Below are 60,948 nucleotides of genomic sequence, written 5' to 3'. Positions count from 1 at the left end.
ATACGAAGAAAAAACAAATAATAATAAAAATGTTTCACTTTGAGAAGTTGTTCATTCTCATCGATTATGAACAGAAAGATCTCTACCGGAGCAAAAACTTGAGTAACCAATGATTAACCACGATTATATCATACGGACTACTGGAAAGATCTGGTGCACTCATCTTCAATTACGAACAAGAAATAATTATATTTATTTCATAATAAATACGAAGAAAAAAACAAATAATAATAAAAATGTTTCCCAATAGCTAATCTCCTGATAACAAGGAAGCTCGAGAATTTAATTCCCATTGCTTTCTTTTTTTATAATTTTCTAATATTCATTCATGAGCTCATAACTAATTTTTGAATTACAAAACGTGCATACTCATTTTAGAGTTCATCCAATGTTTGAAGATCTGGATCTATGTATGTTTAATAAACATTGTTTACACTTGGTGACTAAATAAAAGTACACTAAGCACAAGGTTCCTCTAGCTCTAGCGTAACAAATTCTTCCCATTTCGACACATCTTGAAATATAGTACTGTTTTCAAAAACAAGCCCTAGATATTACTAGATATTACACTGATGATTATCTGCTCAATCAATCAGTAAGACTCATTTTCAAAACTCACTTTCGTTCAAAGTGCAATAGAAACAAATCCATTTATTGTTCAATAGCTAATCTCCTGATAACAAGGAAGCTCGAGAATTTAATTCCCATTGCTTTCTTTTTTTATAATTTTCTAATATTCATTCATGAACTCATAACTAATTTTTGAATTACAAAACGTGCATACTCATTTTAGAGTTCATCCAATCCAATGTTAGAAGATCTGGATCTATGTATGTTTAATAAACATTATTTACACTTGGTGACTATATCATCAAATAAGAGTACACTAAGCACAGGGTTCCTCTAGCTTCTCGTGGATACAGACCAGGATTCTCGTGGATACAGACCAATAAGTATCTCATCATTAGTGTGTACTCATCTCGAAATGATAAAAGAAATAAAAGTCCATAAAATTTTAGAAAAAGTAAACATTAAAGTTATCCCTTATCAGTCCTTTCAGATTACCCTAATTTTTTTTTATATATATGTTTTGGTCAACTGGGGACCACAAAATTCTCAACTACATTCAAGTTTGATTTTTCCTCTTCTGCCAGTAGATTTTCATTCTTGAAGAATGATCCACCTTTCTCTCTGCAGTCCACTTGCTGTTTGGTCTTGATGTTACTGTTGTAAGGGGTTTAAAAGAAATAATAATACATAATTTAAAAAAAAAATCGATTGTAAAATATATTCTGGATGAGTATCTAAAATATTTTTTTCTACGCTTCCTATACATCTATTTTCAGCTTGGAGGAGGTTGTGAGTTGGCTATGATGTGTGACATAATCTATGCTGGAGAGAAAGCCAAATTTGGTCAGCCAGAGATTATCATTGGTACCATGCCAGGAGCTGGTGGTACCCAGAGACTGACCAGAGCAGCAGGAAAATCAAATGCTATGGAAATATGCTTGACTGGCAACCAATTCACTGCACAAGAGGCCAAAGAAATGGGTAAGAGAAGAGAACTACTTTTTTATGTTCCCCCAAAGCAAGCAAGGTAGGTAAGTAAGTATGTACTTGGAAAAAATCGTCACTTGTGGTTTACTTCACTTAGATAAAAAGAAGTTATCTTGGGAGGCGATGTGAATTCCAGATCTCCGGAGTGGGGGAGCGACAGGTTAAATGCAAGAGGAAGAATACTAAGCGGTAGGTACATAGGTACTGATTTTCTTTAATCACGATCGAATAAACTAGGGGCTAAAAAATTCCCGGAGGGACGGGCCCTGCTTGTTTATGTTCCCCCAAAGCAAGCAAGGTAGGTAAGTAGGTATGTACTTGGAAAAAATTGTCACTTGTGGTTTACTTCACTTAGACGCTAAATACAATAGGGGAAAAATATGTTACTTTTATTTTTGTCAATAAAATCCTATCTTCTTAGTCATATTCATACATCATGCTACATTGCTACAAAATCAGAAGATTTGAGTTTAATAATTTAGGTGGTCAGTTTAATTATTTATATGGTCTTTCTTATAACTGTTTCAGGTGTAGTAAGTAAAATCTTCCCCTTCTTAGTCATATTCATACATCATGCTACATTGCTACAAAATCAGAAGATTTGAGTTTAATAATTTAGGTGGTCAGTTTAATTATTTAATATGGTCTGATATGTCTTTCATAAAACTGTTTCAGGTGTAGTAAGTAAAATCTTCCCTCCTGAGAAACTTCTGGAAGAAACAATCAAGTTGGCAGAGAGGATTGGTGAGCATTCCCCTCTGATTGTCACTCAAGTCAAGGAAGCTGTTAATATTGGTAAGTAGATTGAATAGACTGATTCCTTTTAAGAACAATCACTCTTCAAATTCTGTCATTTGGTAATATGGCTAGCACTGATGTCCATTCCTTCAGATGACACTGAAGGATTGAATCACAGGTAATTGAAAAATTGTTGCCAGCCTAGTTAGCTTGGTTGGTAGTGCGTCTGCCTTCCTTTTAAGAACAATCACTCTTCAAATTCTGTCATTTGGTAATATGGCTAGCACTGATGTCCATTCCTTCAGATGACACTGAAGGACTGAATCACAGGTAATTAAAAAATTGTTGCCAGCCTAGTTAGCTTGGTTGGTAGTGCGTCTGCCTTGTGAGCTTCTAATCATGTCAAATACACGACCTGGTGTTCCTGACACAACATGCTGTCCATAGTCCAGCTTACGTAAGTCTTCACTTAGATTTGTGCCTCCAATGCATGCATGACATTGAACGTTCATGAAATCTCCAAGAGCCAAAACAACCTTTGGGACATAAATCAAAGATAAATCAGTACCTTGAAGATAACTAATAATTTGAAAAATCACGGAAACGTATGTTCAATTTCCAGTCAAGAACACTAACACTCAACACGTTAGAATAGGAGTAGAATAGAAAATACCTTGTTAATACTGCATAGAACTGAAAAGTCCCTTTAACCCTGCAGTTTGAACACTGATTAAAAATGCCATAATTTGAAGTTCTGAAAATAATGTGCACATCCTAATCTTTCCTAACACAATCAACTTTTAGTAAGTATCTTGAAGTTTTTGTGGCATTTCTACTTTCTCTTAGGGGAAAAAGGTAAAAATAACAGGTGGTAATTCAATCTTCCATTGGTATTTTCTTGATATAGGTAGGTACTTACTTTCTGAATTTGAACTGCCAATTCTCTCGTAGGTGATAAACAGAGCACTTGTGTTTCTCGCAATTGTGTGTCCAAAGATTGAAGAATTGAAATGGAGAATGTTGCTGTTTTACCAGTACCAGATTGAGCCTGGGCTATAACATCACGACCCTTCACAATAGGTTTGATGGAACGTTGCTGGATGGCTGATGGTTTTTCAAATCCTGAAAAATGATAAATGTGGAAGTATTGAACTGAAGACCCAGTGGTTGAAGTATGTTGATCTATTTCAAAGCTTCAAAACACATCACTGTGATTTATTTATCCCTGAACTATTGCTTGCTACTGTGGCTTTTCCCAGCCCCACTAAATTTGGGTGGGGTAGATGTGAAGGTAGTTTGTAACCTGAAAAGAGGGTAAAACCCCAATTGTGAGAAGACCTTGAGTGTTAAGAAATGTAGAACCCCTAATAAACAAACAATACCCCTCTTCTGGTTTTGGTTATGTACCAGGTTGAGATAGGCAAAGGTGGTAAACTTGCCTTGTTTTTAAGTTACCACTCCCTTGACAAACTGTAGAAACACTATCCTGTCAGACCTAGTCCGAGCTCATCTCAACCCGGTACATAACCACAACCTCCAGCTCTAAATACTTACCGTAAGCATAAATGCCTCGCAGTAGATCTTCCCGGAGACCCATGTTGTCAAAGGTCGATACAACCTCGACATCTTCACTGGTTTCAAACTCAACATTGGACAAGTCTTCAGGAATCACCTTTTTGGTGATCCTTGAGCCACCAGCAGCCATGTTTCGTATGGAAAACTTCAACTGCTTTTAATGAAGGAAATGGAGTTCTAGGTTTATAGATCAGGCACTTCAACAGGTTTTTTGGTTTATAAATCTTCTCTTCCTCTAATAGAGTACTTTTTATTTTTTTAATTCACAACACTTATTTTATTCCAAAAACGCAGCAGGAGCTAAAGAAATACCTAAGAAAAATAGAAAATGCAGCAGGCAGAAACCTAAACGAAAAATAAAATTCTTCTCTTCCTCTAATAGAGTACTTTTTATTTTTTTAATTCACAACACTTATTTTATTCCAAAAACGCAGCAGGAGCTAAAGAAATAAGAAAAATAGAAAATGCAGCAGGCAGAAACCTAAACGAAAAATAAAAAAAGAAAAAAACAAACGATGGCAGTTCAATAAATAGTTCCTGAGTTGAGCACTTTAACCTGAAGCGCTGTAATACTTACCAAAAATTAGCCTTCTCATGTTAGAAACTTTAAAAAGAACAGTCGAAATTAAATATTGTTTAGGTATCCCGAAAGAAAAAAAACTAGTCTTTGAAAACTTCTAGATCAGAATTCAAGATTTTACAAAACTTCGAAACACAGGTATAATAACGCTTGCAGGGTTCAAAACAAACTAAACACTAATGGCTACTAGCTTGTTCTGATTCTGTTTAGATCAACCAGGAAGAAATGACCTTAAACCTGTGTCTGATTTCCATCATAATATCTCGGCGCGAAGAGCGGGGGAAAGTAGCTTAGGGGGGAAATCCTGTTTATTTTGAACCGGTCAATATACAAGAGGCGAAATACGAACAAAATACAAGACGCTAAATAGACACGGGGAATTTTGGTTCTAGGAAATAAAAAAATCCAAGAAAAGAGGATTTATAAATAGGTGAATCAAATCAAAATTATCAAAATGAAAGTAGAGGCAACTTAATTTTATCTAGACTTTCTAGGGAACATTAGTAATGAGTATATTTAACTAGTCACCTACTTCAAGATTCCTGGAAACTCTGGAACTACGAACATAAAGGTGTGTCCACACATAGTCGACCGGTCATTGATCGATGTCGACTCACACGTCCACACTGCCTCGATCGACGGGGTCGACTATGTGTGGACACAGCTTAAATATAATGTTGAAAATTTAAGAAATAAGGGGAAATAAGTCAACGGTAAAATATTAACTTCTCGCCCATCTGATGAGAGGCATACTACATACTACGACACAGACCACAAGCGTCTAATGTAGCAATTGTTTCATTGCTACAAAATAAAAACGGCGGTGAAACACTCATCTTTTTAAAAAAAAAAAAGTTCGGAAAATTAACTTTTACAAACCAACGTGCGTACATATTGAACATAGGTACATTGTTTATTATACACAGGTAGGTGTATATGGGTTCAATCTTATCTGCTCTTGTAAGCAACCTTCTGTAGCATAGTGATCCGTAGTGGCCCACTACTAGTGGGCATAACCCTGGCGCCTGGCCTAGCACATAATCTCTTCCTACAGGGTGTCCGGAGATTAATGGACAACTCGAAACATTAACGGGTGTTAGCTAACTTTTGTAGACAAATTTAAAAATAATCATAATGAAGTTTGGACATAACTCACCAAGGCCAGCCACTCACTATCAGGTAGACCTGACAGGTACACCCGATTAGGCCCGCCTGTAGGGTCTAACTGAAAGGGTGTGTGCTCATCAGGCGGACCTTTTCAGCCGTACCTGTCAGGCCTACCTGATAGTGACTGGCTGGCCTAAATTACTAAATTATTTTGTTATTTAACATTAACTGACACATTTAAAAATACTAATAATCAACTTTCTAATATGAGATTACAATATGATAATAACATAAGAAAAGATTTCAAACTAGTGCTTGGTTGTAATAGAAACTTTTTTTTTTATTTTTATTTTATATAGTAAGACCTACTGGTTAAATTGTGGTTCTTCTAGTATTTTTAAAACTACATGATAATTTAATACCAAGGTATACTTAAAAAAATTATAGGTACGGTATGTCTATCGTAATTTAAAGAGTAATAAAATTATTATTATTATCGATTTTTGTACTCCATCTTCAACTTGGACTTATTTATTTATTTGAATAAATAAAACTAACTCGGCGTAAAAACCCATGTTTTTCATTTGTATCAATAACGTTTCAAAAGGGATTTATTATGTACCGCGCTGTAATCGTTTTTAAACTGCCTAGAAAGAAAACAACAGGTGCCGAAGCGGGAAATATTCAAATTTTCAAAGTGACAGGTGATTACTTTGAAATTGAAAATGATAACGACCGATTCACTGGAAATCATTTTTTATCACTCCATCTATAGCTAGTGTCTACTACGAGCTTTAGTTCTATGTGACGAGGTTTACATTGCTCGATCCACGAGTTACCAAGAATACAATCCCAGGTCCTTATCAAAGTGACAGGTGATAGCTCAAAGTTCCTTATCATTGTTACTTTTTTATCATCTCGAAATAGGTACCGACTGATAAGACTATTTTCTAGCTAAGTAGTAGAGTTCATGGTTATAAATTGCTCTTTATTTTGTAGTTGAATTGTAAATTTCTCTCTATGATTATACTTTGAGCTCAAAACCAACCAATCCTGTTTCATTATCTAATCTCATTTACCTCTACCTCATACTTAGTCCTCTTATCACTAAAATTTTCCTTTTATTCACATTCGGTTATAACTTGTAGGTACCAGAAAAGACTAACATATTTTTAAATTCATTTAAGTATTCAATTTAATTGTTGCATTTCAATTTTGTAAAAATGAATAAAATCTTTATCAGTGCTCTTCAAACCTCAAAACATCTCTTCAATAATGGATCTTCAATTCAAGCTGCTCACTTGTACATCATCAAATATATGAGCACAGTTAGTAAGTACCTACATGTTTCCTTGTTCCTTCATTTTTTGTGCAGTCTTATTTTTAATTTAATCAGGAGTCACAGTATGTATGAAGTAAGTCAAGTAAGTTTTGTTACAGATCAATAATTAATTTAGTGTAGGTACTACAAGTTACCACTCAATTACAAAGAAATCAACAGTGTATTTGGGCTTTGTAAAGAGTACCTTCTAACTTACTCTATAGTGGGAATAACTCGTTGCTTTTTCCTGCCTATCACATGAGTGACAAACTTCTGTAGAGTGTTCACTCTGTGTGCATTATGCTTCCCCAACTTTTGGTATACATCTCTTTTTCCTTCAACTTTGATTAGATACATTGGTTCTTCCTCCTTAAGTTCAGTCTGAAAGGGAGAGGGAAAGTGATTAGTAGACAAGAAATTCAGTTTTGGAGGTACTTAAATAAACTTAATTTTTAAATTTGGAGGACTCCTTGAGTAACCTTAGGTCATCTGCCTAGAATTTAGAACCAACATCTGAGATGAATAATACCTATGTGAAAAAATTTCCTTAACATTTACTTACTTTTTTAGCAGTTACAGGAATTGTAGGCCAAGGTATAAATGCATTTCTGTCCACTTTTGATAGAAGTTCTATGTTGAATATAATTTGAAACAGTACTGCTAGTGGTTTATACAGGTTCCAAGGCTGATGAGGTCCAGCTATAAGTTTCTGATATGTGCTAGGAGTGATAAATAAGTACATCAATGGTCTACCATAGGATAGAAGACCATCCTGATTTGTGAAATTTCTGAGAAGGTATCTGAGGAAATCCTGGTTGGTCAGAGTAGCTATCAACTGAAAAATACATTCATCTTCCCAGTTTTTCTTTTCAATATAGTCAAATGTGAGATCAGGTTTTCTCTTTGTTGCATTGTATTTAGGAATTTGTACCATATCATTGTTGAAAATTTTTACTTTGTCCTTTGAACCAAGTTTCTGTAACAAAGAGAATCAGTAAATTACACAGGTTATGTTTATGCCCTGTTTACTGGAAGGATCAGGCTATTTGGGCTCTTATCACCTGTTGCTGGTGGCTGAATGGGGGGTTATAAAAGCTATTCTAGTGTACCTACCTAACTTTTCTTCTTCTTTTAGAGTTTGAAAACATCCTTGTGGACAAAGTAGGAAAGAACAAAAATGTTGGACTTGTCCAACTGAACAGACCCAAATCTTTGAATGCTCTGTGTGATGCTTTGGTATCTGAAGTGGCTGCTGCAGTACAACAATTTGACCAGGATAGTAGTGTGGCAGCCATTGTTCTCACCGGCAATGAAAAGGCTTTTGCAGCTGGAGCAGACATCAAGGAAATGCTCAATCAAACGTATGCTGCCAATGTGAAGACTGGTCTGCTGGAACACTGGGATAACATTACGAAAGCTAAGAAACCTGTCATTGCTGCTGTCAATGGTTACGCAGTGAGTATTCATAACTTTACATCAATTGTCTATTTAATTGTCATCCAGGGTGTCTACATGAAAGCGAATGTCATCTGATAACACTGGGATAACATTACGAAAGCTAAGAAACCTGTCATTGCTGCTGTCAATGGTTACGCAGTGAGTATTCATAACTTTACATCAATAAAATTGTCTATTTAATTGTCATCCAGGGTGTCTACATGAAAGCGAATGTCATCTGATACCCTAACGAAAAGAAATAAAAGTCCATAAAATTTTAGAAAAAGTAAACATTAAAGTTATCCCTTATCAGTCCTTTCAGATTACCCTAATTTGAACCAAGTTTCTGTAACAAAGAGAATCAGTAAATTACACAGGTTATGTTTATGCCCTGTTTACTGGAAGGATCAGGCTTTTTTTTATGTAAAGTAAAATCTGAGAGATATAATATTTCTCTCCTATGGTCACTTGGACAAACATAATGTAACTATGCAACAAAATTATAACATAGAAAACTTACCAAAAGATTTTGATAGAAGAAAGGATCTGGCTCGTGTAAATTCAGTTTGGTAATTTTCATATTCAAGAGATGATCAGTCAACAGACCAAGACCAGGGCGACACTCTATGACTTCAGCTTTACATTGGTGTATGTGTGGCTTCAATAGTTTAGCTACCATTGCTGGAATCAATAGAAAATTTTATTCACAAAATAAGTAATCTGTCCTTCCCCCTCTAAAGTTAGTAAAGTTGGTTCTGAGGTGGTTTTCTTATAGAGTGTTTTTGATTTATTACACCACTTGATTTTAGAAGTGTTACCACACTCAAGCACTAAGTAGTTGAAGAAAAAAAAAACTCACCTGCTGTTTGAGAATTTGCCAAGTAGAGAGTTTTGATACTTTTTCTTTTTGTTAAATATGTTTCGGGTACAGATTTAATGTCAAGACTAGGATTGTGACTGGTTAAATATTTCACAAGGTCTTTGCATACAGAATCCCTGGTTTTTCTCTTGCTAGTTTTGAATGATGAATTTTCTTCACTTGTTACATTTTGTGTAGTTGCTTCTACTGTACTATAATGTTGACTTTGAAATGATTTTAGATACTGAATGACAGATCTTGTGAGATAAAATGATTGGTTGTACACCTTGGTTTTAATCATTATTTTAACTAAAGGTGATTAGGTGATCAAAAAGATTTCCTCATGGATTGGTGAGCATTCCCCTCTGATTGTCACTCAAGTCAAGGAAGCTGTTAATATTGGTAAGTAGATTGAATAGACTGATTCCTTTTAAGAACAATCACTCTTCAAATTCTGTCATTTGGTAATATGGCTAGCACTGATGTCCATTCCTTCAGATGACACTGAAGGATTGAATCACAGGTAATTGAAAAATTGTTGCCAGCCTAGTTAGCTTGGTTGGTAGTGCGTCTGCCTTGTGAGCGCTAGGCCGCTGGTTCGATTCCCGCCGAGGGCGGATTTTATCCTGAATGGATAATTTTCGTTCTCGGAACAGCTAGCTTTCTCCTATCCTGTCTTTATTCTCTCTTCGAATTTGGGATGATAATACCTTAGCTCATGCAACTTTTAATGACCCAATTTTTTGTTTCAGCCTTTGAGACTACACTGCAACAGGGACTCAAGTTTGAAAAGAAATCATTCTATGCAACATTTGCCACGGTAAGTTTATGTTTAGAATCCCCTCCTCAAATACACAAGAGTTATAATTTGAGGTTTCTGATCATAAATGTCTTGTGCATAAAAAAAGACATTGTGTGTCAAACTTCAGAAACTTGATTTTGAACATCAACAAATATAATATGGACCTACGCGCACAGTGGAATTCTCAAACGTTTTTTATTACTCTCCCAAACTCCCCACTAATCTTGGCATACTTTGATTTACTTTACAGGCTGACAGGAAAGAAGGCATGTCTGCTTTTGTAGAGAAAAGGTCACCCAATTTTTCGAACAGTTAAAACTAAGAAGATTTACGGCACAGATATAATTAAAAACGATAGAAATATGGATTAAAATGAAAAATCACACAGCGACCATGCTGATCTGAATGTGTTTTTGTACAAATAATAGTACAAAATAGAAGAGCATGATTTAATCTGTGGTTGGTAATAGAAAAAGAGCTGAGAATAAGTAATTGATCGAAAAGTAATAATATTTATAGGTCAGTAATGTATTTTTTATTAAACACCTTCACAATGCCTTATATTACAACATTCTGGTATATACCAAGGCAGAATGAAACATCAATACATTTAGTAGGTACAGGCCAAAAAAATTATGTACATAGTAGTAGTTGTAAACAGAAAGAAATATAATACACAGAGAAAATAGAAAGTAAAAATCCAATAATAGGCAAAATATACCTAGGCCAGTGTAATGGTGTTTTATTATCTACATAAATTTATTAGAAAAACTTCATTATTTTTCAAGATGGCTAATGAAACACCTCTTTAATAAGATCTAGATTAAGTACTACAGTGACTCAAACATAGATTAGATAAGTGATTTATTTATTAAAAGTGTTTTGAGACACTGGTTTAGTAAGTGTAGCCAGAGAGCCACGTTCACCTGCAAGGGCAGCTTTGATCTGCTCCATATGGACACCTATACAATTTTCAAATACAGACTGATTGTTGGGACTGAGCTTCTTGTAAATATCTGACATGGTTTTGTTGAGTACTTCTACTTCATAAGCACTACGGCTGGAGTGACTTAGAGTTTTAATTTGAAGCACAAGAGCAGTAAGGTCTGTTATGAGAGACACAACGGGCTGATCATCCACTATTTTGTTTCCATTTTTCTTATTGACTGTGTCAACAATTTCTTGAGCTGCAATGTAGGTTTCTTGTTGTAAATCAGAAGGAGATAGAGCATACAGCTGTGAAGACATATTTTCACTTGTGACACTTAATTTCTTCAAATTGACACTGAGAGATGCAAGCACTGTGTTGACATCTTTGTTTATTTTTTCCAATCGCAAGATATGACCAGCATATTTCTTTTGGAAAGCTCTGTCATATGGCTCCCCATACAACTGTCTTCTTTCTGCCTCACTGTTCATATCTCTTATCTGGTAAACTTCCGTCTTCTTGAATTTCAGTAATTTTTTGAATCTTACAACTTGTTCCAACAGCTCCACAGGATATTCCCCTAGCATACCTTCAAGTTCTTTATCGATATGATTGGCATCCATAGCTTCAGGTTCAGGCTTGCCTGTCCTATTAGTATGATCATTAGGAACACTAGCAAAGAACATTTGAAGGAAGCTTTGTCTATTCAGAGTTTCAGGTGTGTCATTAGATAAAACTTCATAGTCTGGAATAGACTGTGTGCCAAGTCCTTGTCTATCAAAAGTTATTCTGTAAGTGTTGTTAGATGTATCATAGGCATCTACTACACCAGTAAATAACCCATCCTGAGGAGACCTTACTCTAGCAGTCACTTTTGTACCAACAACCAACTGAATTGGAATTTCTGATGGAATGTCTTTGACAGTTGTTTGATCACCACATTTACCTTGCTGTAGGTATCGAATAACATTTCTTCTTCTTTCAAGATTGATCCTTTCTTCTGTGAAAAAGCTAGATGAGCATCTTCTTGGCTTCCCTACCATTCTACGAACCATACTCCATTCAGTTCTAGAGAAAACATATTTTTTGAGTTGAGGAAAAGATTCTTTCATGCAGGTAATGAAATCATTGTCATTGAAAAGAGGTCTATCAATGTTGCTGTAGAAAAACTCGTAACATACAAATCTGTAGGCTTTAGGAAGTTTCAACAAGTTTCTCAGTTTCATTCCAACTCTTTGACCAAGGTTTCTATCTGGGGAACTACACCTTACCCTAGATTTCTTTGATCCTTTCAGTTTTGAATCATTGAATTTCTCAGGTGTTTCTGTTAAGGTACTCTGTAGCTTAGAAGATGATGAAAACTTCACCAGAGATGTAGGTGTTTTCTTTTTCTTAGAATTTGGTGTTGCTTTTTTGGTAGGAGTTTTGTTTGGTGTTTTGTTAACACGGGGACTAGTTGCTCCAGCATTGAACATATCATCAAAGATGTACCTGTTTTTCTTGATAGTTCTCCTTGGCATTCCTCTCCTATTGAGACTTTCTGCTTCTGGATCTACATCATCTTCCGGTTCCATTTTAATGATCACTTCCTCCTTTACTTTACTCAAATCAGGCTCAAGACCTACCTCTTCCTCTCTTAAGCCTTCTTCAATGATTTCTTGATGCTGAATAGGTGGATCTTCTTCCATCATGAAAGTTAGTACTGATCTCTGTGGTAATATTTATTGAACACAAAACTAGTTCACTACTTAGTAGGTAAATTTTTCTTTAGTTTAATTTATAAAAAATCAACGAAAGAAAGCCAAGAGTTTATCCAAAACTACATTTTTATTTTTTTTTTTAAATTCAAATCAAAAGTTGAAAACAAATTCAAACTTGACGTCCCAGGTGTGGTAATATTTATTGAACACAAAACTAGTTCACTACTTAGTAGGTAAATTTTTCTTTAGTTTAATTTATAAAAAATCAACGAAAGATTAAGACAAGAGTTTATCCAAATCCAAAACTACATTTTTTTTTTTTTTAAATTCAAATCAAAAGTTGAAATTTGAAAACAAATTCAAACTTGACGTCCCAGAATGCCTTTCTACTCAAGTATATGGAAGTCAGTGGATTCTCTATAGAGTGAAGCACTATTCACAGCTGGCCCGACCTAGATTAATCATGGGTACATGCTACATGCAGTGAGTTCACTGGGTACATGGGCTTCATTGATAAAATTATCGTAGTCAAGAAGTCAAGTCCTGTTCAGAATTCAGCTTCAGGCAATTATTTCAGATATTTACATCGTTTGATCACCGATTTTTTTTTAGAAAAAATGTCGACCTGAGTAAGAAATGGCTTCACTTTGAAGCCACTACATTTTTGTCCAATGTCCAGGATAGTTCAAATGATGCAAGTGAGCATGGAGATAGTTTTGTACCCGTGAAGAAAATCAAGAAAAATCCTGATGTTGACACTAGTTTTCTACCAGGTAATTCAATTTTCTCTCCCTCCCTCCCTCCCTCTCACTCTCTCCCCCCCTCCCTCCAAAATGAGTTCTCATCTGTAGCTCTGTGGGTATCCTAAATCGTACCAGGTAAACTACCCCTGTACATGGGCTTAGTAGTGATGATGGTGAAAAATCTATAAAGTTAATTTTTAATTTTTACAGATCGTGAAAGAGAAGAGCAGGAAAATCAGCTGCGAGAAGAATTGAGACAGGAATGGGCTGCCAAGCAGAATCAACTGAAAGAAATATTATTTTACCTACTTGTACAACTATTATAAAACTACAATGTTAAAAATAAAAAGCCATTATTACAAATTACAAATTACAAATTACAAATAAAACCATGGTTTGGTGTGCTCAGACAAGAAAATTATTTGTGAATAACAGAGTTTGGTGGCATGAAATGAGGTCCCTCCAAAATATCTTTGTCTAAGACTCTCTGTTGACACCCAAAGAGGCTAGTGTCCTTGAGGCTCTGCCATGAAATTAGGGGTTGGAAGAGATCTTCATGTTATAAAATAATTTTCCCAATGTGTGGCACAAGCCTCTGCTTTTATGGATGGGTATACCAGTTCCATGTTTGTGAATCAAATATGTATCCAATAAATATGGTAAACAATGAAAAATAATAATAAATAAAAACTGATAGAATTTAAAAAAGACTCTCTGTTGACACCCAAAGAGGCTAGTGTCCTTGAGGCTCTGCCATGAAATTAGGGGTTGGAAGAGATCTTCATGTTATAAAAATATAAAATAATTTTCCCAATGTGTTGGCACAAGCCTCTGCTTTTAAGGATGGGTATACCAGTTCCATGTTTGTGAATCAAATATGTATCCAATAAATATGGTAAACAATGAAAAATAATAATAATAATAAATAAATACTGATCGAATTTAAAGTCAAACTATTTGTTCTTCCTCTTCCCAGGTCATTCTGTTTATCACTTCCTTCAGAAATGTCTGGAGATGTTGAGGAAGAAATTCAGTGAGCTGAAAACAGTGATGGCAGATCAACTCATGTATGTCAAAGAAGACTTGATCCTCCCTCATCACTACACATTTTATGATTTCATTGTTACCAAGGTATGCTTTTTTTTTTTCAAGATGAGTGTTTCACCGCCGTTTTTTTATTTTGTAGCAATGAAAGAACTGCTACATTAGAATCGTGTGGTGTGCTTAAATCAAATCGGTTTAACCTATGTACTGCTAAGGTTTTTAGTGACAGGGGTTTTACCGCCTTTCGGTGACAAGCTACTTGCCTCCTAATATTCTTCACCCAGCCTGAATTCACCGCCGTTTTTTTATTTTGTAGCAATGAAAGAACTGCTACATTAGAATCGTGTGGTGTGCATATCAAATCGGTTTAACCTACGTACTGCTAAGGTTTTTAGTGACAGGGGTTTTACCGCCTTTTGGTCACAAGCTACTTGCCTCCTAATATTCTTCACCCAGCCTGAGAAGGACCAAGAAAAACCAGCAGTACGCGATTATTGCCCAGAGAGTTGAATTGGTCACTTATCTGGATACCAACCACGTGCAACTTTGCTTAACTTTAGTGATCCATTTAGAACTGGTGTAGGTATTCATTGTGCTATCACCACTGGCTAAGATTTATTTATTTATTTATTACAGCAATAAAGAAAAACCAGCAGTACGCGATTATTGCCCAGAGAGTTGAATTGGTCACTTATCTGGATACCAACCACGTGCAACTTTGCTTAACTTCAGTGATCCATTTAGAACTGGTGTATTCATTGTGCTATCACCACTGGCTAAGATTTATTTATTACAGCAATTTATGAAAATATCCTTTTACAGACATAAAATCATAAATAGATACTATTTGTGCAAATTTCCGTTCTATTTTTCCTAATTTTACCTTCTATTTTTTGCAAATTTCTAAGCATGTGTTTATTTTATTCAATAATTTCATTATAGTCGAACTGCTTCTCACAAAACAAGAGGAATTTTTCCTCTTAGTGTGAGAAGAGTACACACATTCAATAATTTCATTATAGTCGAACTGCTTCTCACAAAACAAGAGGAATTTTTCCTCTTAGTGTGAGAAGAGAGATATTAATTACTGCTATCCCAAGCTGGGTACTCCAAAAATGGTACTTTCCATACATACCTAGTTTTTTTTTTCTTTTTTTTTAAGCAGTTATTTAGGATTACTAAAAAAAAACCCCTCCTCAAACTGTGATTGATATTAGTTTTATGATATCCATTTTGAGTTGTTGTACAGATTCAGACCCTGTCATTTTCCTTGGATCAAGATGAAGAAGAGGTTGATGATGATGAAGATGAAGGTGGTGGTCCAAGTGAGCCAAGTGAATCCACATCAGGTGTCAAGATAAAGAGAGAGGAGGATAGCTCAAATGATGCAAGTGAGCATGGAGATAGTTTTGTACCCGTGAAGAAAATCAAGAAAAATCCTGATGTTGACACTAGTTTTCTACCAGGTAATTCAATTTTCTCTCCCTCCCTCCCTCCCTCTCACTCTCTCCCCCCCTCCCTCCAAAATGAGTTCTCATCTGTAGCTCTGTGGGTATCCTAAATCGTACCAGGTAAACTACCCCTGTACATGGGCTTAGTAGTGGTGATGGTGAAAAATCTATAAAGTTAATTTTTAATTTTTACAGATCGTGAAAGAGAAGAGCAGGAAAATCAGCTGCGAGAAGAATTGAGACAGGAATGGGCTGCCAAGCAGAATCAACTGAAAGAAGAAGAAATCGACATTACGTTCAGTTATTGGGATGGCTCTGGACACAGGAAAGTTCTCAGAATGAAGAAAGGTAACTGTTAATCTTTTTAGGGGATGTGAGAGGGTTCGAAATTCCTTTAGCTCTCAAAACCATGGTTTGGTGTGCTCAGACAAGAAAATTATTTGTGAATAACAGAGTTTGGTGGCATGAAATGAGGTCCCTCCAAAATATCTTTGTCTAAGACTCTCTGTTGACACCCAAAGAGGCTAGTGTCCTTGAGGCTCTGCCATGAAATTAGGGGTTGGAAGAGATCTTCATGTTATAAAAATATAAAATAATTTTCCCAATGTGTTGGCACAAGCCTCTGCTTTTAAGGATGGGTATACCAGTTCCATGTTTGTGAATCAAATATGTATCCAATAAATATGGTAAACAATGAAAAATAATAATAAATAAAAACTGATAGAATTTAAAATCAAACTATTTGTTCTTCCTCTTCCCAGGTCATTCTGTTTATCACTTCCTTCAGAAATGTCTGGAGATGTTGAGGAAGGAATTCAGTGAGCTGAAAACAGTGATGGCAGATCAACTCATGTATGTCAAAGAAGACTTGATCCTCCCTCATCACTACACATTTTATGATTTCATTGTTACCAAGGTATGCTTTTTTTTTTCAAGATGAGTGTTTCACCGCCGTAGATGCCGGTAGCTAGCCCAGAGGAAGTAATAAAAAACAGTAAGTAGTTCTTATCACTCGCACTTCTATAGAAAAGGGAATCAAGAAGCCAAGATTGTAATATTATTAATAATTAAAGCACAATCTCGCCAGCCTAGTTAGCTTGGTTGGTAGCGTGTTTGCCTTGTAAGTGCTAGGCCATGCTCAATTCCCTTATTTCATCCTGATGGGATAATGCTCATTCTCAGAACAGCTGGCTTACTCCTATCCCGTCTTCCTTCACTCTTTTTGATTGTGGGATGATAAGACCTTGGTAGTTACAGTTCCCTCTGTCAAACTTTTTTTTTTTTTTTGCAAAACTGTAGAAACAATACCCTATCTCACCTCGTCCGAGCTCATCTCAGCCCTGTTCATAAACACAGCCTCAGGCATTTACATCGTTTGATCACCGATTTTTTTTTTTTTTAGAAAAAATGGCGACCTGAGTAAGAAATGGCTTCACTTTGAAGCCACTACATTTTTGTCCAATGTCATGTCACTCCTTGGACTCCCTCCTTTCTTTTTGGACTGCCATGAACTACCCATTGAACTGTCAGAAGAAAACTCGTTGCTCACTTCATCGATAAACAACAAAAAGCGAAGAAGAAGAAGAAGAAGAAGAAGAAGAAGAAGTCAGAATAGAAGAAGAAGAAGAAGAAGAAGGAAGAAGAAAGAAGAAGAAGAAGAAGAAGAAAAAAAAAAACTTGGCTGAAGTCAGATTTTATTAATCAGTACTCAGATCCTTATTGGACTGCCATGAACTACCCATTGAACTGTCAGAAGAAAACTCGTTGCTCACTTCATCGATAAACAACAAAAAGCGAAGAAGAAGAACAGATCCTTAATCCTTTATCCTTTGATCCTTTTGGGAAAATCAGTAAATCTAGGATACAACTTGCTCGGAAAAAAACTCCAGACAGTTCACTTTAAGAAGACAGATTATTTTCCCTGGACTCATCAAGATCTACCTGCTAAGCTAGCCCAGAGGAAGTAATAAAAAACAGTAAGTAGTTCTTATCACTCGCACTTCTATAGAAAAGGGAATCAAGAAGAAGCCAAGATTGTAATATTATTAATAATTAAAGCACAATCTCGCCAGCCTAGTTAGCTTGGTTGGTAGCATGTTTGCCTTGTAAGTGCTAGGCCATGCTCAATTCCCATATTTCATCCTGATGGGATAATGCTCATTCTCAGAACAGCTGGCTTACTCCTATCCTGTCTTCCTTCACTCTTTGATTGTGGGATGATAAGACCTTGGTAGTTACAGTTCCCTCTGTCAAACTTTTTTTTTTTTTTTCTTAGAGAAAAGAGAAAAAAGAGAAAAAAAGCACAATTTGTAGGTACCTCAGTAAATATCTATTCCATAACAAGCATTAAGTCTTAATTCTATTTTTCTCTAAAACAAATTGTTTATTTCAGGTAGGTATACAATGGCACACTACAAAGGAGCTGCCAGTGAAGCTGGCAGAGCCATGCACTTGATGAAGAAGAGAGAAAAGGCTCAAATGGAAATTGAATTTAGGAAGAAGAAAATTGAAGAAGACTTGAAAATATCAAATATGGAGAACAAATTTGCTGCCCATTATGATGCTGTGGAACAACAACTGAAGGTATTACACACAGAAGAAGACTTGAAAATATCAAATATGGAGAACAAATTTGCTGCCCATTATGATGCTGTGGAACAACAACTGAAGGTATTACACACATCTTTTGGAAAGTCCTAGTCAAAACTTCATTTATTTTGGTCATGACCCTGCTTAAACAGCAGGGTCATGCTAATAAAATAAAATTCTTAGTGAAAATTCTTATTCCTGTGATTAATAGCAGGGTTTATATGCGACCTGGAAAAACTGAAAAGTCATGGAATCTGAAAATCAGCCAAAAAGTCACGGAAAAGTCATGGAAAATGGTGAGAATTTAAATAAAACCTACCCTCATATGCCTTGACATTCTACATATTGCATATTTTATTTAAATGAAGTGGTAATCTTACTGATTTTTAGGTACCTCTGCCCCCTATTTTTCTGGAAAAAGTCATGGAAATTTTCTGGAAAAGTCATGGAATTTCATTCCGGGAAAATCATATAAACCCTGAATAGGTATTGATTTCTTTATTTTAATTATTAATACCCTGCTTAAACAGCAGGGTCATGCTAATAAAATAAAATTCTTAGTGAAAATTCTTATTCCTGTGATTAATAGCAGGGTTTATATGCAACCTGGAAAAACTGAAAAGTCATGGAATCTGAAAATCGGCCAAAAAGTCACGGAAAAGTCATGGAAAATGGTGAAAATTTAAATAAAACCTAAAAAAGTCATGGAACTTGTCAGCTGGTCAAAAAAAAAAAAAATCAAATTAAATATCATGTTTTTTCTGAAAAATTGCCTGTGGCGAATTCCCCCTCATATGCCTTGACATTCTACATATTGCATATTTTATTTAAATGAAGTGGTAATCTTACTGATTTTTAGGTACCTCTGCCCCCTATTTTTCTGGAAAAAAACATGGAAATTTTCTGGAAAAGTCATGGAATTTCATTCCGGGAAAAGCATATAAACCCTGAATAGGTATTGATTTCTTTATTTTAATTATTACTCATCCTCTTATTTGTATATTCACAGAGCTCAACCATTGGTCTGGTTACATTGGATGAAATGAAAGCCAAACAAGAGAACATTGTGAAGGAGAGAGAGAAAAAGCTAGCACAGAAGCAATTGGAGAAAGAAAGGGAAAGGCAGAGACAGTTAGAAGCAAAACAAGCCGAGAAAAATAAACAAAAACAACAGGTGATAAGAAGATAGAAAATACCTAGATATTAATTACTGCTATCCCAATAAAATATCATATAGGAGCTAGATATGAACCAAATACTCATTCATATCTAAAAGAACTGTATTAATATACATAACTCATATTGCACAGAAGCAATTGGAGAAAGAAAGGGAAAGGCAGAGACAGTTAGAAGCAAAACAAGCCGAGAAAAATAAACAAAAACAACAGGTGAGAAGAAGATAGAAAATACCTAGATATTAATTACTGCTATCCCAAGCTGGGTACTCCAAAAATGGTACTTTCCATACATACCTAGTTTTTTTTTTCTTTTTTTTTAAGCAGTTATTTAGGATTACTAAAAAAAAACCCCTCCTCAAACTGTGATTGATATTAGTTTTATGATATCCATTTTGAGTTGTTGTACAGATTCAGACCCTGTCATTTTCCTTGGATCAAGATGAAGAAGAGGTTGATGATGATGAAGATGAAGGTGGTGGTCCAAGTGAGCCAAGTGAATCCACATCAGGTGTCAAGATAAAGAGAGAGGAGGATAGTTCAAATGATGCAAGTGAGCATGGAGATAGTTTTGTACCCGTGAAGAAAATCAAGAAAAATCCTGATGTTGACACTAGTTTCTTACCAGGTAATTCAATGTTCTCTCCCTCCCTCTATCTCTCTCTCTCTCCCCCCCCCTCCCTCCAAAATGAGTTCTCATCTGTAGCCCTGTGGGTATCCTAAATCGTACCAGGTAAACTACCCCTGTACATGGGCTTAGTAGTGGATTCAATAATTTCATTATAGTCGAACTGCTTCTCACAAAACAAGAGGAATTTTTCCTCTTAGTGTGAGAAGAGTACACTGCTTTTTTTTTAAGACAAATAATACCTATTATCTTTAGCTATACCTACTTATCCTCATTGTATTATGTATTATATGGCAAATAAATTGTACAAAATAAATTACAAATTGCAAAAATTACGTCTCAGTACTGCATTGCATTAGGTACTTCGACACAGTCTTTCTCTTTTCTTATACTTTAGTCCAATGGGCTTATTCAATACAATTCGGCTAGGTCTAACCATTAGGTTATAAGACAAGAAAGAAAGATTATGCTAAAAAAAAAAAAAAAAAAAAAAAAAAAAAAAAAACTTTGAAACAATAAATTCTTATCTTATTCCAGGCACGCGGCAAGAGCGGTCCGCTCTTTTCGTTTGATGTTCACGAAGACGTGCGTATGCTAGCGGATGCAAGCGTAGAGAAGGACGAGTCGCACGCAGGAAAGGTTGTGCTGCGATCTTGGTACGAAAGGAACAAGCATATCTTCCCTGCGTCGCGCTGGGAACCGTATGATCCTACCAAGGTGTATGACAAGTACACTATCAAGGATAAGCGAAAGAAAAAACAGAAGTAGACTTACGATCAAGCCGAAGAAAGAAGAATGCGGCCTTCCTACTTCTACCTCTGGGGAAGGCTTCCTTCCCTAGAAGTAGACTTACGATCAAGCCGAAGAAAGAAGAATGCGGCCTTCCTACTTCTACCTCTGGGGAAGGCTTCCTTCCCTGATGAGGGAATATAATAGATTCGTGAAATTTTCAACAGGGGAATCTACTTGTAAACTCAAATAAACAATACCCATCTTCTGGCGATCTTGCATTCCAGGCTGAATAATCACCAAATAACTAAAAGCCTGTTCCCACTTTTCGTTCGGAAAAATAGGATCGAACTAAGGAAAAATAGGGGAACGGCCCTTTAGAAGAAAACTGTTGAAAGGAAGGGAAGCGGTACTTCCATGGAGAAATCCTGACCCAAAAATTATGTACAAATGTTGGGATTTTTTCCCTGTTCTGAAGTAGGTATTTAACCTTTAAATAAATGTTGTACAAAATATAAATAGAATAAATTAAATGTTAAGAACTAGCCTTCTAGCTACACATTGATATTTATGTATTATTATATTATAGGTATATTATCCAAGATTTATTTGTTTTGTTTCACCACTTCTTCTTTCAAAGACTTCATTTCTTCACCACCTCACGTCCAAGTCTCTGCAAGTTCGTAAGGTACTCTGAAAGCTAACGAGACGTGACGATGGTACGTTGAATACACCACTTCCAAGTGGATCACCTAAGCAACGTTGCGCGTGGTTAGTATCCGACTGGGTGACCATCTGAAAAATCACGTGCTGCTGGCTTTTTCCCAGCTCCACTCGACTGGGTTAGTTCCTTGAAAGTTTATTGTAAGTAGGCGAGTAGCTTACCGCCGAATAGAGGGAAAAACCTAACCCATTAAATAATACAATCGCTAGATTAACAGTATTTAGGTACCTTGCAAGTGAAAACAGGTGACGTCGCGCGACATTGTCGCGCGATTTTGTCGCACGACAGAGGTCGCGTTGGTGGAAATCCACCTTAACCCATTAAATAATACAATCGCTAGATTAACAGTAGGTAGGTACCTAGTAAAAATTAAAACCACATGCGAGTAAAATCCCTTTTCCAACCTCGAAGTCCTTCGCGAAAAGTGCACGATGTAAACGAATCTTTTCACACGTGACGTCATTTGTTTACAAAATGATTTTGAATTTTGGCGGCACGTTTTCAAATTTTGATAAAATTTCCAGTTTCGACGGTTTTTGTTTTCAGAATCGCCGGTTTTCGGTTCAATTTTAGTTTCTGGCGTGAAATAAAGGTTGATTGTCGTGTGTTTTAGCTAAAGTGGTACTGGTTGCACACTTGCACAGTGAACTCATTACAGGTTTGTCTTAATAGAGGGAGGAGAGTTTTCAAAGTTCTTATCACTTAGGGGAGCATGACTGTATCCTAGGTAACAACTACTTGTTATTTCTCCCTGTCCACCTCCTCCAGTGCTTTTTATAACTTTTAAACTTTTGCTTTAGTTTTCTTGGGTATTACCGATTTCTCAACGTTTTTCCTATTCTGTACAGTTTTTCCCAATGGGTTCACAATGTAAACTAGATAAACCCCAAATCATTTGTTTGGTGGAGAAAAGCTTGGACTATCAGTTGTTTGATTGCAAGTGGATGCCATGTTCTGCCAAGTTTATTGTGCTTGGTATGAAACCAAAAGGAACAGGATCCATTCAGATGTATGAAATCAACAACTGCACGATGTAAACGAATCTTTTCACACGTGACGTCATTTGTTTACAAAATGATTTTGAATTTTGGCGGCACGTTTTCAAATTTTGATTTCAGCAAAATTTCCAGTTTCGAGGTTTCGACGGTTTTTGTTTTCAGAATCGCCGGTTTTCGGTTCAATTTTAGTTTCTGGCGTGAAATAAAGGTTGATTATCGTGTGTTTTAGCTAAAGTGGTACTGGTTGCACAGTGAACTCATTACAGGTTTGTCTTAATAGAGGGAGGAGAGTTTTCAAAGTTCTTATCACTAGGGGAGCATGACTGTATCCTAGGTAACAACTACTTGTTATTTCTCCCTGTCCACCTCCTCCAGTGCTTTTTATAACTTTTGCTTTAGTTTTCTTGGGTATTACCGATTTCTCAACGTTTTTCCTATTCTGTACAGTTTTTTCCCAATGGGTTCACAATGTAAATTAGATAAACCCCAAATCATTTGTTTGGTGGAGAAAAGCTTGGACTATCAGTTGTTTGATTGCAAGTGGATGCCATGTTCTGCCAAGTTTATTGTACTTGGTATGAAACCAAAAGGAACAGGATCCATTCAGATGTATGAAATCAACGATGGACAACCAGAGCTAGTCAAAACGGTAATTGCTTTCCCACTTCATCTGGAATTCTAGTGTCATTTTTCATTTCTAATGTGCCCTCTTTTCCTCCTTTTCCTTCTCTTAAGTCCAGCCACTCACTATCAGGTAGACCTTACAAGTTTATCTGATCAGGTCTACCTAATACCTGATGAGCACACACACAGGTAGACCTGACAGGTATAGCTGAAAAGGTTCACCTTTCAGGTCTACCTGATACCCGATGAGCACACACACTCAGGTAGACCTGACATTTACAGCTGAAAAGGTTTACCTGATACCTGATGAGCACATACACTATCAGGTAGGCCTGACAGGTGGGCCTGATCAGGTCTACCCAATATATGACTATAGTGAGGGGCTGGCTTAACAAACATAGAAGTCAGCATTTGAAATAATCAACCCTGTCTATTAAAAACTGAGTTAAAGCCAGCAGCATGTAATTTTCCAGATGGTCACCAATCCAGAGACAACCGTGTGCAACATTTGCTTAACTTTAGTGAACTATTGAGAACCATTGTATTCTACATACTTTGGCTATTGGTAATATTGGTTTTTGCTCATTAGCAGATAGTGGGCAGCCCCTTAAGCTTTGAGCTTTTCTTAGGTTTCACTTTTCACTGGCAAAAGGCAGGAGAACATGAGTGCCCTAAATGGTCACCTATCCAGATGCTAACTATGCAGAATGTTACTTAACTTACTGTAGAATAGAATAGGTAGGTACCTACCCTTTTGGTCATCTCACTTGTCCAACTTTTATGTTCCTTTGTCTTATTTATGTCTCCCTCTATACCTCCATGAAACAAATTCTAGTGCCTCTTTTGGTCATCTCACTTGTCCAACTTTTATGTTCTTTTGTCTTATTTATGTCCCCCTCTATACCTCCATGAAACAAATTCTAGTGCCTACAACATTACATTGAAATGGGGTCTGCTCTGATGAAATTCCTGTGTGTGGAGTCCAGTATGTAGGACTATTTCACCCCTAGGTATTCTAAAGGCTGAAAGTTATTTTCCCCCCTAACAGGTTGAGAAACCCAATGCCTTCAAGTGTGGAACATTCAATGCATCCCCCTTGAGTGAAAGATATTTGGCCACTGGTGATTTTGAGGGAAAACTTCAAATATGGTAAGTGAGTACTTTGACTACCATCTTACTGTTCTTATCCTGTCCTTCCTCTTTTTATCCTGGTAGCAGTTGGCATCACATGTTGTAAACCTACTTGAATAATATGAACCGCTTTATATAAATGGAAACAATGGGGGGAAAAAAAAACAGTGAGAGAGAGCAAGAGAGACAACATATTGACCTGGTAATCCAGAGTTAAAGCCCAATATCAGAAGAAGTAAAAAGTAGGTAAACTTAATCAGCTGAAAACTCTGTAAAAAGGAGAAAAATCAATGATCTCTGTCTGAAAAATTGATGATTTCTGTCTGTAGTTATCTGGTTTAGTCAAGACTGTTAAGATGTACCTACTATCAGTAAACTTGGCCTGGCGCACTGTCTTTTGTGTGCTCAGATTTTCAAGCACCCATTATTTCTATTGGTCCTCCGCTTGGACGCATGGGATAGATTGCCAGATGAGGTACCTATTTGGAAAATTGATTATATTTTTGGAAGTTCTTTTTTTTTATTTTCTTGAAGACATTTTTGAAAGATCTTGGTTGATGTAAAGTTGTAAACCCATAGATATAGCTTGATTTCTGTCTGTAGTTATCTGGTTTAGTCAAGACTGTTAAGATGTACCTACTATCAGTAAACTTGGCCTGGCGCACTGTCTCTTGTGTGCTCAGATTTTCAAGCACCCATTATTTCTATTGGTCCTCCACTTGGACGCATGGGATAGATTGCCAGATTAGGTACCTATTTGGAAAATTAATTATATTTTTGAAAGTTCTTTTTTTTTTTCTTTTCTTGAAAACATTTGAAAGATCTTGGTTGATGTAAAGTTGTAAACCCATAGATATAGTGTAAACCTGGCTTGAGTATCTTGAGTAGAGCAGCGTTACCTGTGGGTAAAGTATGAAACTATTGTGTTGACCTCGATATTAAGAAGGTGTGGGGGGAAACAGAAGGGGAAGTGTGGTATCGAGGAGGAGCAGGTACTTCGGTACTGTAGGCGTTCCAGATTCAGTACAAAGTGTACTAAATCCAGTACAGTTTTTGTTGTTTTGTTTTCTGTAGTAAAAGTAACTAAAAAAAACTTTTTAGCTGTAGACATGCATCTTCTTGCGGTCAAAGTGTCCCGACACCGCGCGGCAGGCCGCGAATGGGACGTCTTTGTCAATAAAAACAAAGAAATGGCAAAAGACACTTTTAGCAGTTGAAAGATTTGAAAAAAAAAAACTGAATAACTAAACATCCAGTACAGGTTTTGTTGTTTTGTTTTCTGTAGTAAAAGTACTAAGTAGCTAAAAAAAAAAAAACTTTTTAGCTGTAGACATACATCTTCTTGCGGTCAAAGTGTCCCGACACCGCGCGGCAGGCCGCGAACGGGACGTCTTTGTCAGTGAAAACAAAGGAATGGCAAAAGACACTTTTAGCAGTTGAAAGATTTGAAAAAAAAAAACTGTCTGAATAACTAAACTCAGGATAAGCGTAGGATGAGATTCAGAGGGAAGATGAGCACTGCTGATTATTAGTCTAACTCCATACAGAATAATAGAAGGTAAAAAGCCTACTCTGAGGCTTAGGTGTAGAGTCAACAGCCCCAAAAGATAAGTTAAGCTTCCGAATTTACGAGAATAATAGAAGGTAAAAAGCCTACTCTGAGGCTTAGGTGTAGAGTCAACAGCCCCAAAAGATAAGTTAAGCTTCCGAATTTACGAGGGAGGGATGAGCAGATTGAGCACTGATGATCATGCCGGGAAATGTTGTCCAAGAAATATCATTAGTGGTCCCTTTTCATTGAAGTCCATTGGTCATTGTTCTAGATTCTAGAAAAAGACAAAGAATTTTACCTACTACCTACCCATAATATTAATGAGACCTGAGACATCTTTGTTAATGTACGTATTGTTGTTAAATTATGTCAAAAGATAATACTTACCTCATTTTAACTAAATTCTATTGATGTAATTCTGGATATAATACATCCAAGTCTATCGTCAGTCGTCATATCACGTATATTTCTCTCATTCTGAGAAATTTCCCCTACATTTGAGTACATTATTTCCTTCGTATTAGTGGAGACGCCAGAGTTCCCCGTTACGTATTCACTGTTGATCATCATCATCATCGCTGAAGAATTCTCTCTCTACATCGTCGTTCGCCGTTCCATTCAGTTATTTTAGATTTCCAATTAATTCCACTCGTTGTTGCGTTCATTTCTTGCCGTTCTTGACGTTTTTTTTTTAGGTTCGGATCTAACGCGGGTTTCGTGTCTGTTTATTTAATTAAAAAAATAATTCAACTCATATCATTATTACTTTTTATTCGTTCTTGTGAATATTTAAAAAAATATGAATTGTGAATTCAGTGAATGTGCTAACAAATTTGAAAGAAAACGAAAATTATTATTATAAATTAATCTGTTTCCAATCTTTCTAACGAAGTACCTACCTCCCTAAGATAGTAAAATGTTGATTTGATGATAAAAGCGGAAAATAAAGAAAAAAAAACTTTTTTTGAAATAGAATCTAAGTAAATATAAATACTCAATTTTAACAACTATCATGGATTGATATTAATTACAATTAGTATTATTATTTTTTACTAGTATATTTTTTTTTGTCAGCCATAATGGCCACTAGTGTATTTTTAGCCTTATTGTTTCTATCAACAAGTAGTGTTTTTTGTAGAACGCCAGAGCTTGATATTTTACCTGTTGATTCTGTCCAAGTGAAACCAGTAGGAACCAATGTACTGCTAACATGTCTACCCCAGGTTGATGATAAAAGTCTTGTCAGTAATTTACAATGGCATGATACATTGAACAGAACCATCAGTAATAACAATGTTTGGTCCAGGGGAAGGATGAGCACGGATGTTATGCCAGGAGGTTTGGCTCTTATTATAAATGGTCTGTTGCAGAGCTTGATATTTTACCTGTTGATTCTGTCCAAGTGAAACCTGTAGGAACCAATGTACTGCTAACATGTCTACCCCAGGTTGATGACAAAAGTCTTGTCAGTAATTTACAATGGCATGATACATTGAACAGAACCATCAGTAATAACAATGTTTGGTCCAGGGGAAGGATGAGCACAGATGTTATGCCAGGAGGTTTGGCTCTTATTATCAATGGTCTGTTAAAAGTGGAAAAATGAAAGGGGGAGAGTTACAAAGCTTCCTATGCTTGAGGTCCAATCAGTAAAAATTTGGTTAAATAGATATAATATGTAGGTACGACGTATTGTTGTGGAAACTGTAAGGGTCAAGAGAAAATCAGTACTACAAGGGGCTAATATTGATTGAGATGTGATATTTAAGATTTTCATTCAATTAGTTAAGCTCTTCAGTCTCAGTTTCCTTTTCATGTAAATTTTCTCTGTCCATTACTTTTGTACTTATCATTGTAGGTGTAAATCAATTTCTCGATCATTTTGTATTTACTTTTGACAATGGAAATGAGGGAAAAGCCCAGCTACCTATGGGATTTTCATCTCTTTCCTCTGTCCAGTTGTTCTCGCCAAGTTACATGGCGGCCACTCTTATACCATAAGTATCTCCCTCTTTTTCTCAATTTTGTGTGGGGACTGAAGGAGACTCAATCTATGTTTGTCCGTAAGGATTTTCTAAAACAAATTTATTTTCTGAGAAACAAAAAATAAATTGACTGAAAAAAAGATTATGTTTACAATTTTTTTATATAAACAATTATTTTTCTTTTCCATTTATCTCCATTTCCAAAAATCAAGTTCTGCCTTGGAGGGGAGAGGGCTAAGAAAGTGATTGTATTTCGAAAAAAGTGGGTGGACCACTGGACATCCCTCACTTAATAAAAGACTCCTATCTGGTTGCCATGTTTGGAGGCAATGTAATGGGAGTGAAAGGAAGCTTGGAAAGCAAATACGTAAATGGGTGGACAAAATAATGAAAGCTTTCTGTAGTGGTCACGTTCATAATATTTAAATTCCTCAATTAAAATAAATAAAATATCTACCTAATTAAATAAACTTCCAATCAAGAGGTCTCCATTGAGTCGACAAAAAATGAATGAAGGTTCCTATAGAAATATCAGCAAGAACGATCATAATTCTCACTCTTTTATCATTTCATAGAGAAAAGAGTTTAACGATCAAAGGAGCTCAGAAAAATTAAAATTAAAAATGATAAATAATAAAAATAATTATAAAAAAAGAAATGTTCTTTTATTTATTTTCCTCTTATAAAAAAAGTACCTAATAGATACTTAAAACAGTGAGACGAAGTTTTAATTTTACCTAATTAAAATTTCAAAACAAGACATCCTTTTTCTTTCAGTGAAAATGGAGTGGTGGAGCTTACAGAAATCGACCCCGACGTTTTTATGTATTGAGGAAAATTAATTCAATAGGAGGTATTAAAAAAAAACCCCATTTGGGTATAATACGAGTAGGCAAAACAGTGAGACGAAGTTTTAATTTTACCTAATTAAAATTTCAAAACAAGACATCCTTTTTCTTTCAGTGAAAATGGAGTGGTGGAGGTGGAGCTTACAGAAATCGACCCCGACGTTTTTATGTATTGAGGAAAATTAATTCAATAGGAGGTCTTTTAAAAAAACCCCCATTTGGGTATAATACGAGTAGGCGTAAAATGTCCTTTTTTTTTAGGTTCCGCATCCGCGTTTCCCTGTGTTTTTCTTAATCTTTATTTTATTTTTATTATTTTTGACACACACCGCCTTTGGTCGTTATGTATTCTCTTCATGCATACGTAGGTATTTGACACAGTAAACTGTATTAAAACCCAACCGACACTACACCACTGTCGCCTCTTCTCTTCTAATAAATTCTTCAATATTTTAATTTTTCATTTTATCTTTTTTTTTAATTTTAAAAGTCTTAAAGAAAATAATGAAATGTACGAGAAAGTAAAAGATATAAAATTAATGAACAAGTTCCAGCCTACCTATACCTTTTACCACCACTCCACCACCTTCCGCCAACGCGCTTTATACTTTTACTTTTTCCTTCGTTCTAGGAATACACTTTCCACTTTCTTTACGCTCTAATCCTCCGAACTATGGTAGTTTACATATGTTACGTCTGGTGGAAAAGTGCACCATGTTTAATTTATGATGATGACTGTTGAGAATGTTTTCTCATATGGTAGTTTACATATGTTACGTCTGGTGGAAAAGTGCACCATGTTTAATTTATGATGATGACTGTTGAGAATGTTTTCTCAAGTTTAGTTTGCCTTCTTTAATTTTTTATTTGCTAAAAGGTTGGGTTTTCTAAGTGTTTTTTAAGGGGATTGTTATGCTGCACTTTTGTGCATTTTTAATCTGCGTTGGGAGAAGAGAGGTTGCTCGCCCATTAAGCGTTTTGCTCGCCTATTAAGTGGGAGGTTGAGGTTTTAAATCCCACCTCGAACATGAAATTTTATGCCCTCAAATGTGGTTGAGTAATCGATAAGATAAAATAGCACTTCAAGGGAATATATCCACGCATCAACCTTGCTTGGTTGTTACAGCTTATTTAAATCCCTAGTTAATCTAGTTATCCCTATTGATTGATCTACTTAGGTACATGTTTTAGTGGTCTCTTACTGAGCTATCTATTATTCTATTCTATGTACATAGTACAGCCTATTAAGTGGGAGGTTGAGGTTTTAAATCCCACCTCGAACATGAAATTTTATGCCCTCAAATGTGGTTGAGTAATCGATAAGATATAATAGCACTTCAAGGGAATATATCCACGCATCAACCTTGCTTGGATGTTACAGCTTCTTTAAATCCCTAGTTAATCTAGTTATCCCTTTTGATTGATCTACTTAGGTACATGTTTTAGTGGTCTCTTACTGAGCTATCTATTATTCTATTCTATGTACATTCTTCAGTAAAAAGAAATTTTAAAAAAGAAGCAGAAGAAGAAAAAAAAGTTTCTCGTACCTAATAAAGTAAAATTAATTATGATTGTTCAATTTTTCTTAAATACAATTAATTATTGTACAAAAGAATTAGATATCTAGAAATCTAGACGAAACTGAGTTTCTAAAACGAAAGAAAGTGAAAGAAGAAGAAGAAGAAGAAGCATGAATGCAACACATAATAAGACACTTAAGGATGTCTTGAGACTTCCAAGATATCAGATATGTGGCACATAATATCTATGGGGAATAAGTATGTCTCTGACATGAATGCAACACATAATAAGACACTTAAGGATGTCTTGAGACTTCCAAGATATCAGATATGTGGCACATAATATCTATGGGGAATAGAATGATTAAGTATGTCTCTGTACGTCTAAGTGCAATGATAGCCATTATGTGTCTATGTGGTGTTGACAGACAAAATTGTGCTCGTAATACTGAAATGTGTTTTTTTTTCGTACACTCTCTTATGTCAAACAGTTGATCATTATTATATTATACTGGATGACTGGAAAGAAAATTCCAGAATGCTTTAACCTCTAAGGTTCTATTTCGACCTAAGGATTTTCCCATTGTTTTGAACCCAAGATCATCAAGATGAACATCATTTATCCAGAAAACTACATTCTATCTCCGTATGAGAACAAGTATGAGTTGAGGTGGAATATTCCTGCAGATAATGGTGAATATATCAACATGTATGAGGTCAAGTATTGCATCGTAAGGAGGAGAGAAAATACGTGGTCCGAGACAGGATCAGGATGTGAAACCTTAGAACTGAAATCTAACCCAAGATCATCAAGATGAACATCATTTATCCAGAAAACTACATTCTATCTCCGTATGAGAACAAGTATGAGTTGAGGTGGAATATCCCTGCGGATAATGGTGAATATATCAACATGTATGAGGTCAAGTATTGCATCGTGAGGAGGAGAGAAAATACGTGGTCCGAGACAGGATCAGGATGTGAAACCTTAGAACTGAAATCCAGTGACCAAGCTTCAGTAGAATTGTCTAATCTGTTTGCTGATACTTTCTACAAGGTAGAGCTCCGCGCTCATAATTCCATCGGGTATAGTACACCTGGTCAAATTATTCTCAAAACTGCTAGAGATCCCAGTACCATTGAGAGTCCTCTGTACTCTTCGAGGAGTCTAAGGACTTCTTGTGCCTCTGCCATTACTCTTAGTTCTCTACTGTTGGTCATTTATCTGAGTCTATTGTCCTGATTAATATTTTCCTCCACTCATCTATCGAGTGCAAGGTAATGTGTGATTACATTGTATTTTCTTAGTTTTACCACAAGATTTTTATACATATTTTTGATATTTGTGTAGGAAGAAAAAAAAGTAAGTAATATTCTGGTAAGTTGATTCAGGTTTATCAAAGATAAATATGAAAATAATATCTAGATAGTAGATTTACAAATTGGGACGAAATAAAGGTAGGTACCTACATGAAAATTGAAAATACGGAGAAAAATCTTTTGTAATAAAACAAGGTACACACGAACAAAAAGTAGAAATTGTCCGTTTCTGTTTTCTCCCTCTATTGATAAAAACGTCTTCCTTCGAGCAGAATAAAAAAAGTCACGTCCGAAAAATTTTCATCCTATTAAAAAATAATAAAAACATCATCTGAGTAGAAATTTTCAATTTCTTCGAAAAGTTCGAAACATTTCCAGTTTCATGAGCTTTCTTTGTGAATCAAAAGGCTCGAGTCTTATTTACGACCTAATTCATATTTTATTATTTCGTTAAATCTTCATTGTTCGTAACGAATAAATGGCAATTTCCTTATTTTCCATATTTTTCCTTTCGAATGGAATTAACTCTCAAACGTTGGAGCTATTTTAGACCCCGCACTGCTTTTGATAAATTTCGAAGAAATGGTCAGATCTAGTTTTTATAGGTGTTTTTTATAACCGCATGACAAATCCACTCATCTATCGAGTGCAAGGTAATGTGTGATTACATTGTATTTTCTTAGTTTTACCACAAGATTTTTATACATATTTTTGATATCTGTGTAGGACGAAAAAAAAGTAAGTAATATTCTGGTAAGTTGATTCAAGTTTATCAAAGATAAATATGAAAGTAATAAATATCTAGATAGTAGATTTACAAATTGGGACAAAATAAAGCTAGGTACCTACATGAAAATTGACAATACGGAGAAAAATCTTTTGTAATAAAACAAGGTACACACGAACAAAAAGTAGAAATTGTCCGTTTCTATTTTCTCCCTCTATTGATAAAAACGTCTTCCTTCGAGCAGAATAAAAAAGTCACGTCCGAAAAATTTTCATCCTATTAAAAAATAATAAAAACATCATCTGAGTAGAAATTTTCAATTTCTTCGAAACATTTCCAGTTTCGTGAGCTTTCTTTGTGAATCAAAAGGCTCGAGTCTTATTCACGACCTAATTCATATTTTATTGTTTTGTTAAATCTTCATTGTTCGTAACGAATAAATGGTAATTTCCTTATTTTCCATATTTTTCCTTTCAAATGGAATTAACTCTCAAAAGTTGGAGCTATTTTAGACCCCGCACTGCTTTTGATAAATTTCGAAGAAATGGTCAGATCTAGTTTTTATAGGTCATTTTCAAAACCGCATGGCAAATTGACAATATCCTTATAGCTTACCTTTAGATTGAGGGATAATTGATATCTTTGAGGGACCCCAATGTGAAGAAACTTTGGGTCAAAAAGCTCCCCAGCATCAAGATTTTATTACTGAAAATACCTAATAATATAGGATGTATTGTTATTATTCACTAGAAAACCCTGTTGTATTTTTTGAATGGACCATGGGTCAGCTTACCAGAACATTACACATTTTGACAATAAATATAAAAAAAGAATTGTTTATCACTTTGTTTATAAAATTTTCATGTGACCTCTTCATGAATGAATATTGTGTTTATTTTCTGTTTGACTGGAAAGTGAAAAGGCAAGCTTCAATTTCCCATCAGTTTGACGTACCTAACTGCCTACGATTTTTTTTTGTTTTTGTTTGACATTTATTTTGTTAAACTAAAAAAAGAATTGTTTATCACTTTGTTTATAAAATTTTCATGTGACCTCTTCATGAATGAATATTGTGTTTATTTTCTGTTTGACTGAAAAGTGAAAAGGCAAGCTTCAATTTCCCATCAGTTTGACGTACCTAACTGCCTACGATTTTTTTTTTTTGTTCTTGTTTGACACTTATTTTGTTAAACTTTTTTTTTTTTTTACTTTCCCTATAGGTAGGTACTTGACTTTGTTTTGTGACTAGGTGACTACTACCTGATTATGGGCAGAAAATTGGCAATTTAAGTCCATAGATTTAAGATTAGTAAAAATCGATTTCTTATAATATTTCACTTTAAAAAGCAAAGGCTTCCTGATTTTTAAGATTGTGAAATTTCATCACACGTAATAATAATAATAATAATAATAATAATAATAATAATAATAAAAATCAATGAGGAATCATAAAAAGTATGAAAAGAAAATTGATTTTTTTTTTGAAGTTCGAAGCAACATTGACTTTGGTTGATATCTGGAGTGACTGTCCGATTTTTACTAAATTGTTACAGTCGCGTCCTTGGACCATACCGGGATATCATAGCAAATTTCATCGCTTTACGACAAACCGTTCTTGAGATATTTTGTATGCAACTTTTTACTTTTTCCCATTTAAACCTGTACCTGTAGTACCTACATACGTTACGTACGTACTCGTACAAATGTTCAATTTTTGGACACTTTTTAATGATCCCTCATTACATGGGGAGTATTTTAAGATAGGAAATTTTTGGTCGAAAATTGGCCGCAGTAGGCGGCTCAGGCTCGGAACTTTTTATTTTTTTTTTTTCAAATACGTATTCCGCAAATGTAATAGAAAGTCGTGTGATGTTCACACCAGATTTTTCTTTTTACTTATCTTCTAAATCTACTAGTTGTGACGGGACAAACAAGAAACAGAGGAACTTTCATCTCAAGGTTTTTCAAAGCTGTCTCTCTCACGCTTTTTCCCACTTTCTCTTCTTCTCCCTCCCTCCGTCTTTCTCTTCCCTCTTTTCTCTCTCTCTCTCTCTTTCTCTCTCTCTCTTTTTCATTGTAAAACATTCCAACCGAAAGAGAGAGAAAGATGTAATTTTCCAGATGGTCACCAATCCAGAGACAACCGTGTGCAACATTTGCTTAACTTTAGTGAACTATTGAGAACCATTGTATTCAACATACTTTGGCTACTGGTAATATTGGTTTTTGCTCATTAGCAGATAGTGGTCAGCCCCTAAAGCTTTGAGCTTTTTTTAGGTTTCACTTTTCACTGGCAAAAGGCAGGAGAACATGAGTGCCCTAAAATAGAAGAAAAAGAAAAATTCCGTTGGTCCTCATTTTTCCTGCTCTATGGCTTTGAAACATCACCCAAGTAAGCGCAACTGATCTATTATAGAGTGACGTTGAGCTCTCAACAAACAAAGAAGATTCGTATAAGCTTCACCCAACATTTAGGGCTGTTTATCTTTACACCTAAACCTCAGAGTGAGCTTTAGAAGAACTAAGAAGGAAGAAGGAAAAAAAAAATCACTTCTTCGTATTGTTACAGTCGCGTCCTTGGACCATACCGGGATATCATACCAAATTTCATCGCTTTACGACAAACCGTTCTTGAGATATTTTGTATGCAACTTTTTACTTTTCCCATTTAAACCTGTACCTGTAGTACCTACGTACATAACGTACGTACAGACCATGGGCTAAAAATCACTTTTTTTGACATCAGGGGATCCCAAAACGGATATTTCCAACCATTTCCCGATTCTGAAAATTTGGACCGATTGCAATACTTTCATTACTAGTATAGCTCGCTATACTGTAGTAAGTAATAGAAAGTAATTAACTACCAGTATAACTTATGTGAACCAACTTAAAATACTAATTTTTTGACATCAGGGGATCCCAAAACGGATATTTCCAACCATTTCCCGATTCTGAAAATTTGGACCGATTGCAATACTTTCATTACTTGTAGTACTTAATAGAAAGTAATTAACTACCAGTAACTTATGTGAACAAACTTAAAATACTATCTTTGTACCACACGTGAACAAACTTGAAATATTATCTATGTACTACACTTGATACTGAAGATTGTTTGTTCCTGTTCAAAGTTCAAACCACATATTGTATTGGGCACTTACTTGATTGCAATAGTGTGGTGACCACCCTTTAGATCTTTGTCAGGATGTCAGGTTTTGACATTAAAAGGTAAACCTAATAAAACTCGTGGATAAGAAACCTGTGCTTGAGAAGTTAGCTTTCGTCGTGCGCTCGTAGATTTGAGAGGAAAAGTAACTCAATAAGGCTTTACTTGGAAGAGAAAGTTAAGTAACACAGGTATAGAGCTAGAGAGCTGAGGAGGTAATTTCTTTTTGGTCGAAAGTTTTCGAGCCGGAACGAGAAAAGGATTCCGTGGAAAGCTGGAAAGACTTTCGAACATCTTAAATGGATTAACGGAGAAGATTAGAGAAGTGATTTTTTTTTTCTTTTTACTCATCTTCTAAATCTACTAGTTGTGACGGGACAAACAAGAAACAGAGGAACTTTCATCTCAAGGTTTTTCAAAGCTGTCTCTCTCACACTTTCTCTTCTTCTCCCTCCCTCTGTCTTTCTCTTCCCTCTTTTCTCTCTCTTTCTCTCTCTTTCTCTTTCTCTCTCTCTCTCTCTCTCTCTCTTTTTCATTGTAAAACATTCCAACCGAAAGAGAGAAAAAGTGGATAGAAATAATGAAAGAGTTAAAAAATGAATATAAAAATCTTTGATCAATTTTATTATTACGAGCGCGGAGGGGGAAAGGAGAGGGAGAGAGGGGGTAAAATATTCTCCTCGCCATATTTGTACACAGGGATTTTACCCGCCGAGAGGGACGACAAAGGAAAAAGAGAGAGAGAAAAACACAACATAAAGGGATTTTCGGATTTGAGGGGAATTTGGAACCTTTTGTATATGAAAAAAAAATAAAATAAAATAATAATAATTATGGAGAGAATGAAAAAAAAGTCTATATAAAAATATTTATACTCATAAAATAGCTACTGTATGCATCTAGGTATATATCTATGCATAGGTATTAGGGAAGGGGTATTTCGAGGTAGAGATAGGTAGCTAGGTAGGTGGGATATATAGGTAGAGATAGGTAGCTAGGTAGGTACATAGGTAGGTCGGTGGTATGAGGAATGAGTATGAAGCTGGGTTTTACAATCCAGTGATCAATTATGATAAAGGTAAAGAGTTCACAGTTGGCTGTGTCAGGGAACAGGGTGTTACGTTTTGTCTATTTAAAGGAGACATCACATACGGTGCGGTGCGTCAATAATTCACAGGAAATAGGAAATGTTTTTTTGGCTAAATATTCGTCGGAATAGAAGAGTGATGTGTGTTTTGATTGCGTAAAATCAAAGATTTTTTTTAGGAAGATCTCCAAATAGATTTCATGAAAAAGAAAGAAAGGAAATAAATGTAGTTTAGCTTGTTCATTGTGTTTACTCTTTCATTGTTTTAATAATGTTAAGATTGTTAAGAATGTTCTCTATAAGGAAGCGTAAAGGAAAAACTTGTATTTCCATCGCTCACGAGACTCGCGATCTCGGGAACTTCTATTCTGTTAGTTTTTTAGAATGTTGTTTTAACTCGTCTTCCATTTCCACTGAGAAAACAATTTGTCATCTTCGACGAAGAGAAGAGAACCCATAAAAATGTAAATATTTGTTTCAAATTGAAAAAGAGAATATTGAATGTATAATAAAACAAAAACACAAGAATTATAAGGCGAAGAAGAAGGAGAGGGGAAAAAACAAAAGAATTCACATAAAAAAATCTGGTGTGAACATCACACGACTTTCCTTATCCTATTGAATGGTGCTTATTTGGGTGTTCTGTTGTAACATTTACAATATCTCTAACGCTTTAGTCGATATAGCTGAAAACCGCCAAAAAGCGGTCGAAACCCGCCAAAAGGCGGTCAAAATACCACCAACCGCAGCACCTATTTTAACCAAACGTTTTGTATATTGAATGTATAATAAAACAAAAACACAAGAATTATAAGGCGAAGAAGAAGGAGAGGGGAAAAAACAAAAGAATTCACATAAAAAAAGCAAATTAGAAAAAAAAGAGGAGGAAGAAAAACGAATGCATAATAATACCTTAGCTATGATATAGGATTATAGGATACCTACATAGCAATGTAGTGACGGATTCACCTGATGGATGATTCACCCAATTTTTCAGTGGATATTTGTATAAAATGGCACATTTTACCACGAGGAAACGAAATTTTAGGACTTTACTGTTACCTATTTTTGGCACATTACCTAGACATTTTGCAAGCAAACGATTATTTCGTTGTACCTTTCGAAACGATTTTCCAGGCTTTAGAAACTCTGGTTTGTTCTCTTTAAATTAAAACAATACCCAATGCTTTTAGGGGTGGAGAGTTTTAGGTTGGTAACATTGATTTACTAAGAAGGGGAATTGACATTCATTCTTAAGTTCGGAGCCAGAACAACCATTTTACTCCGTACTTGTTTCAAATAGGTACATTTTTTTTTACTTTCTAAGATCAGTTTGGAACTTGCTGATCTCGCCCGTAACACATTTTGATCTACTCGTACTTATGTATCTATGTATATAATATACTTATTACATGTTTCTGCCAATTTTGGACCACTTGGGGCTAAAGGTAAATTCTAGAGAGCTCACAATATCTTCAACCAGCCCAAGAGGGGCCGTTAAAAGCCAGCAGCCTTTGATTGCCCAGATAGTCATCAATCCGGATACCAACCTAGCGAAAAGTTGCCAATCTTCTAGTCTGCGGGGGTGAATAGACTTTTCAGTATCATCGTAGCACTATAATTGAGGTATATTTCTTCCTCCTCTATCCTCCTGAGTCCTCCATTCAGATATTCCTTTCTATTCTCGTCTCTCCCACACACATACACAAGTTTCCAAGTTAGTTTTCTATTAGTAAGCATAAGCACCACGCTTTGTACAGCATGCTTCAATGATATACCGTGCTCTAATACTGTTGTCGAGGAATTGGGTAGTAATTCCCTGCATAAGTGATTCATAAATTAACCAAATGGCTTCCTTGCGCCAACGTGGAAGCATTTTGCGCCGAGCGGTAACGCCATAAATTAGTCTGGCTTGGCGCGATTTATGTGTTTACTTTTCAATTTTCTCGAAACCCATGTGTTGAGGGAGAAAGGAGGCGAGGGAAGGAAAAGTTTTCGCTCCTAGTGACATGTAAACTGTTGAGCTAAAAGGACTACATGTCCTACTTCGATAGTCTAAATTCTATGTGAAACAATATAGGTCAACACGGGGCAAAACGGTACATCGGGGTAAAACGATACCCCACCCTTTGGTAGGAGCATCGGGTCTCATTGGTTTGTTATTGATTTTCTAATCCTTCGACTGCCCGAGCAAGACTCGACCTCTCTCATAGGAAATAATTCTGTATTTCTCATAAAAGAGTGGACAATGGAAATTTTTTCCTCGTCAATTGCTATGGATCAAGTTAGAGCTCAGCGCAGCTCGCTTTTACCAGAGCGAAAATAATCATTGAAGATCATTGAATCACAAATCGAGTGGTATGACATTTTCAAGGCTTGGTGCGCCTATGTAGAGATTTTCCAAGATAGATGTTTGTATGTGGTCCTAACCAAGGCATTTCATTTTTACTACATTTACTTGAATGTCTTGAGCCCTCGCGGCCTGTCAGAATCCGGCAGTAAGTAAGTAAGTAAGTTACTTGAGTGCTGTTGATTGTGACCTTGTAGGGTCTGCGATGGAGCTTGTATATTGCTCCCATGGAATTAAAAGACTTATTAGGTTTTTTTTTTTTCTAGGTTAAAAAAAAAAAAAAAAAAAACGAAATGCAGATAGCAACTTTATTTTCTTTCTAAACTGAAAAAAAAGAGGAAAAGAAGAGAATGAAACACAATGCAATTTATGTTGTTCCCCTCTCTCCCTTCCTCTCTCCTCTCTTCCCTGTCCCTCCTCCCCTTTCTTCTCAGCCTCTCTGCCTGTGTCTCTTTCCATTGTAAAACCTTTTTACAAGATTAGAAACTAACGTTATTTATCCTGCGGGTCAAACGTCTAACGGTAATGGGGGTATAGTTATGACTACAGTTTCACTGCAAACTTCTCCATCATAAATAAAAAGAAAAGAGTAAAATTATTTCAGTCTCGAACGGGAACAGGAAGGCCAAGAGGTTTTCTTCAGATGTAGCAGTCCTCCCAGAGAAGAGAAAACTTTCGAGGGATTTTTTTTTTTAAAGAGGTTTCACTGAGGGAACTGTAACTGCTAAGGTCTCATCGTCCCGAAATCGAAGAGAGAAGGAAGACAGGATAGGAGAAAGCAAGGCGTTCCGAGAACGAACATTATCCCATCAGGATAAAATCCGCCCCGGACGGGAATCGAACCCGCGGCCTAGCGCTTACAAGGCAGACGCACTACCAACCAAGCTAACTAGGCTGGTCGAACATTATCCCATCAGGATAAAATCCGCCCCGGGCGGGAATCGAACCCGCGGCCTAGCGCTTACAAGGCACTACCAACTAAGCTAACTAGGCTGGCTTTGGAATTTTATTGTAGGTCTTTATTTGAAGATTTCTTTCCTTCAATCCCGTGCATTTTCCAGAAATCTAATCCACAAAAAGCCCATAAATTAGCTGCGGTGTAAGGCAACCTTAAACTTGAGGGAAATTGCTAATGTTATAGCCATAGGTAAGACAAGGTCGTTTGAACATTCTTTCATGTATGACGAAACAAAGGTTAATGCTATTGTGTTATTGAGCAGAAAAAAATGACAAACTAGGTGAAAATGTTAGCTGAACCATTTCCCTGTTGGAACGTTTCAATTAAGATCGGGAAGCCGGGATCAGGGAAAAAAAGAAAAGGTATTCCGAGAGAATGAAGAATGTCCCTCGTATAACAGAGAGTATATCATTATCGGGAAGCCGGGATCAGGGAAAAAAAGAAAAGGTATTCCGAGAGAATGAAGAATGTCCCTCGTATAACAGAGAGTATATCATTTGTGTTTGATACTTTGCCAAGACTATATCACTGCAAGATAGAAAGCTAGAAGAGTATCAAATTATCATAAAAATCCAAGAGTAGATACCCCCACCTCATCCTGTCTATTATTTTACTATAGAGCACTTAGGTAGGTACATAGGTAGGTCGGTGGTATGAGGAATGAGTATGAAGCTGGGTTTTACAATCCAGTGATCAATTATGATAAAGGTAAACAGTTCACAGTTGGCTGTGTCAGGGAACACTATGGAGTAAACTGTATCCAGGTATCCCGGGCCAAAATAAATAGATTTGGCCCGCGTGTTTCTATGCCCGAATTTCCAGGAACCACTTATTTAACTAGGTATGTACTTTTGTCGGGTACTGAGAATTACTATAAGGAATTTCCATGAACCACTTATTTATGCACTTTTGTCCTGTACTGAGAATAACCAAAAGCGCATTCGGGTTAGTGTAGAAAAAAGAGGCTGAAAAATCAGCCGATATACTTCCCTTCATACAGAATATACGATATAGGATAAGGAAAGTAAAAAAGATTGGTAAAAAAGGCCTAGCCACATGGCTTTGCGAGTTAGGTATGTGTTTGAAATTCCAGTCAACCCAAATAGACAGTTTCGGATTTCGTCAAATCGCTGATAAAAATAAAAAAAAACCAATGTCTGGACTAGACACATCATTTCCTAGCACCATTCAGTTTCATTTTCCATTTCTCAAGGGAGTCAAGGGTAATCTAAATAGTTTTCCCTGGATACCTTCGGACCATTCCTCCCTCCCAAAACACGGACTTGAATATGGTAATAATTCATACTGGATAACTGGTTAGGTAGGAAAAGGGGTAGGAGAGAGTAGATACCTACTAGGGTAAGGGGCAGACCAGCCCCTAGAACAAGAGGCAGTGTTTTCATAGGGTAAGGGGCAGATTAGGACAAGGGGCAGCGTTTTCAGGTGAAGCTTTTTGTATTCACTAAAATCAAATCCATCTATTATTTATTGGTTTTTTTTTACAGCTTTTTTATTGGTGTGTGTGAGAGAGAGAGTTTTGTGTACCTAACCAATTCTCTCTTGTTTTATTTGTTCAATAGCCTATTTTATATTATTGGACAAAAGCTAAAAAATAAATGAAAAAATCTCTGATTTTTTTTTTTAATTTCAACTGATGATAAACAAAACAAATAGATACGATCAATCACCGTATTGGCAACTAACTCGTGAATAATAAATAAAAAGTAAATAGCTAACTTTGTTCTGTGTTCTCAGGTCGGTTATAGGTCTCATGCGTTTCCTACTTTACTAGCAGTAAGCTTCTGTAGAAACTTTGCAATTTTACCTTGCAACAAAACAAAGACACTTACGAGAAGCATGAAAGAAAGCTTATAACAAGTGTTATAATAAGAAAACCATCAAACCCAACATACATCATCTTGTTACACTGGTGCTATACAATTATACATCATTCTTTTCCAAGCAATGTTTTCTTCCCATGTTGATATATGGTGTACGTATATACATATGGTAGTTATAAAATTAATGAACAAGTTCCAGCCTACCTATACCTTTTACCACCACTCCACCACCTTCCGCCAACGCGCTTTATACTTTTACTTTTCCTTCGTCCTAGGAATACACTTTCCACTTTCTTTACACTCTAATCCTCCGAAACTCAGAGCTCGAAGCGTCTCTCTGCACCGGAGGAAAAAAAAGTTGAATAAATTTGAAACACTCTGACAAGTACAAACTTAATTAGCGCAATGAATTTGAATATCAAATCATTTTAATTGAGAGAAAGAAAACTCCGGTTCAGGGCGACGAGCGATGTCTCCTCCAGCTTTTCCTTGAAATTTAGTACAAGATATCATCAGGAACAAACTTTTTCTGCTATTAAAAAATATAAAAAGCATCTAAGAAGTTACAAATTACACTAATTCGGTGCAAACGTTTAGTTATAAAAACCCATTCAGAGTTTGGAACAAAGTCTCATTTGCTTCAAGAACAGTTCTGTCGGGTATCGCAGGCGCCGGGATTGTGGCGTCAGCAGCTTGGTTGACTTATTAATCTAGGAACAATATTCCAGGATCGAGTAGAAAATTGTCTGAAAATAAGTACACGGTATGGAAAAGCGCTTTTAATCTTGTTCTAACACTAAATAATCTCTCTACCCCGTGCTATACCCCGCCTTCACTTTTATTTCAAGCGTTAATAATGATTTTCTCAGCTTTTTTTTTTTGAAAATTAAAAATCCGAAAAAAAAAACAGGAGAGAGAGAGAGAGAGAGTCAGTCAAAATTACTTCAGGCTAATTTAATTTTGTCATAAAAAAGTAGAATGAAGGAAAAATGATTTACCAGCCAGCAAAAACGGAGAGGAGGGAAAGGCTGTACGTAGGACAATAAACGTAGAACACCATATCCAAATGCAATGTTCTTGTCATTTTTTGAGGATTAAAAAATCATCATTCTCCCTACTGCCTTCAGTAAAAAGAAATTTTAAAAAAGAAGCAGAAGAAGAAAAAAAAGTTTCTCGTACCTAATAAAGTAAAATTAATTATGATTGTTCGATTTTGCTTAAATACAATTAATTATTGTACAAAAGAATTAGATATCTAGAAATATAGACGAAACTGAGTTTCTAAAACGAAAGAAAGTGACATTGTTTTGAGAGTTAGATTAGTCCATTAATGCCCGCTGTCGTATAGGTACCCCACCCCGCAGCCCTTGGGGGCCCCGGTTATTTAGAGGCACCAGAGGGACAATTAGGGCTCCTAAAAATACAAGTATATGCCCAAAATTTTGAGTAACTACTAAGGTCCTAGAGCTAGAATATAGGAAAACGATAGCGTGAGATTTTTTTTTCCATTGTTTTGAGAGTTAGATTAGTCCATTAATGCCCGCTGTCGTATAGGTACCCCACCCCGCAGCCCTTGGGGGCCCCGGTTATTTAGGGGCACCAGAGGGACAATTAGGGCTCCTAAAAATACAAGTAGGTATATGCCCAAAATTTTGAGTAACTACTAAGGTTCTAGAGCTAGAATATAGGAAAACGATAGCGTAAGATTTTTTTTTTCTTATTCTTTTTGATATCAGCCTGTATTCCAAGTGATAATTACTTGATCACTCTGTATATTTTTCAGCGATAGATAATATTGGAACACCATTGTGATAAACTGTTGAGAAATAGGGCTAAGTGGAGTAAGTAATAGTAGAGCGTGATAATATTTTAAACGACTAATAATCTACTATGATTCATATTGAGATAAAAATCGTTATATTCTACCAGTGCATTATCTCAATGTACTAAATTAGTAGATAAGTAAAAATAAGTACATTTATTATGTCTTATACAATATACAATACTGCACCATAATAAATTAAAAATATATATATATACAATATGTACTTAGTACTTAATTAATTATTATATTCTATTACACATATCTAACCCATACAACACCTAAAGGAGATGTAAAAATCACTCTCATCTATCTCTCCCTCTTCCTCTCTCCCTCTCCCCCTTTCCCTTTCTTTCGACCTTTTGCATCCTCTTTTTCTCAGGAGAAAATTTTGGTTTGTTGCTTACGGGTAGGTAATTTCTGAGAAGAGCTCACCTCTATTAAAGCTTAGGAAAAAGTTCTAGTGAAAATTATCTCTCCCTTGTATTTCCCAAGGATTTTTCAAAGCGCTTCAAACCCTTGTTTGGCCTGAGGCAACGAAAGAAAATCTGCTATTATAGTCTACGTTTTTTTCTTCGAAAAACGAGCATCGTAAAATATGGGAAGGAAACAGGATGAGTAGCCAATAAACAAAGAGGTGCAACCATAAATTTGTTGCCATAAACCACACGGTTTTTTTCTTTAATAAATGGAACCCCAAAGTATTAACTTTCACACCTGTACACATTACGTCCAGGACTCATTCCCCTATAATCCTATATCCCTATTGTACCACACGGTTTTTTTCTTTAATAAATGGAACCCCAAAGTATTAACTTTCACACCTGTACACATTACGTCCAGGACTCATTCCCCTATATCCCTATTGTGTCCCGTATTGAACAAGGTTAATGCAAAGTAATAAATTGTTGCCTGTAATTCGGGGTAATGTTGAACTTTAAACCACACGAATGAGAACCCAATATTTCCTCCGATACCATAACGCCACAGCTTTTATTTATATCTTGCAAAATCAATAGGAAAACTTTCTGAAATGCTCAAATTGATTGTAATAATTTTGAAACAACCGTACACATTAAATGGGAAAAATCATGTGAAATGTGTTTGGTTGGAAAATCCATACAATAAAGGGGAAGGGGGCATTGTAAGTTGTAAGGGGGTTTCTATAAGAAATCCGTATCTAGAACCAATATTTTATTATTTTAAAAGAAGGTAAATAGTCCATCATTTCATTTTCATTATTCTTCACAAATAAAATGATAGACTCATCTTTTAGCCGTACAGCACCAAAGATAGTGATATTCGATATTGGAATTTAATTTTGCCTTTTATGCTATAAACTACAACTTATACATATTTTGCCTGTCTGGAAGTAATAATAACAATGCTTATTTATTTATACAGGTCGTATGATACTAAAAAGGGACATTTTACTGGCAGAAAACTATAATTACTTTGAGTGATACACTGATACATAACAATCAATCATTTATTGATGAACTGCCTAATTATGGATTGGCATGCCCTGAAACTCGTCATCAAGATCAAGAATAAAGATTTTTACTTTTTTTTTTTTCATTCCACCAAAACTGTTTGATCTTACCTACTTTTTATTGGTTCCAATTTTTCAATCGATGTCGATCAACCATTAACTTAAGACGACTCTAAACACACCTTTTACTAGGGTGAACTTTTCGTACAACTCTCAAGGTATTTATCGCCTTGTCTTGGATTCGAACCTGTGACCTCCCGATTCTCGAACTCTTGACCAAGGCAGGAAGTATGGCGGTGTTAAAAAAGGGACATTTTACTGGCAGAAAACTATAATTACTTTGAGTGATACACTGATACATAACAATCAATCATTTATTGATGAACTGCCCAATTATGGATTGGCATGCCCTGAAACTCGTCATCAAGATCAAGAATAAAGATTTTTTTTTTTTTTTTCATTCCACCAAAACTGTTTGATCTTACCCACTTTTTATTGGTTCCAATTTTTCAATCGATGTCGATCAACCATTAACTTAAGACGACTCTAAACACACCTTTTACTAGGGTGAACTTTTCGTACAACTCTCAAGGTATTTATCGCCTTGTCTTGGATTCGAACCTGTGACCTCCCGATTCTCGAACTCTTGACCAAGGCAGGAAGTATGGCGGTGTTACGTTTTGTCTATTTAAAGGAGACATCACATACGGTGCGGTGCGTCAATAATTCACAGGAAATAGGAAATGTTTTTTTGGCTGAATATTCGTCGGAATAGAAGAGTGATGTGTGTTTTGATTGCGTAAAATTAAAGATTTTTTTTTTTTACAAAGATCTCTAAATAGATTTCAGGAAAAAGAAAGAAAGGAAATAAATGTAGTTTAGCTTGTTCATTGTGTTTACTCCTGTATTGTTAATGTTAAGATTGTTAAGAATGTTCTCTACAAGGAAGCGTAAAGGAAGAACTTGTATTTCCATCGCTCACGAGACTCGGGATCTCGGGAATTTCTATTCTGGTAGTTTTTTAGAATGTTGTTTTAACTCGTCTTCAAAAAAGGGACATTTTACTGGCAGAAAACTATAATTACTTTGAGTGATACACTGATACATAACAATCAATCATTTATTGATGAACTGCCTAATTATGGATTGGCATGCCCTGAAACTCGTCATCAAGATCAAGAATAAAGATTTTTTTTTCATTCCACCAAAACTGTTTGATCTTACCTACTTTTTATTGGTTCCAATTTTTCAATCGATGTCGATCAACCATTAACTTAAGACGACTCTAAACACACCTTTTACTAGGGTGAACTTTTCGTACAACTCTCAAGGTATTTATCGCCTTGTCTTGGATTCGAACCTGTGACCTCCCGATTCTCGAACTCTTGACCAAAAATGTGATAAGGATGCAACACAAAACGTTTGGTTGAGATGTTTGCTGCGCTTGGCGGTATTTTGACCGCTTTTGACAGATTTCGACCGTTTTTTGGCGGTTTTCAGCTATAGCGACAAAACGGTTAGAGATATTGTAAAAGTTAGGGTAAAAGAACACTCAAATAAGCATCATTCAATAGGATAAGGAAAGTCGTGTGATGTTCACACCAGATTTTTTACTTTCTATTACTACAGTTTAGCGGAGCTATACTAGTAATGAAAGTATTGCAATCGGTCCAAATTTTCAAAATCGGGAAATGGTTGGAAATATCCGTTTTGGGATCCCCTGATGTCAAAAAAGTGATTTTTAGCCCATGGTCTGTACGTATGTATGTACGCACGTACGTACGTACGTACGTACGTACGTACGTTACGTACGTACGTACGTTACGTACGTACGTACGTTACGTACGTACGTACGTTACGTACGTACGTACGTTACGTACGTACGTACGTTACGTACGTACGTACGTTACGTACGTACGTACGTTACGTACGTACGTACGTTACGTACGTACGTACGTTACGTACGTACGTACGTTACGTACGTACGTACGTTACGTACGTACGTACGTTACGTACGTACGTACGTTACGTACGTACGTACGTTACGTACGTACGTACGTTACGTACAGACCATGGGCTAAAAATCACTTTTTTGACATCAGGGGATCCCAAAACGGATATTTCCAACCATTTCCCGATTTTGAAAATTTGGACCGATTGCAATACTTTCATTACTAGTATAGCTCCGCTATACTGTAGTAATAGAAAGTAAAAAACGAATGCATAATAATACCTTAGCTATGATATAGGATTATAGGAGTACCTACATAGCAACGTAGTGACGGATTCACCTGATGGATGAGTCACGCAATTTTTCAGTGGATATAAAATGGCACATTTTACCACGAGGAAACGAAATTTTAGGACTTTACTGTTACCTATTTTTGGCACACTACCTAGACATTTTGCAAGCAAACGATTATTTCGTTGTACCTTTCGAAACGATTTTCCAGGCTTTAGAAACTCCGGAAGTTGCAGTTTCTTAGGCCTGGTACATATTCATACGCTACCATTTGTCTTCCAACTTTTTGTCCATCCAGTTGGCTAACATACTATCGTAGCCTGTGTACTAGGCTTTAGAAAGCGCCCTTTTCTTTGACGAATCCTACGGCACTGTGTTTTACATGTAAGTATTTAGAATAGTAGTAAAAACAAACATTGAATATATTTCCATAATGAGATATAGATTACTGCACCCTCGCGACGTCTTGCGTACTTCTGTCTCGTGACAAGTCTGTCCTCGGGAAATGGGAAATCCTTTAGAGACAGTTTCTTCCTTTTGCCATCTCAGCTGTCTTCTTCGGTCTTGTAACTCGTTCCTTCCAAGGGAATTCTTCGATCTTGTTCCTTACATTGGGTGTGTGGTGTGCAGTAAGGAAGGCATGGCTGAATGAAATTGGAAGAAAAATGATAGAAAAAGCCGGCGATGGAAGAGCGATAAGCAAAATAATACCTTTCCTTATCTTCATAAAACACGAAGTTGATTTCGATCAGTTGTAAAGGTGTGTCCACACATAGTTGACCGGCCATCGATCGATGTCGACTGAACCGTTATCACTGCCTCGACAACATGGATTCACCGCGTCGATTGACTATGTTTGGACACACCTTAAGAGATGAGGGAGATGTAAGATAAAAAATACATTTCCGCATAAAAATTTGAACATTGCACGACGCGACGGGCGACGGAAGAAAGTAGACCTTTCTACAGAAATTGATGTTTCTTATCACACGGGATTTATTGGAATCCTGACTCGAGCTTGTTATTTGGAATAGTTCAATTGTTCAATCATGAATTAACTATGCTAAGCCCTTGTTAAGCCGATTTGGTAAGGCCCGGCTTTGATACAACATGGATTGGCCCAATTGAAATAGAAAATGTTACCATCTTGAGTGTTTCTTTCAATCACAACATTGTTTTGTTTTCCATCTTAGGATTGTCCAGACGCGAGAAGTATAACGATTTGTTCAGCTGATGTCTAGACTTTAGATGCTGGGTGAATGATTGAGAACTTACCATTTACATATTTGCCAGCATTGTGAAAATTTCGCTGAAATAAATATTTATACAGAATATACAGGGTGATGTAGACAAAGCTAGGTGGACCTCCTTTTGAACACACCGCGACGTCTTGCGTACTTCTGTCTCGTGACAAGTCTGTCCTCGGGAAATGGGAAATCCTTTAGAGACAGTTTCTTCCTTTTGCCATCACAGCTGTCTTCTTCGGTCTTGTAACTCGTTCCTTCCAAGCGAATTCTTCGATCTTGTTCCTTACATTGGGTGTGTGGTGTGCAGTAAGGAAAGGCATGGCTGAATGAAATTGGAAGAAAAATGATAGAAAAAGCCAGCGATGGAAGAGCGATAAGCAAAATAATACCTTTCCTTATCTTCATAAAATACGAAGTTGATTTCGATCAGTTGTAAAGGTGTGTCCACACATAGTTGACCGGCTGTCCACACAAAGTTGACCGGCCATCGATCGATGTCGACTGAACCGTTATCACTGTCTCGACAACATGGATTCACCGCGTCGATTGACTATGTTTGGACACACCTTAAGAGATAAGGGAGATGTGGTAACTTGGTAAGATACAAAATACATTTCCGCATAAAAATTGAACTTTGCACGACGCGACGGGCGATGGAAGAAAGTAGACTTTTCTACAGAAATTGATGTTTCTTATCACACGGGATTTATTGGAATCCTGCTTCGAGCTTGTTATTTGGTATATGTAGCTTAATTGCTCAATCATGGATAAACTATCTTAAGCCCTAGTTAACCCGTTTTGGTAAGGCCTGGCTTTGATACAACATGGATTTATGATGGCCCAATTAAAATAGAAAATGTTACCATCTTGAGTGTTTCTTTCGGGTTTGTTCTCTTTAAATTAAAACAATACCCAATGCTTTTAGGGGTGGAGAGTTTTAGGTTGGTAACATTGATTTACTAAGAAGGGGAGTTGACATTCATTCTTAAGTTCGGAGCCAGAACAACCATTTTACTCCGTACTTGTTTCAAATAGGTACATTTTTTTTTTTTACTTTCTAAGATCAGTTTGGAACTTGCTGATCTCGCCCCTAACACATTTTGATCTACTCGTACTTATGTATCTATATAATATACTTATTACATGTTTCTGCCAATTTTGGACCACCTGGGGCTAAAGGTAAATTCTAGAGAGCTCACAATATGTTCAACCAGCCCAAGAGGGGCCGTCAAAAGCCAGCGGCCTTTGATTGCCCAGATAGTCATCAATCCGGATACCAACCTAGCGAAAAGTTGCTAATCTTCTAGTCTGCGGGGGTGAATAGACTTTTCAGTATCATCGTAGCAGTATAATTGAGGTATATTTCTTCCTCCTGAGTCCTCCATCCAGATATTCCTTTCTATTCTCGCCTCTCCCACACACACAAGTTTCCAAGTTAGTTTTCTATTAGTAAGCATAAGCACCACGCTTTGTACAGCATGCTTCAATGATATACCGTGCTCTAATACTGTTGTCGAGGAATTGGGTAGTAATTCCCTGCATAAGTGATTCATAAATTAACCAAATGGCTTCCTTGCGCCAACGTGGAAGCATTTTGCGCCGAGCGGTAACGCCATAAATTAGTCTGGCTTGGCGCGATTTATGTGTTTACTTTTCAATTTTCTCGAAACCCATGTGTTGAGGGAAAAGGGAGGCGAGGGAAGGAAAAGTTTTCGCTCCTAGTGACATATAAACTGTTGAGCTAAAAGGACTACATGTCCTACTTCGATAGTCTAAATTCTATGTGAAACAATATAGGGGAACACGGGGTAAAACGATACCCTTTGGTAGGAGCATCGGGTCTCATTGGTTTGGTCTTGATTTTCTAATCCTTCGACTGCCCGAACAAGACTCGACCTCCCTCATAGGAAATAATTCTGTATTTCTCATAAAAGAGTGGACAATAGAAATTTGTTCCTCGTCAATTGCTATGGATCAAGTTAGAGCTCAGCGCAGCTCGCTTTTACCAGAGCGAAAATAATCATTGAAGATCATTGAATCACAAATCGAGTGGTATGACATTTTCAAGGCTTGGTGCGCCTATGTAGAGATTTTCCAAGATAGACGTTTGTATGTGGTCCTAACCAAGGCATTTCATTTTTACTACATTTACTTGAGTGTCTTGAGCCCTCGCGGCCTGTCAGAATCCGGCAGTAAGTAAGTAAGTTACTTGAGTGCCGCCGAGCGGTAACGCCATAAATTAGTCTGGCTTGGCGCGATTTATGTGTTTACTTTTCAATTTTCTCGAAACCCATGTGTTGAGGGAGAAAGGAGGCGAGGGAAGGAAAAGTTTTCGCTCCTAGTGACATGTAAACTGTTGAGCTAAAAGGACTACATGTCCTACTTCGATAGTCTAAATTCTATGTGAAACAATATAGGTCAACACGGGGCAAAACGGTACATCGGGGTAAAACGATACCCCACCCTTTGGTAGGAGCATCGGGTCTCATTGGTTTGTTATTGATTTTCTAATCCTTCGACTGCCCGAGCAAGACTCGACCTCTCTCATAGGAAATAATTCTGTATTTCTCATAAAAGAGTGGACAATGGAAATTTTTTCCTCGTCAATTGCTATGGATCAAGTTAGAGCTCAGCGCAGCTCGCTTTTACCAGAGCGAAAATAATCATTGAAGATCATTGAATCACAAATCGAGTGGTATGACATTTTCAAGGCTTGGTGCGCCTATGTAGAGATTTTCCAAGATAGATGTTTGTATGTGGTCCTAACCAAGGCATTTCATTTTTACTACATTTACTTGAATGTCTTGAGCCCTCGCGGCCTGTCAGAATCCGGCAGTAAGTAAGTAAGTAAGTTACTTGAGTGCTGTTGATTGTGACCTTGTAGGGTCTGCGATGGAGCTTGTATATTGCTCCCTGTAGACGTGTTAGGTACACTTGAACAACTTTCTTTTCACCTCGTCCCCTCTCTGTTATTTCAACAACTTTGTAAAATTAGCTTCTTACCCCAAGAGTTTCTTTTTTTAAAAAATCTTTTTTGTATATCTTGTATCTTAAAGAAGAAATTCGGGGTGGGGCTTAATAAAGCCTCAAACCTAAAATTAAAAACTTTTTTCATTTCCTTTTAATTAAAGTAGGTAGGTTAGGTACATAATGTAAACTTAAAAGAGCAATCCAAAGTTTGGATCTTAGGTACCTACCTACGATATCGTTTTATGTATAGGGGTTAATTATTATTAAAATTATTATTATTTACCAAAAAACAAGGGCTATGTTTTACACTCCCTGTTTTCAAATTTGTCGGTTAGGTATACTCGTACCAAGTATACATGTTATTTTAATACCAGTTAAAATATTTGAACAACGCTCAAGAAGAGTATACAATATACTCGTACAATATTGAGCTGAACCTATTTTTAGAACAAAGCTGTTTCAGCTTCGACAATCTCTATTTGATCATCATTAATTATGGAAACTCTTTGCAAAATGAGCGACCTGTGGATAAAAGTAAAGTCGTGAGAAGCGCTAGTTCCTTTCGAGCTTTTCCCTGTATAGCGTATAGCGCTCAATAGCGGAACTTTGGTGCGGAATAACGACCAAAGCGTACCTTCTGAAAACAGGGTACAATGATATTTTTGAATCTTGAAAAAATAGACTGGAAAACCACGAAAGTCAGGGATTTTTTTTTTTTTAGACACCCTGATATCTGCAGTTGATAAATTTGCTTTTTAGCTTGACCACAAATAAATCATGATTTAGATATTAGATAGAGTTTAGATTTCAAATTTGCTTTTTAAAGTTTGCCAGACTTTTGGTTTAGCGTTCCTTGGGGCCCTGCACCTGTTGATGATTTATCCTCAACCGCTTCGAGTTCTTTGACAGTAAGAAGTAGAGCTTCATGGCTGCATCCCATTTCATCCTGTTCTGTTTTCAATAAGGATGAGTGAGGTGTACAATATTATTTATTAAACTGTTAATAGGTTTGTATAAATATTATTAATTTATTCATATCATATGAAATGGAAAACACTTAACAATACAATCTGGTGTCAAAATATTTCCTTGAATCTTTTTTTTTTTAGAGCGCAATATTCAAAGCGTCGTATATGAAATATTCTAGACATACACAAGAATAGAGCACTCTTAATTTATTAAATCCTGTACTCCATTATTCTTTATTTTATACCTATAAGTTTTAGAGCTGCATTTCGTTGTATTATCCCTGTGGAAACAGGGTGCCATGTGCCAAAGTAAAGTAGGATTTGCTCTAAGATGGAATATTCTATTATTCTACTTTCGTATTTACTTACTTCTGTTTAGTTTAGGTAGTACGTACGACGTACAACTATTCGTACAAAGTTCCATCCACTCTATGCATCACAACAGTATTGTTCTGAGAATCTGAATTACGTATCAGTCAAAAAACGAATCGCGAAACAGTGGTCTATTGAGTGGAAAGACGGTCAAGAACTAACTTCAGGAGGGGTCATTAGGAGATCTCTCTGCTAAAAGTATCTACGTCGCGTCGTAGTATTCCAAATAGTCGAAAAAGTTTGTGCATTTTTATTACCCTCTTTGACGGTGCTACTACATATTCTAGTACATATTTGACCTTTCTCATCTATACTTTAGAATTTATTTATATTAGATCCTTCAGAGTTAAGAGGTTTCCTCTTTTCTTCCATCCTCTAAATAGAAATCTAGATATTGCATCCTCTTTACGTCGCTTTAAGCAGATTGTTTGTATTGACGGGTCAAAGCTGGAACGAATGCAATAAATGTACAGTAGGTACCGTACTTTATTGTTACGAGTTGTGTACTTCCAAGTTTTCTCCTTTTTTCTCGACACAATAATATGAGCTGTGGTAAAAGCATTATTAATTTATTCATATCATATGAAATGGAAAACACTTAACAATACAATCTGGTGTCAAAATATTTCCTTGAATCTTTTTTTTTTTTTTAGAGCGCAATATTCAAAGCGTCGTATATGAAATATTCTAGACATACACAAGGTTGGAGCTGCAAATAATTTAACTGTCTTTTTTTATAATATTTTTCTCTTCAAAATTATGTACCTATGTTAAATTTTTAATATGTTTACTGCAGTTGACAAGGCTTCTCACTCACACGTTAAAGTTTGATTATTGTAAAAGTACTTTTTTTGCTGTAATGACCGATTCTTAATTTACTTCCCTTCTTTTAATTATTTTTTTGGCATTTTCTTCTTTGGAAAGGACAAATTTGTTCATTTGTTTGTTGTGTAAGTTTCTTATTTTTGCGAGAAAAACAAAAGTTGTGTTGCTGCTAAGGAAACAAGGGTGATGTAATAAATTTTATGGGAGCTTTTTTTCCTTTGGCGTTTTTTCAAGATTTTTTCCATTCATGCTGAGCTTTAGTTTTTTTTCCTTTGTTGTGTCGTCTACGATAGAGCACTCTTAATTTATTAAATCCTGTACTCCATTATTCTTTATTTTATACCTATAAGTTTTAGAGCTGCATTTCGTTGTATTATTCCTGTGGAAACAGGGTGCCATGTGCCATGGTTTTACACAAGTAAGATTTGCTCTAAGATGGGATATTCAGTATTAAACTATTCCTACAAAGTTCCATCAACTCTATGGTTCCTAACGCTATTGTTTTGGGAATCTGATTTACGTATAGTCCAAACAACGAATCGCAAAAAAAGTGCTCTAGAGTGTGTAGAAATGCGGCCAAAAACTAACTTCAGGACCTTTGTTAGGGGTCATTAGGAGATCTCTCTGTTAAAAGTCTCTATGTCACGTCGTAGTAGTCCAAATAGTCGAAAGAAGTTAGTGAAGTTTTAATACACTCTTTGACGGTGCTACTACATGAGATAGTTGAGATACTAAAACAGGTCGTCTACGGGAGAACAAGTAACCTTGTCCTATTCAGTTTACTGTACAAAATTTGCTTCGTAAAAAGAACCTTTGTTTTTGTCTTTTTCTTTGCCCTTTTTCAATAGAAAATAATGTAAAATAATTTACGTCGTCTACGGGAGAACAAGTAACCTTGTCCTATTCAGTTTACTGTACAAAATTTGCTTCGTAAAAAGAACCTTTGTTTTTGTCTTTTCCTTTGCCCCTTTTCAATAGAAAATAATGTAAAATAATTTACTTTTTTTTTAGGTTGAATCACTAACACAAACAATTTAAATATTTAAGGACAAAAAGTTAAGGTAGGTACCTACGTTGCTGTGCTTAAAAAATAGAAAATGTTTTCTTCCAACGTTACATTTGGAATTCTAATACAAAAGCTAGACCGACTAGACCCACACTTTAGTTACCTAGGTATTCTTCAGAATCTTTTTTATACTTAAGCCTATTATTAATAGAATGCTCAAATCTATTTCTATCAAAATATTTAGAACTCCAGTCTTTGGGAAATAAGCACAACCTACACTCTACCTAAGCCAGAACTGCCATTATTGGAGAAATAAAGTGCATTCCATTTAAAACCTCTCGGATCTTTTTTATACTTAAGCCTATTATTAATAGAATGCTCAAATCTATTTCTATCAAAATATTTAGAACTCCAGTCTTTGGGAAATAAGTACAACCTACACTCTACCTAAGCCAGAACTGCCATTATTGGAGAAACAAAGTGCATTCCATTTAAAACCTCTCGTTCTTTCAGCGAAATTTCGAGTAGGCAATAGTAAAACGCTTTGAACTTTCGAGGTTTATGGGTGTAAAAGCTCACAGAAGTCTAGGGTAAAAGTACCAATATAGGGGGTAGGTGGTGGAAAGTGGGGCGAATTTGTAAACTATGTGCGTCAGAGAAAAACGAAGTACAAAGAGTCACGACTTCGCGAGACATTACAAAACTCATAAGCGGATAAAGAAATGCACAGGAAATCGTAATATTTTGTATTTTCGTCCCTTTCCCAACCACTCATCCACCTCATTTTCCCTCTCCCCATCCCTACATGCTGATCACCTTCCTCTCTGCCTATGCTAACACATCCACCTCCTCTTCCTATCCCTATATGCTCCGAAATTTCGAGTAGGCAATAGTAAAACGCTTTGAACTTTCGAGGTTTATGGGTGTAAAAGCTCACAGAAGTCTAGGGTAAAAGTACCCAATATAGAGGATAGGTGGTGGAAAGTGGGGCGAATTTGTAAAGTGTGCGTCAGAGAAAAACGAAGTACAAAGAGTCACGACTTCGCGAGACATTACAAAACTCATAAGCGGATAAAGAAATGCACAGGAAATCGTAATATTTTGTATTTTCGTCCCTTTCCCAACCACTCATCCACCTCATTTTCCCTCTCCCCATCCCTACATGCTGATCACCTTCCTCTCTGCCTATGCTAACACATCCACCTCCTCTTCCTATCCCTATATGCTCCTCTCCTCACACATCCACCTTTTCCACATTTCTCTTCTTGTTAATCAAATTATGCTGAAAATATGAGTGCCTGGGAGCGGAGCGTGTGGAGTGACACAAATCTGCGGCTGTTGACATGATGCCAGCCCTGCCATGTTTTGAATCCCCCGTAGTATTTATTCGTCTACGCCACAGTATTTATTTTACACAAATTTTCTCACTGATTTATGGAGAATTGGAGACGCTTTGCTCTGGGACGTACGAGTAGAGTTTTCGTCCAGAAAATTTTGCTCTTGACCACTCTCAATTTTGCTTGTTTTGGAAATGTTCCGTCCCCAGGTATACCAGTGCCCATTAGCTTTTGATTTATGGAGAATTGGAGACGCTTTGCTCTGGGACGTACGAGTAGAGTTTTCGTCCAGAAAATTTTGCTCTTGACCACTCTCAATTTGCTCGTTTTGGAAATGTTCCGTACCCAGGTATACCAGTGCCCATTAGCTTTCAAACGAGTGTAATGCCGCCCTCACACTGTATTAATATTCCTGTCAATATATTGACAGACAGTACATCTCTTTCTATGAAAAAATATTGTTAACAGGTCTACAGTCCACACATGTGAGTATAAAGAGACTTTTTAATCCGACCCCTCTAGGATAAACAAGTCTATTGGTCTATTTTATTCTGTACTAATACTTACCTACTGATTAAAAATACAGAGGTTAACTCGTGTAGCATGCAGGCTTATAATAGGTATAGATGTGTACATAGGTGTATGGTTTTCCTTTTTATATTGTTATGTACATATTTTCTTTCTGTATCCTTCCTCAAAGGAAAAAGTTTCGATGGAAACTTGGCATAACAAGCATGATGCAGTGATTTACAAATTTGCGCGCTTCGCTAATTTTCTGAGCAACATGAAAGTAAGTTATGGCTATGAGGTATACGCGTATACGTATCTACTTTAAAGTTAAACATTGTGTTTATAATCATTGCAATTTCTACCTAAGATATGTGCTTGATGAAAAATGGAACATGCTGGACTGACTATCTAATACTTAGTTCAAATACTACTAACGGACTCTTCAGTGGAATTAACTACTGGTAAGATTGAAGTCTTTGATTGCCTACCACCTGATCCTTGGAGCTCTATTAATGTGCAGTAAAGTTCTCAAATAAATCTCAATGAAAATAAAAATCCATGCCTCCTGTTTATCTGGCGAGCTTAGATCCTGATTTCTATAGTTATAAGTCTATACTTTAGAATTTATTTATATTAGATCCTTCAGAGTTAAGAGGTTTCCTCTTTTCTTCCATCCTCTAAATAGAAATCTAGATATATTGCATCCTCTTTACGTCGCTCTAAGCAGATTGTTTGTATTGACGGGTCAAAGTTGGAACGAATGCAATAAATGTACAGTAGGTACCGTACTTTATTGTTATGAGTTGTGTACTTCCAAGTTTTCTCCTTTTTTCTCCTCGACACAATAATATGAGCTGTGGTAAAAGATTCCAGCTTCTTGTCTCCTGTTAATACTAGATGAGCTAGACAATAGTTTCCACTGGGATAACTCGTCGGAGTTATGTCTTGCAGTGATATTAGCAACTACTTTTCTCTTTATATCTCTCTTTGAAAGGAGAAAAATAATAAAACTAACCTTGTTTTACTTTCAGAGTTCTCCAGAAGTCCCCAGTCTCTGATTAACCTAGAATTTTTTAGATGAGTTTTGAAAGCGTTTTTTTTTTTTTCTTTTCACCCAGAAACGCACTTTTTGCAAACTCCGCGGTTAGTGAGCTCAAACTCTCGAGTTTCGTCTTGTCAGAAACCGGGCCTAAGAAGGTGTTCAGAACTCAGAAGTGAGTTGTTAGTTTGATGTCTTGTAAATTGTCTGTCTTGAAGCGATCCTGAAAATCCGCGTTCATCTTGTTGCGGTCCCACTTGTTTGTGGAACTGCAAAGGTGTACCTAATATACCATAAACTTTCCTTATGCCAGGATTCACCCTGAAGCAGCATAAGCTCGCTATATTGCTTTACGAGTAAGTCCAGAATTCCAGATATCTTCCAAGCAAAGATATCAACAACGCACTTTTTGCAAACTCCGCGGTTAGTGAGCTCAAACTCTCGAGTTTCGTCTTGTCAGAAACCGGGCCTAAGAAGGTGTTCAGAACTCAGAAGTGAGTTGTTAGTTTGATGTCTTGTAAATTGTCTGTCTTGAAGCGATCCTGAAAATCCGCGTTCATCTTGTTGCGGTCCCACTTGTTTGTGGAACTGCAAAGGTGTACCTAATATACCATAAACTTTCCTTATGCCAGGATTCACCCTGAAGCAGCATAAGCTCGCTATATTGCTTTACAAGTAAGTCCAGAATTCCAGATATCTTCCAAGCAAGGATACCAACGCATCGTCCAGACTCGATGTCATCATTGCCTTTAGTGACCGGTGAGCAGCACCTTGGACATTTGTGCATTCAACGTTGCAGTCGATCGGCTGGTTTGAGCCTCTGTTGTGCCTTTGATATCTTTCTAAAGCTGTGTCCATTCATCGAGTAGATCGACGGTCGTCGACTATGTGTGGACACAGGTTTATTGATCTCAAGTCCTTTTGATTACTTTCCTCATCCTCACGGTCCAGTTACGTTGCACATTTCGGACCCTGTTTTGTAGTGTGGAAAAAACCCCTGATTAACATAAAAAGAGTTTTCCGATTTTATCGGACGGTTGCCCTCTTTTTTCCTCCCTCCTCCCTCTCCTCAGAAGGAAAGTAATGTAATCGGGTCAAATTTTCGATGGTCAGATTTTAGTGCCAAAACACGTTTTGAGGTCCCCTGGAAACTCTTTGCAAAATGAGCGACCTGTGGATAAAAGTAAAGTCGTGAGAAGCGCTAGTTCCTTTCGAGCTTTTCCCTGTATAGCGTATAGCGCTCATCGTAATATTTTGTATTTTCGTCCCTTTCCCAACCACTCATCCACCTCATTTTCCCTCTCCCCATCCCTACATGCTGATCACCTTCCCCTCTGCCTATGCTAACACACCCACCTCCTCTTCCTATCCCTATATGCTAGGTTCTTTGTATTTTTTTTTTTTTTTTTTTTTTTTTTTTTTACTGTCAGCTTTGAACAAGTTGTCTCATTATACTGAACCTTTTCCTATAGGACAAGCTTTTTTTTTCTTCTTTTTATTTGTCTTTTTCTTCAAAGAAAAATTTCTGTTGGGTAAGAAAATAGGCACTTACTAATTGAAAGCAACTGTTGTCTGCAGAAATCTGTGTCATTTTCCACTAGGCTCTGTTTTTGTAGGAAAAGTGGAAACCCCATTTCAGGGTTTATTTTATAATTAAAAAAGTTGTAAACTGCCCGTCTCATGTTCTTTAGTTTCTATCTCATATTCCTCACTGACTGTAACACTACTCCAGTCTCCAGTTACACTAGGCAAGGATCACAAATTTGTATGCTTTCAGGGCCACAACTTTCTACGTGGATTCAAATGATATTGTTCTCCTGATAGGTATACGTATTACATATGTAGTATTCATGGTCTACTGAGTGGTGTAGGAAACTGGAGTATGGAAGTCCCCTACTACCGTTGTACTACGACACTTTATTCATATCAGGAATGATTATATCTAAGTGCTTACTAAGGGAAGGTATTTTTAACCCTGAACTAATACACCCACAGTGAAAAGATAGTAGATTAGTATTAGGTAGCAAGGTACCTGAACATTTCAGGGGCGAGAAAGAGAGGGTCGAAATTAGGTACCTATTAGAGGAGAAATTTAGAGATTTGGAAATAAAATACGATTGACTTTGTCTGAACATCTCATACCAATCCTGAAACCTGTTGGAGGTGATGACTGATTTACTGCCACTGCTACAAAAACACCAACAACAACAACAACAACAACAACAACAACAACAACAACAACAACAACAACCAACAACACCGACGACAATAAAACTTTTTTCATTTCCTTTTAATTAAAGTAGGTAGGTTAGGTACATAATGTAAACTTAAAAGAGCAATCCAAAGTTTGGATCTTAGTTACCTACCTACGATATCGTTTTATGTACGTATATAGGGGTTAATTATTATTAAAATTATTATTATTATTTACCAAAAAACAAGGGCTATGTTTTACACTCCATGTTTTCAAATTTGTCGGTTAGGTATACTCGTACCAAGTATACATGTTATTTTAATACCAGTTAAAATATTTGAACAACGCTCAAGAAGAGTATAGAATATACAATATTGAGCTGAGACCCACAGTGAAAAGATAGTAGATTAGTATTAGGTAGCAAGGTACCTGAACATTTCAGGGGCGAGAAAGAGAGGGTCGAAATTAGGTATTAGAGGAGAAATTTAGAGATTTGGAAATAAAATACGATTGACTTTGTCTGAACATCTCATACCAACCCTGAAACCTGTTGGAGGTGATGACTGATTTACTGCCACTGCTACAAAAACACCAACTACAACAACAACAACAACAACAACAACCAACAACACCGACGACAATAACAACTGGAAACTCTTTGCAAAATGAGCGACCTGTGGATAAAAGTAAAGTCGTGAGAAGCGCTAGTTCCTTTCGAGCTTTTCCCTGTATAGCGCTTCAATAACAACAACAACAACAACGTCTGAATAACACATTATCAGTTGGCAGTCCATCCGCTAACCTTGTGGGCTTGTGGCAACACAACTGGCAGAGGAGGGTTAACTCTGCTTTACAGTATCTACTTGATGGTAATAGTAATTTCTCACGCAGATCACTATCAAGTAAGCTATTGACAAATACCCGCCACGCCAGCTAATTGCTTCTGGAAATGGAACTTGGTATTTCGAAGCTACAAGAGTCCACTTAAGGTCACCATAGGAATTTTGTTATAGGGGATACTGGGATAGACACTAAAGTTTATTTTTATTTATTTTATTTCAGGTATATTTTTTTATTTATTTTTATTTAAGTTATAGGACATACCTATGTACTTAAAATCCGTTACC

The 60,948-nt window shown here is 36.3% G+C and overlaps 6 protein-coding genes and 2 long non-coding RNA genes across 8 annotated transcripts; 6 read left to right on the top strand and 2 right to left on the bottom strand.

Moving 5' to 3' along the window:
- The first annotated feature begins 1,323 nt into the window (after positions 1 to 1,323).
- LOC103505438 (probable enoyl-CoA hydratase, mitochondrial) lies at positions 1,324 to 2,375 on the top strand. The gene is made up of 2 exons (XM_026820778.1): positions 1,324 to 1,551; positions 2,233 to 2,375. Exons 1-2 carry the CDS (start codon positions 1,371 to 1,373, stop codon positions 2,358 to 2,360), a joined length of 309 nt encoding a protein of 102 aa, XP_026676579.1. The 5' UTR covers positions 1,324 to 1,370; the 3' UTR covers positions 2,361 to 2,375.
- Positions 2,376 to 2,407: 32 nt separating this feature from the next.
- Positions 2,408 to 12,743, bottom strand: LOC103505436. The gene is made up of 9 exons (XM_017442416.2): positions 10,844 to 12,743; positions 9,175 to 9,418; positions 8,836 to 8,996; positions 7,441 to 7,854; positions 7,096 to 7,259; positions 3,850 to 4,028; positions 3,215 to 3,417; positions 2,678 to 2,831; positions 2,408 to 2,454 (listed from the first exon to the last, which is right to left on the bottom strand). The coding sequence occupies exons 1-9, from the start codon at positions 12,593 to 12,595 to the stop codon at positions 2,408 to 2,410; spliced, it is 3,318 nt and encodes a 1,105-aa protein (XP_017297905.1). The 5' UTR covers positions 12,596 to 12,743.
- LOC103505437 (dimethyladenosine transferase 2, mitochondrial) lies at positions 7,078 to 9,519 on the bottom strand. Its single transcript, XM_008469767.2, has 4 exons — positions 9,175 to 9,519; positions 8,836 to 8,996; positions 7,441 to 7,854; positions 7,078 to 7,259 (listed from the first exon to the last, which is right to left on the bottom strand). The coding sequence occupies exons 1-4, from the start codon at positions 9,473 to 9,475 to the stop codon at positions 7,092 to 7,094; spliced, it is 1,044 nt and encodes a 347-aa protein (XP_008467989.1). The 5' UTR covers positions 9,476 to 9,519; the 3' UTR covers positions 7,078 to 7,091.
- Positions 9,519 to 9,995, top strand: LOC113465868. The gene is made up of 2 exons (XR_003390444.1): positions 9,519 to 9,576; positions 9,927 to 9,995. It is a non-coding gene; the product is annotated as an uncharacterized LOC113465868 (long non-coding RNA).
- Positions 12,744 to 13,067: 324 nt separating the features above from the next.
- Positions 13,068 to 21,037, top strand: LOC103505444 (protein FAM50 homolog). Its single transcript, XM_026820777.1, has 8 exons — positions 13,068 to 13,087; positions 13,217 to 13,377; positions 13,558 to 13,641; positions 14,324 to 14,482; positions 15,630 to 15,857; positions 16,038 to 16,190; positions 16,604 to 16,758; positions 20,772 to 21,037. Exons 1-8 carry the CDS (start codon positions 13,068 to 13,070, stop codon positions 21,000 to 21,002), a joined length of 1,191 nt encoding a protein of 396 aa, XP_026676578.1. The 3' UTR covers positions 21,003 to 21,037.
- LOC113465866 (protein FAM50 homolog) lies at positions 16,809 to 20,593 on the top strand. Its single transcript, XM_026820775.1, has 5 exons — positions 16,809 to 16,836; positions 18,235 to 18,425; positions 19,441 to 19,605; positions 20,018 to 20,244; positions 20,578 to 20,593. The coding sequence occupies exons 2-5, from the start codon at positions 18,246 to 18,248 to the stop codon at positions 20,591 to 20,593; spliced, it is 588 nt and encodes a 195-aa protein (XP_026676576.1). The 5' UTR covers positions 16,809 to 16,836; positions 18,235 to 18,245.
- A 1,162-nt stretch (positions 21,038 to 22,199) lies between the features above and the next one.
- On the top strand, positions 22,200 to 22,676 carry LOC113465867. The gene is made up of 2 exons (XR_003390443.1): positions 22,200 to 22,345; positions 22,536 to 22,676. It is a non-coding gene; the product is annotated as an uncharacterized LOC113465867 (long non-coding RNA).
- Positions 22,677 to 31,144: 8,468 nt separating this feature from the next.
- Positions 31,145 to 33,262, top strand: LOC108251901 (fasciclin-2-like). The gene is made up of 2 exons (XM_017442419.2): positions 31,145 to 31,665; positions 32,361 to 33,262. The coding sequence occupies exon 1, from the start codon at positions 31,160 to 31,162 to the stop codon at positions 31,586 to 31,588; it is 429 nt and encodes a 142-aa protein (XP_017297908.1). The 5' UTR covers positions 31,145 to 31,159; the 3' UTR covers positions 31,589 to 31,665; positions 32,361 to 33,262.
- The last annotated feature ends 27,686 nt before the right edge of the window (positions 33,263 to 60,948 follow it).

The sequence above is a fragment of the Diaphorina citri genome, unplaced genomic scaffold, assembly GCF_000475195.1.
Source record: "Diaphorina citri unplaced genomic scaffold, Diaci psyllid genome assembly version 1.1 scaffold174, whole genome shotgun sequence".
In the NCBI taxonomy this organism is placed as follows: Eukaryota; Metazoa; Arthropoda; class Insecta; order Hemiptera; family Psyllidae; genus Diaphorina; species Diaphorina citri.
This window is presented reverse-complemented; position numbering and strand designations above follow the sequence as displayed.

What these genes read in the sequence shown, in the direction of transcription:
- LOC113465866 (XM_026820775.1), top strand. Translation starts at nt 18,246, where the DNA reads ATGGCACACTACAAAGGAGCTGCCAGTGAAGCTGGCAGAGCCATGCAC. An exon ending in CTGTGGAACAACAACTGAAG is followed by an intron (nt 18,426 to 19,440) that starts GTATTACACACA and finishes GTATATTCACAG; the next exon opens with AGCTCAACCATTGGTCTGGT. An exon ending in AAAATAAACAAAAACAACAG is followed by an intron (nt 19,606 to 20,017) that starts GTGATAAGAAGA and finishes GTTGTTGTACAG; the next exon opens with ATTCAGACCCTGTCATTTTC.
- LOC108251901 (XM_017442419.2), top strand. Translation starts at nt 31,160, where the DNA reads ATGAACATCATTTATCCAGAAAACTACATTCTATCTCCGTATGAGAAC.
- LOC103505437 (XM_008469767.2), bottom strand. Translation starts at nt 9,475, where the DNA reads ATGATTAAAACCAAGGTGTACAACCAATCATTTTATCTCACAAGATCT. An exon ending in GGCAAATTCTCAAACAGCAG is followed by an intron (nt 8,997 to 9,174) that starts GTGAGTTTTTTT and finishes TATTGATTCCAG; the next exon opens with CAATGGTAGCTAAACTATTG. An exon ending in TTCCTGTAACTGCTAAAAAA is followed by an intron (nt 7,260 to 7,440) that starts GTAAGTAAATGT and finishes TCTCCCTTTCAG; the next exon opens with ACTGAACTTAAGGAGGAAGA.
- LOC103505436 (XM_017442416.2), bottom strand. Translation starts at nt 12,595, where the DNA reads ATGATGGAAGAAGATCCACCTATTCAGCATCAAGAAATCATTGAAGAA. An exon ending in TCTTCTATCAAAATCTTTTG is followed by an intron (nt 7,855 to 8,835) that starts GTAAGTTTTCTA and finishes TCTTTGTTACAG; the next exon opens with AAACTTGGTTCAAAGGACAA. An exon ending in GCGAGGCATTTATGCTTACG is followed by an intron (nt 3,418 to 3,849) that starts GTAAGTATTTAG and finishes ATCATTTTTCAG; the next exon opens with GATTTGAAAAACCATCAGCC.
- LOC103505438 (XM_026820778.1), top strand. Translation starts at nt 1,371, where the DNA reads ATGATGTGTGACATAATCTATGCTGGAGAGAAAGCCAAATTTGGTCAG. An exon ending in ACAAGAGGCCAAAGAAATGG is followed by an intron (nt 1,552 to 2,232) that starts GTAAGAGAAGAG and finishes AAACTGTTTCAG; the next exon opens with GTGTAGTAAGTAAAATCTTC.
- LOC103505444 (XM_026820777.1), top strand. Translation starts at nt 13,068, where the DNA reads ATGGGTACATGCTACATGCA. An exon ending in ATGGGTACATGCTACATGCA is followed by an intron (nt 13,088 to 13,216) that starts GTGAGTTCACTG and finishes ATTTTTTTTTAG; the next exon opens with AAAAAATGTCGACCTGAGTA. An exon ending in AGTTCTCAGAATGAAGAAAG is followed by an intron (nt 16,191 to 16,603) that starts GTAACTGTTAAT and finishes TCCTCTTCCCAG; the next exon opens with GTCATTCTGTTTATCACTTC.